General features: G+C 44.4%; 3 protein-coding genes and 1 pseudogene across 4 annotated transcripts; 3 read left to right on the top strand and 1 right to left on the bottom strand.

The window, feature by feature from the left end:
- Positions 1 to 20908: 20908 nt before the first annotated feature.
- On the top strand, positions 20909 to 22146 carry LOC136501328 (protein TRACHEARY ELEMENT DIFFERENTIATION-RELATED 7A-like). Its single transcript, XM_066496836.1, has one exon. It carries the CDS (start codon positions 20950 to 20952, stop codon positions 22018 to 22020), a length of 1071 nt encoding a protein of 356 aa, XP_066352933.1. The 5' UTR covers positions 20909 to 20949; the 3' UTR covers positions 22021 to 22146.
- A 139-nt stretch (positions 22147 to 22285) lies between these two features.
- Positions 22286 to 28379, bottom strand: LOC136501327 (chromatin assembly factor 1 subunit FAS2 homolog). Of its 2 annotated transcripts, XM_066496834.1 has the most exons (13): positions 28179 to 28379; positions 27938 to 28061; positions 27797 to 27823; positions 27462 to 27534; positions 27252 to 27355; positions 26948 to 27162; positions 26762 to 26861; positions 26543 to 26609; positions 25993 to 26081; positions 25768 to 25906; positions 25570 to 25670; positions 24390 to 24551; positions 22286 to 22717 (listed from the first exon to the last, which is right to left on the bottom strand). In XM_066496834.1, the coding sequence occupies exons 1-13, from the start codon at positions 28290 to 28292 to the stop codon at positions 22509 to 22511; spliced, it is 1524 nt and encodes a 507-aa protein (XP_066352931.1). In that variant the 5' UTR covers positions 28293 to 28379; the 3' UTR covers positions 22286 to 22508. The 2 variants fall into 2 exon arrangements, with proteins under 2 accessions (XP_066352931.1, XP_066352932.1); XM_066496835.1 differs by lacking the exon at positions 24390 to 24551.
- A 21774-nt stretch (positions 28380 to 50153) lies between these two features.
- Positions 50154 to 51162, top strand: LOC136501970 (pectinesterase inhibitor 28-like). Its single transcript, XM_066497472.1, has one exon. It carries the CDS (start codon positions 50279 to 50281, stop codon positions 50942 to 50944), a length of 666 nt encoding a protein of 221 aa, XP_066353569.1. The 5' UTR covers positions 50154 to 50278; the 3' UTR covers positions 50945 to 51162.
- A 5922-nt stretch (positions 51163 to 57084) lies between these two features.
- On the top strand, positions 57085 to 58710 carry LOC136501993 (uncharacterized; annotated as a pseudogene).
- Positions 58711 to 72089: the final 13379 nt, after the last annotated feature.

The raw sequence follows: 72089 nt of genomic DNA, 5'->3' as shown, positions 1-72089 counted from the left end.
TTTCTTGACTATCTTGCTAAGAGTGCGGTCAAAGTCTGATGGTGGCGAGGGCTTACGAGCTTGCCGCCTCTTTTTCTGCTCAGCTTCCACCATTCACCTTAGTTTAGCTGGAGGTAGGTGGAAGTGCTTCTGCTCCTGCTACTTCCTCTTCTATGTGCCTGAGAAGAATGCTCCGACGGTTTTTTAACCGCATCATCTAACTCCTCTTTACTCATTTCACCAGGCAATTTCTGTGGAATTGGCCTTGGTTTCACGGGGGCCTTCTTGGTCGTCTTCGTCGACGGGGCAGATGGCTTATTTGTTTGCAGCCATCTTCCCTAGTTCATGGGAGGAGGGGAGGAACAGGCGTTGGAGACCTTCGAGGCGGCGTTGGGGAACGCCTTGGAGGCGGTGGCGGCGACGGTGGAGACCGTCTTGGAGATGGTGGGGATGCAGCCGTGTCTTCTACCCCATCGTAACCATCGCCCGGAGCACTATGCTGGTCTGGTGATTGTACTATTGGACTTAGGTTGGGGGAGGCCCTGCTGTGTGTGTACAGAAGACAATGAGTCAATTGTTATTTAAGAGGCAATATAAAATTAATAAAAAAAATTATTTCGTTCACTTTCATCCGTACCTATTGTGCGGCAACGGCTTCCTGGGAATATTGATGTAGCGCTTGCGCCATGCAATGAATGACTTCTCTGCTTCTCCTATGGTCTTCTCCCCATCACCTCCATGAATGTCAAGAGGCACATCGCTAAAACCTTCAATAGCTTTATCCACCGAGACGGTAGCATATCCAGCTGGTACTACTGCCCCATGGATTCTTGGTGTCTTGGTACGGTCGATAGGGTTTACAACACCAATAGCCACCTTCACTGTGCCATTATCTTTTGGAATGTGCAGCTCACATGATGTAAAAGGTTCAGTGATGTCATCCACGGGGAAGCGCAGCTCTGCATCTTTTATGGCATTAGGCAGCTCCGTAGAAGCACAACTGCTTCTTAACTGATCGGAGCTAATGTTGATTCCCGGAGCTGTTGTAATTCCATGGGCACTCAATTGTATTTGCACTTGCCTTGCGACTTCCTCTTGCATTTTCGCTTGTATTTCTTTTTCTCGCCTTTGTGATTCAAGCACCGCTTCTCATGACTCAATAACATATTGCTGCAAGATGCGGATCCTCTCTGCCTCCTCATCCTTCCATCTCTGGCGGCTTCTGTACAAATCGATCCATTCAGGTAAACCTTGCACCCACGAAACGGCCCCTTTGTCTCTAGTTCATCCACAATGCTCAGCAGTCCCGATGGAATATATCAGTTCATCTTTCTCTCTGTTGGGCCGGAATAGTCCACTATCTCTAGCTTTTAGAATTTGAATCAACCTTTCTGTTGCTCTTTCGAGTTTTGTGCCATGGACAAGCTTCCCGGTGACTGGGTCCAATCCTCCCCCATGACCTAAAAACCAACGCTTTGTGCGTTCAGGCCACGGTGCTGATTCAGGTACGACCCCCTTAGCAATAAGGTCTGCTTCTATTTTTTGCCACTTGGGAACGAAAGTCGCGTAGCCACCTGATCCCATGTTATGGTGGTATTGCTTTTGTCTGGAATTCTCTTGGTTCCTTCTCACCCGTTCCGCACCCTCTTCTGATGTCTTGTACTGTACAAATTCCTCCCAGTAGGGCCTTGCCTTCGCGAGTGGGCCCTTATCGTTCCAATTTGGAGTCTTATTCTTCTTGACGTATGATTTGTACAGCTGCTTCTTCTAAGATTGGAATTGGGTGGCCATCTTCTTCATTGTCCAGTGCCTAACTCGCTCCGTCAACCATTCGTGGGTGATGTCTTCATGATAATCATCTGTTTGGAGCGTGAAATGTGCAAGAACATCTTGCCAAATCAGCTCCTTGTCCTTATCAGAGACATAACTAATATGAGGAGCATTGTTATTTTTTTTCCATTCACGGGCATTGATCGGGAGCTTGTCCCTTACAAGGTACCCACAGTGGTACATGAATTTCTATGCATATTGTCCTAGTGGTTCACCTGTAGCCACGTTGAATTCTGAGATGATGTAGCGGCCTTCCAACGGCTTTGTGGCCCCTCGAACATTCTTTGTGTTCCCCGTCGTCGTCGTCGATCCAGACGGCTATGTACGCATAGAAACACAAAAAGTATTATAAAACGAAGGTCGATCCAGTGGGCTACATGTATGCATAATAAATAAATGAGAGCTAGATATTGAGAAATATATACCTCGCCGGAATTATCTTCATGAACAACTTCCTCAACAATATGATCGAGATTCAAGTATTGACTCCCGTCGTCTTCCTGCTGGTCATTATCAACATAGGCACAATGTTCAGTGCCGGCGTTGATAATATCCATCATTTCTGCCTCTAGGTCATCGTCTCTCGGGTCGGCCATAGAGAGCCTAAACAATTATAAAACAATAATTATGCAATTAGGGTTTCATAGACATTTCATACACATTTCGTAGATATATAATTTTTTCATACTCCACAATAGATTTTTTCCTAAGTAAAAATTATACATGTCATATATATAATTTTAATGGATTACATATATATAGGGTGGTTTAGGGTTTAGCCATATAATTTCATACACATTTCATAAATATAAATATAAATTTATACATTTCATATATATATATAACCCATTATTATAATTTCATACATATAAAATCAAATTTAATTAGTATTATACTTGTAAATTTATACATTTCATACATATAAAATGAAATTTAGTATTATATATAACATTATATATAACATAAATTTATACATTTCATACATATAATTTCATATACTTCCATATACATTTCATATATATAAAAAATAAAATTTATAAACAATTATATACTTATTGATGGCCGGGGGCGGTGGTGCCTGCGCGGGGTGGCCGACCAGCGTCGCGTGGAGTGTGCCCGCGGGGGGCCACCATCGGTGGGGAGGCCGGTGGCGCGTGGAGGCCGGCGTGGGCCGCGACGAGAGGCAGCGTGCACGGGGCATCGTGCAGATGCTGGCGAGAGGCGGCGTGCGGGCGTCGTGGAGTGCCCGCGGGGGGGCGTCGTCGGTGGGGAGGCGCGCACCGGCGTCATGGAGTGCCTGCGGGGGGGCGCCGTCGGTGGGGAGGCTAGTGGCGCGTGTAGGCCGGTGTGGGGGCCGTAGCAAGAGGCGGCGCGCGTGGGGCATCGTCTCAGGGGCTCCTCCGGCGAGGAGGGCGGCGTCGGGGTGGCTGGGATCCACAATCTAGTGATGGGGAGCCGAATCGGTGGCGGCGGCGCGGCTCGCTGATGACGATGAAGTCAAAGATGAGAAGTGAGAGGAGGAAGAGAATGGAGCTGGCGTATATAGGAGAGGGACCTTTAATCCCGGCTCCTAACACTGCTCGGGAGTAAATGTCACCTTTAGTCCTGGCTCCAACCACCAGCCGGGACTAAAGGTCCACCTTTAGTCCCGGCTCCAATAATCAGCCGGGGCTAAAGGTAATTTTTGGCGGGCCACCAAATGCAACCCACCTTTCGTCCTGGGCCGTAATCGAAGCCGGGACTAAAGGGGGCTGGAAAATTCACTTCGCGCCAGTTTTTTGGTTAGTTAGTGTATTATATATATTTCTTTTTATTTAAATGTTAAATTCTTATTATTTGCTTAGTAAATTAAATACTAGGCATAATATTTTTTTTAAAAAGTAATAAAATTTATTTTGATTTACTGCACACAAGAAAAATATGTGACCTAAACTATTGTCTTTTTAATTATAAATATTGAACATAATGCAACTAATAATCACTATTTTCGTTAATGCAAAAATATAGACTTTAATTAAAATCATTAAATCTATTGGTTTTCAATAGGAAATTTGTTTTCACATCATTTTAACGTAAATCTTTAAGTTCTTCATCAATAATTGTATAATTAATTGGTGAATTCACGCGGAAATTAAATTAAAGTGCAAAAAGCACCAAACCAGCTCAGAAAAATCTCAAATTTGGCGGTGGCCTCACACAGGGCATTTGCATTCTTGAGAAAAAGTTTGAGACCAATCCGGCATTGGAAAGCACATGGACCTCAGAATCCCAGAGAACCTAGGTGTATAGATAGGGTTCGACGAAAGGTTCTATATACCTCTGTGAAGCACGTCGACTCCGCCTATGTCGAAATGGCTTGAAATTTTTTTGGCAGTCATTTACCCCCAAAATATGGGCCCACACAAGATCTTAGGTTTTTCTAATAATTATTTTTATTATTACATTTTTCTTTGTGCCGCGTGAGACGAAATATGATGAATTATAGATTGAAAACACTAGAATTTTGCGTCGACCTCCACAGAGATTTGTCACCTAGGGCATAAGAGACCATTTGGCAAAGTTTGGCACCATTCCGGATCTTTTCGGGGGTGGACTTAGTTCAACATATAATTAATCGGTGAATTCACGCGGAAATTCAATTAAAGTGCAAAAAGCACCAAACTAGCTCAGAAAAATCTCAAACTTGGCGATGGCCTCACACAGGGCATTTGCAGTCTTGAGAAAATGTTTGAGGCCAATCTGGCACTGGAAAGCACATGGACCTCAGAATCCCAAAGAACCTAGGTGTATAGATAGGGTTCGACGAAAGTTTCTATATACCTCTGTGAAGCACGTCGACTCCGCCTATGTCGAAATGGCTTGAAATTTTTTTGGCAGTCATTTACCCCCAAAATATGGGCCCACACAAGATCTTAGGTTTTCTGATAATTATTTTTATTATTACATTTTTCTTTGTGCCGCGTGAGACAAAATACGGTGAATTATAGATTGAAAACACTAGAATTTTGCGTCGACCTCCACAGAGATTTGTCACCTAGGGCACAAGAGACCATTTGGCAAAGTTTGGCACCATTCTGGATCTTTTCGGGGGTGGACTCAGTTCAACGTATAATTAATCGGTGAATTCGCGTGGAAATTCAATTAAAGTGCAAAAAGCACCAAACCAGCTCAGAAAAATCTCAAATTTGGCGGTGGCCTCACACAGGGCATTTGCAGTCTTGAGAAAAAGTTTGAGACCAATCCGACACTAGAAAGCACATGAACCTCAGAATCCTAGAGAACTTAGGTGTATAGATAGGGTTCGACGAAAGGTTCTATATATCTTTGTGAAGCACATCGACTCCGCCTATGTCGAAATGGCTTGAAATTTTTTTGGCAGTCATTTACCCCCAAAATATGGGCCCACACAAGATCTTAGGTTTTTCTGATAATTATTTTTATTATTACATTTTTCTTTGTGCCGCGTGAGACGAAATACGGTGAATTATAGATTGACAACACTAGAATTTTGCGTCGAAATACGATAAAATAAAACTTAAAAACTTATGTGTGAAAATTATAATTTTCCCCTAAAATCTAAAACTATTTTTTCAACAAAAGACTCTAAAAATCAAAGTATACTTAAGAAAAGAATATAAATGAAACTAATAAACTAAAAGTATTTGTTTTTTAATAACTACTGGCGGAAGCTTTATTCCTGGTTAGAGGTTATAACCAGGAACAAAGAGCAATATTTATTCCCGTCTAAAGCCTCTAGCCGGGTCTAAACATTTAGTCCCGGTTAGTGGCTCTAGCCAGGACTAAATGTCGATCTTTAGTCCCGGTTATAGCCTCTAACCAAGATTAAAGGTTTGCCTACCGAGCCAGCAGCGTTGGGCAGCGACCTTTACTCTCGACTCGAGGGTATAGCCGGAATTAAATCTTCTTCACTCCCGGGTTCAAAAAATGCCGGGAGTAACTCCGAAAATGGTGCCGAGACAAAAGGTCTGTTTTCTACTAGTGATGAGGCTGTTGATGCTCTTCCTCACGTGTGACGACGGGTTCTATGGGATCCTAAATGACAGGTTCCTCATATTCATTAATTGTTGCCACAGGAGAACTAACAACAGGCGTTGTTACTATAGTGTCATGCACTGTTGGTACAGCAACAATAGGTAGCATGAAGAATGGTTCCAGAACCATCGGAGTGGGCACGTATACCCGCTTCTCTTCAAAATTAATTTCTCATGCTACCATGCTCCCCTTGACCAAATCATCCTCCAAGAACACAGCATGTCTCATTTCTACAAACTTCGTATGTCTGTTAGAACAATAAAAGCAATAACCTTTTGACTTTTCTAGATAGCCAATGAAATGGCAACTGACTGTCTTGGAGTCTAGTTTCCCTATGTTTGGATTAAAGACTTTAGCCTCAGCTGACTAACCCCACACACATAAATAGTTAAGTGAGGGTTCCTTTCCTATCCACAACTCATATGGTGTTTTGGGCACTGACTTGCTTGCACTCGATTAAGAATATGAATGGCAGTTTTTAATGCCTCCACCATAAACTTATTGGTAGAGTAGAGTAACTTATCATACTTCTCACAATATCCATTAAGGTACGGTTGCGTCTTTGAAAGCTCTAGTTTGGTTTTGGTGAATTGATGAAACCCTAAGTGTTAACCTAGTTTATCAAGTGATCATGAGATAGGTAGCACATTCCAAGTGGTAAAACAAATGAAGATTATGACATGATGATGGTGTTGCCATGGTGATGATCAAGTGCTTGGACTTGGAAAAGAAGAAAGAAAAACAAAAGGCTCAAGGCAAAGGTATAAATGGTAGGAGCCATTTTGTTTCGGTGATCAAGACACTTAGTGAGTGTGATCACATTTAGGTTTGATAGCTATACTATTAAGAGGGGTGAGCTTAGCCAAAGCCCTCCCACTCATCTCCATCATAGATTTATCATCTTTATAAGATTGGGAGTGAATCCATGTGCATTGCTTGAGTGTTTGCATCTAGAGGCACTTGGTGTTTGTGTTTTGCTACGGGATTCGCTTGTTACTCTTAGTGGTTGCCGCCACCTAGATGGCTTGGAGCAGCGAGGATCATCGAGCGGAGGTTGGTGATTGTCTCCAGCTCCGATCGTGGTGATTGTGAGGGGTTCTTGAACTTTCCCTGGCGGAGAGTCAAAATGTACTCTAGTGAATTGCTCATGGCTTGTGTGATCCTCATCTTGTGTTGGTTGTGCAGCACCCTATTGAGGGTTTGGCGTGTGATGTCATTTAGCGTGTAAACCTCCAAGTGAGTGAATCACCACAACGAGGACTAGCTTGCCGGCAAGCAAGTGAACCTCGGTAAAAAATCATTGTGTCATCATTTGATTCTGAGGTGATTGGTCTTCATTGATATTGATTCTTATGATTGATTGGTTCATTCCTCGACACGGCAGTATAACCATCTTACTCTCTCTCTCTCTCTTTACATTACCGCAAACTAGTTATCAGGCTCTTTAGTGTAGCTAGTTGTGAGAGCTTGTTAGTTTGGTTAGTGTGGCTCTTTAGTTAGTCTTTGAGAGCACACTAACTTAGTATAGTGACATAGCCATTGTGTGGATACAAACTATAGAAACTAGAATTGTGGTAGGTGGCTTGCATTTTTAGTAGGCTAGCGCAACACTTGTTTCACCTCATAATTGTCTAACCGGTTTATTAAGTGTTGTTGTAGAAATTTTTAATAGGCTATTCACCCCCCCTCTAGCCATTAGGACCTTTCAAGTGGTATTGGAGCCGAGGTCACCGTGATTTGAGGCTTAACAACCTTCGGTGTAAAAATGGCTCAAATCAACAACACTAAGAAGCTACCCCAATTTGATGGTACAAATTATCCATATTGGAAGTCCAAGATGACCACACATATCAAGTCAATCAATAGAAAGGTGTGGAAGGTGGTAGAAACCAAAATTGAGATTGATGATCTGGAAAATCCCACCGCGCCCAAAGAAGTGCTACTCCAAAATAATGACATTGCTCTAAGTGCTATTCATGATGCAATCAATGAGACAACATTTGAGCAAATCAAGAACATTGAGATGGCTCATGAGGCTTGGAAGAAGTTGGAAGAATCATTCGAGGGCACCAAGGCAATGAAGGGTGTAAAGGCATACATTCTCAAAGAAAAATTTGCTAGCTTCAAGATGAAGGAAGATGAGAGTGTGTCGGACATGTTCCATCGGTTGGAAGTGCTTGTCAATGATCTCAAAGCACTTGGTGAGAAGGTGGATGACAAGGACTTCTCTCATAAGTTCTTGAAATGCTTACCCGCAAGATTTGGCATGTTGGTCACATTGCTAGTGAGGACCGGTTTGGACACAATGACACCAAACCAAATCTTGAGAGATATTATGACCGATGATGCTTATAGAGATGATGATGAGAAGGAAGAAAAGAAGGAGAAGAAAGATGAAAAGAAGGATGACAAGAAGAAGAGTGTGGCATTCAAGGCCACATCATCCAAGGGCAAGGCAAAGCAAGACTCATCAAGTGAAGATGATAGTTCATGGGATGATGATGATGATGAGAAGATGGCTCTCTTTGTCAAGAGATTTGGCAAGTTCATGGTGAAGAAAGGCTACCATGCTAGAAGGAAGAAATCTTCATCCAAGAACAAGGAAGAGTCAAGAAGGTGCTTCAATTGTGGAAGCAAAGATTATCTTGTTGCTCAATGTCCATACAATAGTGACAAAGATGATGACAAGAAGAACAAGAAAAAGGACAAGAAGGAAAAGAAAGAGAAGAAGGATAAGATGACCTTCAAGAAGAAGAAGAAGGGTGGTTCATATGTGGTCACTTGGGATAGTGATGCTTCCTCAAGCGATGATGATGACAGTGATGATGACAAGACCACCAAGAAGAAGGCACTTGCAAGCATTGCTATCAATGAGAAGCCTTCTCTCTTTGACACTCCATCATGCTTCATGGCCAAGGCCACTAAGGTACAAACTTATAATGATGGAAGTGATGAGGAACATGATAATGAAAATGATAGTGATAGTGATGATGATGAACCTACTAAAGATGAATTATTTGACATGCTAGAAGATGCTAAAGAACACTTTGACATTAAGAGAAGGGAATGCAAGAGCTTGAATAAGGAAGTAAAAGCCCTTAAGCAAGCCCTTGATGAGCTCAAAGCAACTCATGAGAGGCTAGAGGAAGCCCATGAGAAGCTTGGCAAGGCTCACAAGAAGCTTGAAAAAGCTCATTCCTCTTTGCTTGATGAGCAAATTAAAAAGAAGCATGTTGAGACTTGTGATGTAGGCTTAACTTGTGATATAATTGATGAATCATTATCTATGCCTATCATTGTTGCTCCCGCTAACCCTTATTGTAGTACTTCTACTTCCACCTCATCTAGTAGTGTTGGTTTCACTTGTGATGCCTCACTAATGGTTGAGAATGAGACCCTCAAGAAGGAGGTCAATAAGCTCACTCACACCTTGGCTAAGGCCTATAGTGGTGAGGACCGCTTGCTTATGTGCTTGGGTAGCCAAAGAGCTTCTCTCTATAAAGAGGGATTAGGCTATACCCCCAAGAAAGGCAAGGCAGCCTTTACTCCTCACAAGACTAGTTTTGTGAAGAATAATGGTCGGTTTTGCACTAGTTGCAAGCAAGTTGGTCATGTAGAGCAAAAGTGCATGAATAAGAAGTCACAAGCTAATGTATCCTCCATTAAGCTTGATTCTTTCTATGTGCTTACCAAAGGTGCAAAAGGTGTCAAGGCTAAGTTCATTGGTAAACCATGGATGAGCTCAAAGAAGAAAGCCATTTGGGTGCTAAAGAGCTTGGTCACTAACCTTCAAGGACCCAAGCAAGTTTGGGTACCTAAAAAGAATGGATCTTCTTTTGTAGGTCAATTACAAAGCGGAGAAAGGCATTGGGTTCTTGATAGTGGGTGCACTCAACACATGACTGGTGATGCAAGAATGTTCAATCAATCAACACCAATGGCAATGATGGTTATGATAGTATCACATTTGGCGACAATGGCAAAGGCAAGGTCAAAGGGCTTGGTAAGATTGCAATATCCAATGACATGAGCATATCCAATATGTTGCTAGTAGAGAGCTTGAACTTCAATTTGCTATCCGTGGCTCAATTGTGTGATCTTGGATTCAAATGCATATTTGGGGTAGATGATGTAGAAATCATAAGTGTAGATGGCTCTAATTTGATCTTCAAAGGCTTTAGATATAAGAATATACTTGGTTAATTTCAATGCAGTGAAGCTAAATTATCTACATGTTTGTTCACTAAGTCTAGCATAGGTTGGTTATGGCATAGAAGGCTTGGTCATGTTGGAATGAAACAATTGAATAGATTGGTTAAGCATGACTTGGTTAGAGGCTGAAAGATGTGTTTGAGAAGGATAAGCTTTGTAGCTCTTGTCAACCGGCAAACAAGTTGGAAACACCCATCCTAAGAAAAGCATGATGAGCACTAGTAAAGCATTTGAGTTATTGCACATGGACTTGTTTGGGCCAACACAATACACTAGCATCGGTGGAAATAAATATGGTTTTGTGATAGTGGATGATTATACTAGATACACTTGGGTTTCTTTTAATGGACAAAAGTGATGTGTTTGCAACATTCAAATCATTTGTCAAGGGCATTCATAATGAGTTTGAAACAACCATCAAGAGAGTTAGAAGTGACAATGGCAGTGAGTTCAAGAACACTAGAATTGATGAGTTGTGTGATGAATTGGAATTAGACATCAATTCTCGGCTAAGTACACTCCACAATCAAATGCCTTGTTGAGAAGAAAAATAGAACACTCATTGATATGGCAAGGTCTATGCTTAGTGAGTACAATGTGAGTCAATCTTTTTGGGCCGAAGCTATCAACATGGCTTGCAATTGTAGCAACCGCCTCTATTGTCACCCATTGAAGGAGAAGACACCATATGAGCTCTTGAATGATAGAAAGCCCAACATTGCATATTTTCAGGTCTTTGGTTGCAAATGCTATATCTTGAAGAAAGGCACTAGATTGGGCAAGTTTGATAAGAAATATGATGAAGGATTCTACTTGGATATTCAACTACTAGCAAAGCATATAGAGTTTGGAATTTGGATAGTGGTACTCTTGAGGAAGTTTATGATGTTGAATTTGATGAAACCAAGGGTTCACAAGAAGAGAATGAGAACTTTGAAGATGTTAGAGGCATTCAACTTTCAAATGCCATGAAGAACATGGATGTTGGTGAATTGAGGCCTAGGCAAGTGAATGATGATGAAGATGATCAAGTGCAAGTGCTCTCTAACTCAAATATGTAAGATGATACAAATCAAGCAAGTATAAGTGGCTCTCATGATAATGAACAAAATCAAGTGGCTAGTACATCATCTCAACCCAATGATCAAGCAAGTGCAAGCAATCAAGTTCAAATACTCCAACCAACCAATATTGCAAGGGATCATCCTTTGGACACTATAATTGGAGATATTTCTGAGGTGTACAAACTAGATCAAGATTGGCTTTATTTTGTGAGCACTTCTCATTTGTGTCATCCATTGAACCAAAGAAGATAGATGAAGCATTGAAGGATGTTGATTGGGTGAATGCTATGCATGAAGAATTGAATAACTTCACAAGAAATCAAGCATGGGAATTAGTAGAGAGACCAAAGGGACACAATGTGATTAGAACCAAATGGGTCTTTAGAAACAAGCAAGATCAAGATGGGATAGTAGTAAGGAACAAAGCAAGATTGGGTAGCACAAGGATATACACAAGTTGAAGGTCTTGACTTTGGAGAAACATATGCCCCGATTGCTAGATTGGAAGCAATTAGAATCATGCTAGCCTATGCTTGTGCCCACAACATCAAACTCTATCAAATGGATGTTAAGAGTGCATTTCTCAATGGTTACATCAATGAAGAAGTATATGTTGAGCAACCTTCTGGTTTTGAACATGATATGAAGCCCGACCATATGTACAAGTTGAAGAAGACATTGTATGGCTTGAAGCAAGCACCTAGAGCATGGTATGAGAGATTGAGGGACTTCCTACTCTCTAAAGGGTTCATGAAGAAGATTGGAAAAGATATATTTGTGTTGCAAATCTATATTGATGACATCATATTTGGATCAACCAATCAAGATTTTTGTGAAGAATTTGGAAAGATGATGGCTAATGAGTTTGAGATGTCCATGATTGGAGAGTTAAGTTACTTCCTTGGTCTTCAAATCAAGCAATTGAAGAATGGTACATTTGTGAGTCAACGCAAGTATATCAAGGACATGATCAAGAGGTTTGGCATGAGTGATAGCAAAGCCATTAGTACACCAATGGGAACAAATAGCAACTTGGATAGTGATACAAGTGTCAATATGGTGGATCAAAAATTATATCGGTCTATGATTGGAAGCCTACTCTATGTGACCGCATCAAGGCCGGATGTCATGTTTAGTGTATGCATCTGTGCAAGATTTCAAAGCCTCACCAAGAGAAAGTCATTTGAAGGCTACAAAGAGAATATTGAGGTACTTGAAGCATACATAAAATGTTGGTTTGTGGTATCCCAAAGGAGCCAAGTTTGAGCTAGTTGGTTACTCTGACTCGGATTATGTGGGATGCAAAGTTGAAAGAAATAGCACCTCAGGCACATGTCAATTGTTGGGAAGATCACTTGTTTCATGGTCATCAAAGAAGCAAAATAGTGTTGCATTATCAACCGCCGAAGCCAAATACATATCCGCCGATAGTTGTTGTGCATAAATACTTTGGATGAAGGCCACTTTGAGTGACTTTGGAATCAAGTTCAAGAAAGTGCCATTGCTATGTGACAATGAGAGTGCAATCAAGTTGACCAATAATCCGGTTCAACATGCAAGAACAAGCACATTGATGTCCGCCACCAATTCATAAGAGGTCACCAACAAAAAGGGGACATTTGCATTGAGAGTGTAGACACCGAAGATCAACTTGTCGATATATTCACCAAGCCATTGGATGAGAAAAGGTTTTGCAAGCTAAGGAATGAGTTGAATATATTGGATTTCTCAAATATGTGTTGATGCACCCCCCCCCCCCACTTATATGACATGCCTCTCCTTCGAGCAATCCAAGGTAAAAGTTGATTGGCATGGCATACATCCTAGCTAAGGACATGTTTAGTGAATCTAGACATCTTTCATATTTAATAGGCTCATTCATGAAAATCAAATGAATTTGATGATTGTATGGCACCACTATTGCTTCTATGCTTATTTTGATCTAGTGGTAGCATATGATATGTTTGTGGGCTTATAAACCTAGTGTTTGATCTAGAAAATAAGCTCCTAGTGTTTAACTCAACATGGTACAAGATAACACTTATTTGGAGATGTGAAGAAGCTTGTCCTTGGATCAAACCGAGTTAAATGTCTTTGGCAAGTATTCTAGATTGAACCAAATTTGGGAAAATGATCCTCACCCCATTGATTGACATTGATAATCTCAACCTATCTATATTTTGAACATTTGTGGTCATTGATGATAAGGGGGACAAAAACAAAGATAGTGCTATGAAAAACAAAGATATTAGTGCTATGGGGAGAAATAGAAATAGTGTACTAAGACAACAAAGGGGAAAGAAATAAAGATATAAGTGATAGGGGGAGAACTTGACATAGGGGGAGATATATTGGCAAAGGAAAGGGATTAATTAAATTTTGAGCACACAAGTAGGGGGAGCAAGCTCATGAACTTGTATGGTGCATTTGAATGTGCATTTCATATGTTTGCTTGCATGGCACAAGTTTTAAATTTCAATATCCATGCTTGTGTGTGGTGTATGCTAGTTGAAGGTTTGGATGATGAAATGGAAAACTAGCATGCATAGGTTTAAGTAACTAGACTCATGCTCACATTATGAAAGCTAGACCCTTACTTCTAATGTTGATCTCACGGGGTATTCTAGTTTTTGTGTATGTCTAGTTACTAATGGTGCTAAGGATGGTATATTGGTGCACTCCGATTGGTATCACGCTTCAAAGGTCCATCTTTTATACCTTAGCATCATTTGGTAGACATTGTCTCCTATATTTCCTATCTAAGCATATGTGCAGGCTATAATCCAAACTTTTAGCACATATGTAGGGGGAGAAATTGCTACCATTTGGGATTCATAAAACTTGTCCATATCCTTTTACACATGGTAAATATGCTTGGGCAAGCAACATGGATTCAATTGAATTTCAATTCATATCTTTGTGTAAGGGTTGTCATCAATTACCAAAAGGGGGAGATTGAAAGCTCTAGTTTGGTTTTGGTGAATTGATGAAACCCTAAGTGCTAACCTAGTTTATCAAGTGATCATGAGATAGGTAGCATATTCCAAGTGGTAAAGCAAATGAAGATCATGACATGATGATGGTGTTGCCATGGTGATGATCAAGTGCTTGGACTTGGAAAAGAAGAAAGAAAACAAAAGGCCCAAGGCAAAGGTATAAATGGTAGGAGTCATTTTGTTTCGGTGATCAAGACACTTAGTGAGTGTGATCACATTTAGGTTTGATAGCCGTACTATTAAGAGGAGTGAAACTCGTATCGAAATGCGGTTATCAAAGTGCCATTAGATGCTCTAACTCATTGCATATGCATTTAGGATCTAGTGGACTGCTAACACCCTTGAAAATGTTTGTGAAAATATGCTTACACATGTGCACAAGGTGATACACTTGGTGGTTGGCACATTTGAGCAAGGGTGAAGAAGATAGAGTAGAAAAGGAGTTAGTCGCGCTGGTCACAGAGTGACCGGACACGTCCGGTATGATGACCGGACGTGTCCAGTATTAATGACCGAACTCAGTGACCGGACGCGTTCGGTGTGAATCAGCGAAGTCGATGTTCAGTGTAATAGTTGATCGAACGCTAGGAGCGTCCGGTCTAGAGTGACCGGACGTGTCTGGTCATGCCTGGGAGCTTACTGGACTCGACCGAACGCTGAGGCTCAATGTCTGGTCATTTTCTAATGTCACGTCCGGTCGGCCCTGAAAGCTTACTAGACTCGACCGAACGCTGTGGCTCAAGGTCCGATCGTTTCTAACTGAGCGTCCGATCGCAAGTGAATGGGTGGCATCAATGGCTACATTAGTTTGAACTAGACACATGGCAGTCAGGTTGTGACCAAACGTGTCTGGTCGCCACACCGGACGTGTCTGATATACACGAACAGTGCGTTAGGTCAACATGACCTGCGTGTCCGGTTGACACGCAGTCAGCCTAATAATTGAGCCAACGTCTCTATTATTTGGGGGTGTCTATAAATACTATTTCGCCGGCTCTAGCTCACTCTCTTGGCCATTTGCATTGACATAGCAACCTTGTGAGCTTAGCCAAAGCCCTCCCACTCATCTCCATCATAAATTCATCATATTTGTGAGATTGGGAGTGAATCCAAGTGCATTGCTTAAGTGTTTGCATCTAGAGGCACTTGGTGTTTGTGTTTCGCTGTAGGATTTGCTTGTTACTCTTGGTGGTTGCCACCATCTAGATGGCTTGGAGCAGCGAAGATCGTTGAGCGGAGGTTAGTGATTGTCTCCGGCTCCGATAGTGGTGATTGTGAGGGGTTCTTGACCTTTTCCCGGTGGAGAGCCAAAAGGTACTCTAGTGAATTACTCGTGGCTTGTGTGATCCTCATCTTGTGTTGGTTGTGCAGCACCCTATTGAGGGTTTGGCGTGTGATGCCAATTAGCGCGTAAACCTCCAAGTGAGTGAATCGCCACAACGAGGACTAGCTTGCCAGCAAGCAAGTGAACCTCGGTAAAAAATCATTATGTCATCATTTGATTCCGAGGTGATTGGTCTTCATTGATATTGATTCTTGTGATTGATTGGTTTATTCCTCGACATGGCGGTATAACCATCTTACTCTCTCTCTCTCTCTCCCTCTTCATTATCGCAAACTAGTTATCAAGCTTTTTAGTGTAGCTAGTTGTGAGAGTTTGTTAGTTTGGTTAGTGTGGCTCTTTAGTTAGTCTTTGAGAGCACACTAACTTAGTATAGTGACATAGCCATTGTGTGGATAGAAACTAGAATTGTGGTAGGTGGCTTGTATTTTTAGTAGGTTAGCGCAACACTTGCTTCACCTCATAATTGTCTAACCGGTTTGTTAAGTGTTGTTGTAGAAATTTTTAATAGGCTATTCACCCCCCTCTAGCCATTAGGACCTTTTAGTCTTTCAGCTACTCCATTCTGCTGAGGCTCGCCCGGTGTAGAGTACTGGGCAACTATGCCATTTTCTGTAAGAACCTTGCAAAAGGTACAGTAACTTGGCCATATGGGGTGTGTCGACCGTAGTACTCTCCCCCACGGTCGGATCTTACTACTTTAATCTTTAAGTTGTGCTAATTTTCTACTTCTGCCTTAAATATCTTAAATTTATCCAATGCTTCTGATCTTTTTTTAATTGGATAAATATAGCCAAAACGAGAATAATCATATGTGAATGTTATAAATGAATCATAACCATCCACACTCTTCACAGGAAAAGGACCACACATGTCTGTGTGAACTATTTCTAAAATTCCTACGCTTCGTTTGGTATCTTTCTTTATTTTCTTAACATACTTTCCTTTTATGCTATCAATGCATTGTTCTAAATCTGAAAATTCTAAAGGTAGAAGAATTGATTTCTTAATCAATCGCTCTATTCTCCCCCTCGAAATATGGCCTAAACGACAATGCCATAATTTTGATGATGCATCATGAATTCTCTTCCGCTTATTTGTTGCATTCATAGACGAGGAAACATTCTTATTCTCAGTGCTCACGGCATTCACATTCTCAAAAGTGATAACAAATAAAGCTTGTCTTGTCGGAAGGTAAGACCAACACACTTATTATTAAACATAATCTGACATTTGCCAGTACTAAAATGGCAATCATATCCATCATCGTCTAGTCGTGAAACACTTTTCAAGTTTCTACGCAAAGAGGGTACATAAAGAATATCTGAAAGCTGAAGTATAAAACCATTATCTAATTCTAGAGAGAGATCTCCAATGGCTTCAACTCCAGCTTCAACTCTATTTGTAACTTTAATTCTTCTTTTTCCTCTTTGCAGGGTCCTCCTCATATGGAATCCCTGTAATGAATTTGTAACATAAATAGTTGCACCTGAATCAATCTACCAAGTAGATTTTGCATAACTTAAATACAAGGACTCATCTATGAATGTAATGAAGTCCTCACCTCTCTTCAAAAGGCTCTTCAGGAAATCAATAAGTCCCTCTGGTAATGTCCATATTTCTTGCACCATTTGCACTGATCCTTTTCAACTTGGGTATTATTGTTTTTCTGATGGTGGTCATTCTGAGGGGCTTTCCCTTGAGGTTTGGCATTCTTGTTAAAGTTCTTCTTCATGTTGTCCTTTACAAGATTAGCAGAGTCACCCTGTGAGCTTTTCAGTCTCTCCTCTTCTTACACACACATTGCAATGAGCTTCTCAATATCCCATTTATCGGACTGCATGTTATAATTTACAATAAAAGTTTCATATTCTTTAGGCAAGGAAGCAAAAACCAAATGAATCAGGAACTCATCCTTGAGCCCCAAATCCATTGGCTTCAGCTTGGAAGCCGTGTTGCTCATCTTCAGTATGTGCTCTCTTATCCCTCCACCAGAGTATTTCTCATTGAATAATTTCTTTATCAGGGTACTAGCATAAGCCTTTGAAGAGTCAGTAAACTAACTCTCCACTTTCTTGAGATACTTTGTGGCGGTGTCACAATCTAGGATAGACCCCCTTATTGCATCTGAAATAGTGGACTTAGCCACCATCAAGCACTTGTGGTTCAAAATATCTTATTTCTTACATTCGAGATCATATTTCATTCTTACTTCTGCATGATCTCACTGTCGAGCAGTGAAATCAGCATCAGTTTCATTTTCTTCCCTCACCGGGTCCACTGGCTCAGTAGGACACGGAGAGGTAAGCGCTAGGTCATTTTCGGACAGCGCAAGTGCTAATTCATACTTCTCTCGCCATACATGATAGTTGCCCCCTTCAAGAGGCGGAACGTGCGAGATAAATGCCATAGGGTTGAGTCCTAAAAAACACCATCAGAGATAGTGTGAAAATATGACTTAATAATTACATGCCTTAATTTAACGTTGGTCCAAATTAAAACATACAACATATAACATTCTTCTACACTAATTCTACATCACCGTTGGGCAGAAATAGAATTAATGCATGAAAAAAACTCATGAAAAAAGATTATAATATTGCTATTATCAACGTTTGTCAGAAAAATAACAATATAATAATTTACGGAATAAAAATAACTGCTCTTCAAATTAAATTCTCCCATGGGTTTGAATTTAATTAGAATATAATAAACGTTAAACTTTGCAGCGGAAACATGAAAAATAATTTATCTACTTTTCAGAAGCATTTTACTGTACCCATCTACTCTCCGAAAAAATTATCTCGTTGGGTCAAATTTTGACAGAGATTTAACATCAAAACTTGACAAAGTTCATCAAAACTGCTTCTGAAAAATAATAAAACTTAAAACAGGGAATTTAATGTACATTCAGCCTGGCCCAGCAGGCGCTCACGTGCGTCTCTATTCTCCGCAGCCCAGTAGTTTTGCGCGCGGCCCAGTACGCAGCAGCAGCGCACGGCCCAGTAGCGCTTGCGCATGCGCGCGCGGCGCCTCCCCCCGCGCCCAAGCCGCAACCAGGGCCTGGGCCAGGATTTGCCAATCCCGCCTGGGCCAAATCGAGCCCAAGCAATCTTAGCCGTTCATCACCATCCGATGCCCGGGCGTTGATTTCACGAGATCAAAACCGCTCGCGGCCGCCGTCTCCCAAACCTTAGGTCCATTTCGTCCCTCCCCTTTCACCCATCAGCACCGCAGCGAAATGGAGCGGCGTAGTAGCAACCTCCTATGGCTGCCGGAGAAGGTGGCGGCGCCGCCGCACTCCCTTTCGCTGGCACACGTGCTCCCCGGAGGGAGAGCACGCCGCCATCAAGCGGCCCTGCGTCGACGCCCTGAGCCCGCGCCCGCGCGTTGGAATCTCGGCGACGAGAGGCGGCTCGGCTACCCGCGCGGTGTCAATGACGGCCGGTGGTAGTGTGCTCCAGCGAGAGGACCGGGTAGGCCCGCCGGATCTCTTCTTATCTAGGGTTAGGGTTCACATCTTTTAGAGAAAATTCAAATCCCCTCCTTCTACTTTCTCGTTCTATTCTACCCCAAGATCTAGATCTATACCCTAGTAAGGCGTATGATACCATTGATAGAACTTAAGATCACTAGGAGTAGATCTAGCGGGTATAAACTTGCATTTAGGATATAGTAAACCCTAGAACATGAACTAAAACTGAGAGAGATAGAGAGAGAGGATGAAAGTGGGGAGGCGTTATCGACCATCGGTAGGCTTGGCGGAGGAGCTGGCCATGGTGTCGATGTAGGGCAGCAGTGGAGTCCGGCGGCGGTGTCAAAGGCGCAGTAGAGGCACGGTCGCAGATGCGGCGATGAAGACGTGGTGGTGGTGGTGGTGGCTTCTCATCGTTGGCAGCGCCCCTCTCTAGATCGGCTTATGGTTTGTGGTGGCTCAGGTGAACCTCGTGCCTTGTGCCCCGGCGCCCACCTCCCTTTTATGGCGTTGTGGGATGAGGGCCCACCAACCATAGATAGGGTTGGGCGCCCCCGATCAGGGCGCAGATCAAGGGCCCAATTGACCGTTGGGTCAAGTTGGTAGAGATCAACCTAACAACTCCCTCTTTTGCATTGGGGCCTCATTAACGCTTGACCTGTTGAGAGCCATAGCAAGCTTGATTATATCGTATAGATGCTATCATATGAGCACTAAAATGCCGGATCGTGTGCCCATGGCTTGGGCGCATACGCCCTGCATCCAGGACTTCAGAGTTGCTCTTTTTCTTTTCTTTTTTGAGAGGACACCCTCTTCTCATTGTCTATAATCTGACAGTATAGTACTTTCTCTGTTCCAAATTATAAGACGTTTTGGTATTTCTAGATCCATAGCTTTTACTATGTATATCGCGACATAATATACATCTAGGTGCGCAGCAAAAACTATGAATTTAGAAATGCCAAAACGTCTTATAATTTAGGACGGATCGAGTAGATCACTAGTAGAGGTTGGCTGTCTGATGCCTTTGCACGATGGGCTTCTTTTCCAGTTCTGTTGGGCCGGACAGGGTACTAGGATATCAGGATGGCCCATTACAATTAATCGGCCCAAATTCTAACTGGGCCCCGGAATGGTCTCTTTGGGCTATAACTATACCCACACACATGTACCATGTCGCCGTTTTGTTCAGAGCCTTCTGTATTTTTTTTTTCTGTAGAAGGAAAACCGAATGGACATTTTCTGCTAGTAGTAGTATATGATGATGAACATATATAAATAATTGGTGCGAAATGATCATGCGAGATTTGCAAAGACTTGGCAGCTGCTGCACATATCTTGCATGATATGATAGACGGTGATGGAATGCATCCGTACCTTACAACACACTCAAGCATGGTGCCATTTGCTTACAAGCCATCCTCAGATCAAATGGCAGCATCTCCCTTGGCACCGCGCGTCTCCATGCGCAACCGGCCGAAAGCAAGCATGGCCGGCTGTCGCCGTCCTCTTCGTTCCTCAAGCCAAAGGCCAGGCCACCTGTGTGCTTCACTCAAAAGCATTGCAGGGAACTGGAGCACACGATTATGCGTGTGTCGATCAGTGTGGTGATCCAAATGCGACTGCGAGGAAATTCCAAACACAGAACATCTGTTTCATTGAGGATCAAGGGAACTAGTTAGCAGTGCTGTAAACCATGATGAGGTCCAAAAGGCACATGGAGACTAGATACTAGGTGTCAGTGTCTCGTCCATATAGACAGGAGGCAGACAGCTACAGGGGCTTCTTTGGGTGCCAAGGCACGCATTGTTTAGAAGCGATGCAAACCCAGCCGAAACCGTAGCAGAGGAGCCAAGTCACTTGCAACTCAAACCTTCACGCTCTTCCCTCCAAAAAGCCATTGGATATATAAATATGTGCTACATGATCACCACCACAGCTCACTAACCTTCACGCTCTTCCCTCCAAAAAGCCATTGGATATATAAATATGTGATGCATGATCACCACCTACAGCAGCACAGCTGCGCCCAGCTCCCAGCTCTCCTCTGATCAAGTAGCAATGGCGTTCAACCCTAGCCCTCCAGGACTGGGCTTCCCCTACTTCCCTCCAAACCCTTACCTTCCAAGACCACCGCCGCAACCACGGCCACAAGCCCCGCCGCCGCCACAGCGGTTCCCACCACCACCGCCACAGCGTGCCCCGCCGCCTCCTCAGCCTCCACCGCCACGACGCACTCCGCCACCGCCCACCCTACCACCACCACCTCCTCGTCGCGCTCCCCCACCACCGGCTCTGCCACCCCCGCCACCACGCCGTGCTCCGCCACCGCCCACAATGCCGCCACCGCCACCGCGCCGTGCTCCTCCGCCTCCCACTCAGGCCCCGCCGCCACCTCGCCGTGCTCCCCCACCACCGTCCCCGCCTATTCGCCCACCGCCACCACCAACTCCTCGGCCTCAAGTGCCACCACCGCCTCACCCGCTCGCACCGCCCCCGCCACATATCCATCCTCCGCCGGCGCCTGTGCCGCCTCCGCCTAGCCCTCCGCACCACATTGTCATCATCGTGGTGTTCGTCTCACTCAGCGGCCTGCTGCTGCTGGCATGCCTCGCCGCGCTCCTCTGCTGGCACAAGAAGAGGGGGAGGAAGACGGAGACCAAGGCTGAGGTGCTCAACTTCAGCGACCATGTCCATGTCCACAAGGATACCATGCCAGGTCCTGGGGGTGCCAACGTCGTCAGGCTGACAGTAGACGAGGACGTCAAGTTCCAAGAGGCGGTCAAGAAGCAGGACGCCATTGGCGAGTCCTCAAACACCGCAGCAGCTGGGGAGACAACAGCGCATCACCACCTCCCTTGGACCTGGCACAAGAAACATGAGAGCAGAGAAGAGAAGACAGAGGTCATCAACGTCACAAAGCACAAGCATGTCGACGAGAAGGTCATACCTGGGCCGCATGGTGAAAAGATTGAGGTCCTTTCAGAAGATGAAGATATCAGATTTGAAGAGGCCGGCGAGAACGAAGATGAGTTTGAGAAATCCAAGGCACGCATAACCAAGTCCTAAGATGATATGATGCCATATCCATATAGTATCTGCCTACACTGAAGGCCCTTCAACTTGGGGCAATTACCATACCCATACACAAATACACATACTACCCTTGCATGCATTTGAGTATTTATATAAGATTCTATGTTCTTTCATGTGAATGAAATAAGGGCGCACAGACCCATCTGATTGGATTCAATGTGTAATTATATGCCAGCATTTGTATATGAGCAGTTTGTGTGAAACAATTTCCTCAGAAGTTTCACTTAACCCCACTGTGTAAGATGACGGTTAGTGGCTGCATGTTGCATCATAACAAAGTGTGATCATACACATAGCCTTTCTGTTCACATTCTCCCCAATTGTGTCGAGCAGGAAGAGAATCTATGGGACTAGGGCAGAAGCTGAACAAGGCGGCACAAACAACTTTACAGGGTAGCCTAAACATAATATCCAGTACTTGTCACTACATAACACATCATAATCCTAACTGCTTCTGCTACTTAGTTGATTGCGATAGGAGTAATTCGCCTCTTAGCAGGCTTACTCGATGCGATGTTCTTGGTCGGTACTGGTGGTGGTGTCACTTCAACAGCCATGGGAATGGTTGCCTCCTGGACTTTGTTATCATCGACATCTACTTCCATACTGTCTACTATTACCGGCTTCTTGTTTTCACAGGCCACATTTCCTTCAGCAAGCTCCCCTGTTCCTGAAATTTCAAGAGTTGGTTCTTGTTAGTGCCTTCAAGAAAATACATGGGAGTAGGGATGGCAAATAATATGGTCTGACATGGGCATGCATAGATAGTCGGTAAGAACGATTTCTTCCACATGATTGGAGCAAGGGCATCAGAGAGCCATTTGATTGGAAGGACTGTGTTACCGTATTGTAGATCAAATTTTAAGTGAGCAATTTATGTGAAAAAATTCAGACGAAATTTATCAAGATGTCTGTCAGTGAGGCCCTTTAGTAGTTGCCATGTTACTTATAACATTTGTTTTTGAATGAACGGACACATACAACAACAGCAACGAAGCCTTTAAGTCCAAAACAAGTTGGGGTAGGCTAGAGTTGAAACCCAGCAGAAGCAATCAAGGTTCAGGCACGTGAATAGCTGTTTTCCAAGCACTCCTATCTAAGGCTAAGTCTTTGGGCATATTCCATCATTTCAAATCTCATTTTATTGCCTCTACCCAAGTCAACTTCGGTCTTCCTCTCCCTCTCTTCACGTTACTATCCTGGCTTAGGATTCCACTACGCACCGGTGCCTCTGGAGGTCTCCGTTGGACATGTCCAAACAATCTCAACTGGTATTGAACAAGCTTTTATTCAATTGGTGCTACCCCTAATCTATCACGTATATCATCGTTCCGAACTCGATCCCTTCTTGTATGACCGCAAATCCAACGCAACATATGCATTTCCACGACACTTATCTGTTGAACATGTCGTCTTTTCGTAGGCCAACATTCTACACCATACAACATAGCAGGTCTAATCGCCGTTCTATAAAACTTGCCTTTTAGCTTCTGTAGTACCCTTTTGTCACATAGAACATTAGATGCTTGGCGCCACTTCATCCACCCTGCTTTGATTCTATGGCTAACATCTTCATCAATATCCCTGTCTCTCTGTAGCATTGATCCTAAATATCGAAAGGTATCCTTTCTAGGCACTACTTGACCTTCCAAACTAATATTTTCCTCCTCCCGAGTAGTAGTGCCAAAGTCACATCTCATATACTCAGTTTTAGTTCTACTGAGTCTAAAACCTTTGGACTCCAAAGTCTCCCGCCATAACTCCAGTTTCTGATTCACTCCTGTCCGGCTTTCATCAACTGGCACTACATCGTTTGCGAAAAGCATACACCAAGGGATGTCCCCTTGTATGTCCTTTGTGACCTCATCCATCACTAAGACAAACAGATAATGGCTCAAAGCTGACCTTTGATGTAGTCCTATCCTAATCGGGAAGTCATCCGTGTCTCCATCACTTGTTCGAACACTAGTCACAACATTGTTGTACATGTCCTTAATGAGCCCGACGTACTTCGTTGGGACTTTATGTTTGTTCAAAGCCCACCACATAACATTCCTTGGTATTTTATCATAAGCCTTCTCCAAGTCAATGAACGGACACATGACAGTGCTTATTTCATTGATGGTCATTAACACAGCAGTCCATATTAATGCTCCCATGTGTCATGAGTACAATCCGAATCTTTAGGTGTAGATCAGAAGGAGAATATAGGTAGACTGGATTTCTTTAAAGATCACCTATAAAAGTGAGATGCAATACTTGCGATAACAATATAAGATCTAACTGCTTCAGCTACCTACTTTACTGCAAATGCAGCAATTCATTTCTTATATTAGACTTACTCGTGATGTTCTCCGTTGGCAGCAGTGGTGCTCTAACTCCTACAGCCACAGGGTTGGCTTCCATCTTAAGCTTGCTGGCACTAATATCAACCTTCATGCAATCTGCGGATACAGGCTTCTTGGTCTCAGGTGTCAAATTCCCTTTAGCAATTTCCTTTGATCCTAGAGATTTATCCAAAATTGGGCCGTGTTAGAAGAGTGTCTTCCAGGAAATCACATCAGAAAGGGGGAAAAGGGACAATACAGTGTAAGGTTTGACATGCAGAACTACCAAACATATGCATCGCATCTTTAAAGATCATCCTACATACCAATAGATCACTTGTGAATCATTTTTATTAGTTTCATTACAGATTGTATAAGGTTTGATACAGAGAACTACAAAATGCAATGGATCTGCGGAGATGATCTTACATATCAATACATCACTTGCGTATTGTTCTTATTAGCTTCATGGAACCTAGAGATTTATAGACGAATGAAGCTCTATTGATCTCAGACAATTACATAAAGGTGATACATGTAACCTAGAGGTATGTCAGGTACGTCTGAAAGCAAGAAATGCAGGGTATTCCATCACATGCAGGGTATGACATTCCTCAAAAAAACATGCAGGGTATGGCTATGTGCCACAAGTCAATGAAAAACTGGAAAACAAAATATGCCATTTTCCTTTAAGAACAAAACAGGTTCAAGTGGTAAGATGAATATGATTTAGATGGCAAATGATATGGAGCCTTTCGGCAGGAGATGGTTAACAAGGATAATTCGAAAATCAGTATGTAAAATCTGTTCCAAACAATTTTAGTACCCCCCCCCCCCCCCCCCCCCGTTCCAAATTATAAACTGTTTTTGCTTTTCAAAGTACATAGCTTTTGCTATGCGCCTAGATACATAGCAAAAGCTTGTATCTAGAAAAGCCAAAATGACTTATAATTTGGAACGGAGGTAGTATCATTCTAGTCGCCCATTGCTAATTTTTATATTAATTACAGTTGGTCATTGTGATTGTCATACGAGCCAGTATTGAATCCTAAAACTTCTGAGAAAATAACCATGATGTACACTGATGATGAATGGAATGTTCCAAGCAGGAATACAATTCTCAACATGCAAGTACACAACAACCGATGAAGAAAATAAATAATGGTATGGAAAGATGAACGGAATGGAGAGATACCAGGGAGGATGTGAGGCTCTCCCAGTTCCTCATTCTCAAACTCTATTATAGTACAGTAGCCATCTCGTGATGACACTGCCAAGTACTTAGCATCAGAAGACCTGACACAAATAGATTGCAAAGATGAATTACTAGCACCAGTAGATATGCAAAACTCGACTGGGAAGACTACAAAAGCAAAACTGTATAAGTACCCACCATGCAATATCGGTAATGGCAGCATAGTGTAGACCAGCATGGACTAGAATTGGGGGAACACTTTCTGTATCATAGACATACAGAGAGTTCAAAGTAGCAACAGCAAAAACAACTCTATAAGGAAGCTTGAAGAGACCATCTGCAAAATTTAAATGTGATTCAGATTCATTGTAAAAAGATAAGTAGAACTTTTGAGCAAAGCAAAGTTGCCATAAATTGAGCTACCTGGGTTAGAACCACGTGGTTTGAATAGCACAGGGCAGAAGCGTACTGCTACTATAGCTTTACTGGCCCCAGGGAGTTGTATTGCAGGCCTGCAGTGCCAAATACAGTCAGTAACCTAAAAGAGCAATGAAACTACATGTACAGTCAAAGTTATATGCTAGAGTATGTGCTTCGGTCCCAAAACACGGAATACATCATGATAACCTTATCTAAAACGCCAAATGTCTGTAATCTGTAACATTCATCAGAAATTTAGCACATACACAATAGAAAGTAAGATTCAGCACCCTGTGGCAACTAAGCAATCAAATGTGATTACCTTCTAAAATTTAGGACTTCAAAGTTTTCACTTATAACTTATTTTAAGGTGCAGTAAACTAACCTTACATTGAACAAAGAAATGTAGCAGAAACGATTCAGTGATGGTCCAAGTACCATATTATCTTATTTTAAGTATCAGTTGAAATGTTGAGTTTGACCAGATTGGTCCCTTTGTTTATATGTCAAGAACTGGAAAACACAGGGTTACTTCAAGTAATAGATCTGCTACCTTGAGAGGTCACGCCTGGACATTATATAAGCGGTATTAATCACTTCGGAAGAGTGTTTAGAAAGGCCTGATAAAGATAGAAAAAAATATTTAGGGGGTTATGATGATAGAGAATTTGCTGAAAACAGACTAAATAACATGCAACCAGTGAACACAGTTTCAAGCTTAAGAAACGTGAGCTGAACTATCACTAAACACTAATGCAAAAACAATATATACCTGCTGGCAATACTAGAAAAGATCCATCAGGTGACCATGCCAACCTCCGGAAGAAAGATGGTAGTGTCTCATCGTGAAACAAATGAGATTTAATCGGTGGCTGCAAGACAAAGGATCATATTCCTGCTCAGTTAAAACACAGTTTGCATTCAAATGCTGTAGCAATGAGGGCAGAGATAAACCCACCTTAGATTCATCATGATTCTGATATTCTACCTTCACTAGTGTATGCTGGCAAACAAAGTTCATCCTCTCCGTGTTCTTGGATTTGCCCTGAGGCTTATTTGCATATATTTTACAGGTTCTGTCAGAACTCAGTGAAGCAATATACTGGCCCAAAGGATCCCACGCCACACCCTGAACATAATGCAGATGTCCCTCCAACTTTTGGTGCACCGTGCCTGAGAAAATCATCAGATATCAATAACACAAGATAGGACAGAACTCATGCTGCTGCAAATAACAGATTCCGTACTGTAGCAGGAGTCACCTTTACTAGCTTCCCAAATTATGCAAGTGTTGTCAACTGATGCAGAAACAAGGAATGTGCTGTCATGCGACCACTGGAGGTCAAGAACATCCTTGTGATGGAATCTGTGAATGAAATGAAACAAATTAGGCCGTTAACATTTAGCAGGCTTCCAAAGAAGCAGGCCGGTTTGCGGAAAAAGAAGTTTCCGTTTCAGTAAGCAGAACTCACAGTAACGTCTTGTGAATTTTCCATGCCTCACCGTCGTCAGCGGAATGCAGTTTCCAGAGGATGATGCCGCCACCTGTACATCATGAAACAGAACAATTCATCGCACGTGGACACACGAAACCATCTGATAATTGAGCGATAAATAAAGATAGCTTCACATTACGAATTCAATTGTTCCGGTGCAATGAATATTGGCTAAATCAATTCCATTTTATTATGATTAACAAAACTAATTCCATTTTAGATGATTTGCAAAAAAAAATTGCATTTTAGGATGGTAGGCAAAACCAATTATGACTTGACATATAATCCTAGATAGATGCCAAAGAGCGTACCGTCAGCACCAGAGGCGAGATACTCCCCTGCAGGAAACCAAGGCGGGAAAGAGTCAGTTACAAAAAGACTGGAAGAGACTTTATATATCTCTGTATGTATGGGCTCCAAGGGACAGAACAGGAAATCAGAAATGAGTGTACCTGAAGGGGAGAAGCGGAGGACGTTGACCGCGGAGCTGTGGGCGGTGTTATTGGGGACGAGGGCGCTCTTGAAGGTGGCAGTGGGGAGCTTGTCGTCCGAGCCCTCCGACGCTATCACCCAGATCTGCAATCCCGAACCGGTCACGGAACGACGCCGCCGAAATGGGAGGGGGCAAATCTCGGATCAGCAAGAGCAAGGCAATGGCGGTGGAGGAGAGGAGAGGAGGCGGGGGCAACCAACCTTGACGTCGTGGTCGGCGCCGGCGGTGGCGAGGCGGCGGGAGGCGGGGTGGAAGTCGAGGCTGAGCACCGGCTGCTGGTCGTGCCAGTTGATCTGCAGCGTCCCGCCTCGCATCTTGTGAAGTGCTGGACGGGCTCCGCCCTCCAATCTCTCACTCTCTAGGGTTTGGATTGGATTTGGGGAGAGGGAAAACCAGCGGCGGGAAAAGGGAGTGGATTGCGCGCGCACCTTCCACTCTGTTGCGCGCTCGCTTCTTCTAGCACTGCCAGCGAGATCTGGGCCGAATTTTGAGTAGGCTAAATTGCGGCCCATTTACTGCATGTACGTGGGTTGGGCGGGCAGTGGAGTGGAGTGGATTTCCGCTAGACTGGACTCGATTCGTGGGCTGGCCCAATACTGTTCAAGCCAGCTCCCTAGGATTTTTTATTATTTTTAATCATTCTTATTTAATATTTTAATAATAACCGCTCCTAAACAAATTTGCAGATCTGACCTTTAGGTCGCGCCAGTCCGCCTCGCGCGACAAAATAATGTTTGTGCGGCAAGATTTGCCACATTAGACGGTGTTTCCTACGTGGAAAACCTTGTCACAACACTTTGTTGGCGTGACAGTATTTTTTTTTGTCGCGCCACCGGAAGTGGCATGACAAGACTCAACCTTAAAAAAATGGTAATTTTTCGATACGACATTGAATGAAGATGGTCTTTATATAAAAATTGTAAAGCTCGATGAGATCTATAATTTTATAGTTCTGAGTTTTTCATTTGAGGACGCTAAAATGCTCAAAAAATAAATATAAAAATTTCAACAGCATAATAATCGCATATCGCGCTTGTCGCAATAGAAAAATAATATCTTCTTTATATGGTGTCAAATGAAGATAGTTTATATATCAAAGTTGTAGCTCTCAATCAGATCTAAAACTTTATAGTTTTGAGTTTTTACATTTGAAGTTGTTAAGATGCTCGATAAAATAATATAAAGTTTAAGCAGCATATTAATTGTGAACCAGGACTTGTTACCTCACGAAAATTATATTTTTCTTAAAAGGTGTCAAATAAAGATACTTTTGATATCAATTTTTCAGCTATAGATAAGATCTACAAGGTTTTAGTTTTGAAGTTTTTCATTTGAGATTGTTAAGATGCTCAAGGGTATTCAATCCAAGGGTGTTTTTTTTGCTTTAATAGGGTTGTAGTTGTAACAGAACCGACCAAATCATAAGAACGTAAGTACAAAAACAATCACCGAAGTGATCAAATTTCTGTACTTAAGCTCCCATAATCCCGGTAGTCCAGAAATCACGAAGGATTTCAACCAACTCTCGACATACAAACCAAGACCGTAGTGATTCAACACAACACATCATTCGTTACAACATTTCACAAGTAGCATTCGGATTACATCCATCAGAGTTCAAATAAAATATTACAAATCAAGTTCAAATTTGCGGAAGCAACATAGTTTAGTACATAACTTCATAGTTTCAAATACATTGCCAGATCTTAGTCATGTCCCACAAAAGCATCTTCAGGTACGAGAACTAGGAGAGACCACGCCCAACGGTCTAATCTTCATCCCCAGCCGGGAGAGGGCAATACTTGCAGCAACCAAAGTAGAACTGGTCATCTGCAACAGGTGGCAGATAAACCCTGAGTACGAGAAGGTACTCAGCTAGACTTACCCGGCAAAACCAGAAATAAAAGACACCAAGGGTCATGCAAGGCTTATGAGGTGGGCTAGCTGGACACAGTTGCATAAAAGAGCTTATGAATATAGTGCCCAATTTAAACTTAGCATCAAGCTTATCATCATTTACCTGTCCACTAGATTAGCACATGTACTAGAGCACTCACTTATTATGAGCAAACAATATTAACCATAGCAGGTATAATCATACTGTCATCATCATATCATCATTTCCGAACCATTATATTATTTAGTGTATCTACTTTGGAGATAAGCCCGTTAAGTTCTCACTAACCGGGAGAGACAGCGACTCGAATCGAATTACAACTCAGCTGAGGAGGTATTCCTAACTCTCACCCTGGCATACTTTGCAAGGGTAGCCGTGGGTCACCTTTGGAACAACTCAGGAACCAAATTCGCGGGTTCGATCAGCGCCAGCACTCTCAGGGATTACCCTTCTGCCAGGACGATCAGGACTTTTAAATCACCTGCCCTTGGACTCACGCCTACGGCTCCCTTCCGAGGCGCACTTTATACTTATCGACTTCCGGCCTGAGGTGAGCTACTCGGCTTCGTGGTCGGTCTTCGGACATGGCCAACTAAGAGAGAGGCATGCGTTCAACATGAACAGGAAAGGCTCCAAGATTCAGTCCTTAAGCGACACAGACGGAGTCACTACAAACCGGCAAGCCTCCGTCCGGTCTTCATTTCAATTAAGACTGGTTCTTTTCCACGATAGCAAATATAGCCAACCATGCCATATGTATCTTCCTATATCTCGCAGGTGACAGGAAATCACCTGACTTCTACCGTGTTTAAGCAGGGCTAAGCACTACACGAGCCTGAGCTATATAGGATTCAGGTTATCAATATCTGGACAAGGATTGGATAACCAATGCAGCAAGTGTTTGCCTCCAACACCTAAACTTAATGCAACAATATATATATGTAACAATAATACTTTAACTGCATTTTGGAAATTAGGAGGCTTAATATGCTCCGGGGCTTGCCTTTCATAAAGTTGCACGGACGGTGATCCGGGCACTCAACGGCGACCTCGTCTGGCACTTCTCCTGAGGGCTACACCTCCTGAACCACCGGTGTTGGCTGCTGCTGCTCCCCGCTCGGTTCCTCAAATTCCAGCAGTGTCACTCCCTCCGGTACACCTATTGCATGCCGATGCACAAGATAAATATCATGGATGCATAAGGAATGACATGATGCTCATGATGAATGAATCACAGTAAATGTTTAACGAAAGCATCACTGAACACTCGTTTACTGAGTAAGAATAACTCTATTCAAATCACTTTAAAACATGTATCTAACTTAACTTGAAGAACAAGATCAACTTACCTAACTTGCATAACCTAAGATAAAGATGCTCATCTTCAGTTAAAGGCCTAACACCTAGGAACATTACCACAAACTTAGAAATAGTAAAGGCATACTTAAATTAACAGTTAAAGTTTCATATACACATAAGTAGTTCCTTAATTCAATCACAACAAGAGTTCTACAAATCCAAATGACTTGCATGAGGATATTCTGGAAAGCTTATGAAATTCTCTACAATCATTTGTAAACATCGAAGCATGATTCTTACGTTAACCAAATCGAATTCAAGTAAACCTAGAATCTGTCCAGAAATGACAGGTTTACTAAATTAAATATTTAGTGATGAATGCAAAAGCATAATTGGACCAAACCAAGTTTACCTAACTTGTTGTGCATACCAGAGGAACATCAGAAAGTATAGTGCCAACTTCTAAATAAATTATTTAATATCCTTTTCTAATTTATTTAGTTAATTAGGTGATTAAAGCAATATATAGTAAAACTATTCAGAAAAATCTACAAAAATTACAGTAGCTATCTCATGCTTCACATAGACTACCATAAAAATTTCAAAGCAATTGGGCAAGCAGAACTTGTTGTATCCAAAATAACAGATGGCATGTCTATTTCTAGCATAATTAGGAAACCCTATTGAAAAGTGTCAAGCAACAGATTTCTATTTTTCCTAGTATCACTCTAGCATAAGAATAGCACTCACCAATTTTTACCTTTACTGGATCTATAGAAAAATTATGAAAATTCACACAAGATCCATCCATGCAAACAAGAGAATTTTCTAACTCCTACATACAGTGTCCTAATATGTATGAAAATTTAACTACAAGCTATTCATGATATGAGCAGTACACCATAAATATTTCATGCCATTTGGAGCTACATAGAAAAAGATATAATTACCCCTATTTCCTTCATGATTAAAAGAGATAATTAGCAACTCCATTTTTCATAACAGAACATGGCATAAATTATATTTTTAATATAAACTAGACATTATCATGAACTCAACAAAATTAGAACCACATCATTTGGATCTACCAACTAGGAGATACATATTTTTGAATATATACACAAATCTGTGAAAAGAATAAAACAAAAACGAATTTGAAACCCTAACTCTACTGCTGGGACGGCCCGGACAGACTCGGCGGCCCACAGCGCATGCGCAAGCGCAGCCCAGACACAACGCGGCCCAGGCTGGCTCCGCCTCCGCTTCAGCGACTGACGCACGGGACCCGCCCGACAGAGAGACAGGCAGGGGAGGAAGAAAAGACGGCGGCGTAGCTCGTCGCCGGTGGCAGCTCCGGCGAGGCCATCGGTGCTACGGTGTTCACCTCACCCATGCGCATCTAGCGGTGCCATCAATTGAAGCTATTGCTGTGGCTAAAGGCAATGGCGACGGCCATGGCGGCGCACGGCCACGGCTTGGCCGGCTCCGGCGAGGCTACGGTGTCACGGCCCTAGTGGCCTACTCTACGAGCTTCAGCGTCACTCACAGGACCTAGCGCAAGGGAGAGAAGGGATGGGAAGGCCGCGATGGCAGTTGGCCACATGGAGCGCCAACTCCGGCGAGGTCCCGCCATGGCGGCGGTGGAAGAAATGGCGAATACGCCCTTACCAAGCTTCAAACGACCCGACTGAATGGTGGAGGTGGTAGAGGAGATCACGGCGAAGCTAGGGGCAAGATGGCCGATGCGTTTTTGCAGTGGCGAGCGCGCAAGGCGACGGCGATGCTCGGTCGGAAATGGAGGAGCTGCTGTGGCTTGTCGCTACGCGCGGTGGAGGCGAAGGAGATGCAAATGAAGCAGACGACTCGGTCGGGCAGGCGCGTGCGAGTTCAAGGCGTGGCCAGCAGCGCTAGGATGACCGCGGCGCATGGCAGTGCGAGCAGAAGACCAGCGACGGGTGGCAAACACGCGGCGTTCGTTTTCTGAAGACTGTCAGTTACTGTAGTTCCCATTCAGACGACTTGAACCGCCTGACAGCGCGACTTCAACGTGTCAACACGGCTAAACCATTGATCCATTGCAAAAACTGTGTACATGAAAAATGTAGGCCTACCATCCATCTACAACTTCTTTTCAAGTACCATCATCTAATTCGCCATGGATCAGAAGTTACATCAAGCCAAAGTTGGCTCAATCAAACTGAAAATGCAGTTAGGACTTAGAAATATTTTTCAGTGTTGAATCCACCATCAATAATGACTTGTGGGCCATGTTTGAGGCTGTTCCACACATTTTCATGAGTTGATCATAAAACAACTTTTGTTCCTTGATAAATTAGCTACAACTTTGGTAAAGGGTGCACAGCCATGCAAGGTCTCTAAATTGGTCTTTTGAATCAGTCAAACAGTGGCACTCTAAGGGTCATTCAAAGTCAAACCTCCACTTGAGGGCATTTTTGTCATTTTGATCCACATGAACAATGTCCCAACAATTACCCTAAGTGTAGTTAAGGTGTATTAGACCATAATCAACCACTTTACACAAGTGCTATACCAATTTCTAATGATCACATGTGATAAAGCAACAAAACAATCAATTCACTCAAATGTTGCAATTCCATGTTTCATTACTTTTGTTGCAAATTTTAACTTGCCACATTCCTACTATGTTGCCATGTTTCAAGGTATGAGAAACTCATGTTGCATTCACATGTTGCTCTACTACCATTCACAAGCAAATCAAGTATGAAACAAACAGAATTACGAATGTTGCATATGTATGTTTCAGTGACAATGGCATGATGTGATAGATGATGCACATGTTCATGAAATGAAATGCAAGCCAAACACCTAGGGTGTTATAGCCCTCCCCCCTTAGAAAAATCTTGTCCCGAGATTTGGAAAGCGTACCAATCAGTATAGAAAGCCGGATAGTTTTCCTTTAAATAATCTTCCCGCTCCCATGTTGCATCCCGATCACTATGATTACTCCAAACTACCTTGTATAACTTAACTACTCGCCTATGAGTCACTCTTTCTTGAGTATCCAGAACTTGCATGGGCTTCTCCTCATAAGAAAGATCAGATTTCAAGTTGATTCTCCTTGTTGCTATTCTTTCCTTGGGAATACGAAGACACTTCTTCAGCTGGGACACATGGAATACCGGGAATATAGCTCCCATTTCACGTGGTAGATCGAGTTTATAGGCTACTCTTCCACTTTTCTCGATAATGCGGTAAGGTCCAACATATCGAGGCTCAAGCTTCCTTTTTATTCCAAAACGTTTTACTCCTTTCATAGGGGATACCTTCAGATAAACATGGTCACCTACTTCAAACTCAATAGGTTTTCTTCTCTTGTCAGCATAGCTCTTTTGTCTAGCCTGAGCGGCAGTCATATTCTTCTGTATAGTTCAGACTTGCTCTTCGGCTTCTTTTACAAAATCAATACCATAGAATCTTCGTTCTCCGGGTTCCACCCAGTTTAAAGGAGTTCTACACTTGCGGCCATAAAGAGCTTCAAAAGGAGCCATTTTGATACTCTCTTGATAACTGTTGTTATAAGAGAATTCAGCGAGAGGCAACCATTCCTCCCAAGAGCCTTTGCAAGAGATAAGACAAGCTCTAAGCATGTCTTCAAGAATTTGATTAACACGCTCAGTCTGTCCTGATGTTTGCGGATGATAGGTAGAACTATGGATTAGATGAGTGCCAAGATTCTGATGTAAGCATTCCTAAAAGCGAGCCATGAATTGCGGTCCTCTATCTGAAACAATGGATTTGGGTACACCATGGAGACGTACCACTTGTTGAAAGTAAATCTCAGCATAATTGTGAGGGTGATAGGTAGACTTGACCGGAATAAAGTGAGCGGATTTGGTTAGATGATCTACGATAACCTATATGGAATCACAACCCTTTTTGGTAGTGGGTAACCCAACAATGAAATCCATAACAATTTCTTCCCACTTCTAGCCAGGAATAGAGAGTGGCTGCAATAATCCGGGCCTCATGTGAATAGCCTTGACTCTGCAACAGTTATCACACCTTGCCACGTAGGCTGTGATTTCTTTCTTCATCTTGGTCCACCAATAATACAGCTTGAGATCTTGATACATTTTACTGTTACCAGGATGGATAGACAATTTAGAAGAATGGGCTTCAACCATAATTTGATTTCTAAGTTCTTTGTCTTTGGGTACTACAAGCCTATCATTAAACCAGAGAATTCCTTTGTCATCGACCCTAAAGTGCTTGGTCTCCTAATCTTTCATCTTCCGCTTGATATGAAACACACCCACATTAGTCTTCTGGAGTTCGATAATTTGACTTCTAAGAGAGCAATCCACGGTGATATTGTGGAGTACTACAGGATGAAGGAGGTGTGCCAGATGAAAGTTTCACTAACTAAGGAATTGCAATGGGCCTTTCTGCTTAAGGCATCAGCAACCACATTTGCCTTGCCAGGATGGTAGTGCACTTGAAGGTTGTAGTCTTTGATCAATTCTAACCATCGTCGTTGATGCATGTTCAACTCGGGTTGAGTAAAGATGTACTTGAGGCTTTTATGGTCAGTATAGATGTTGCACACATTACCCAACAAGTAATGTCTCCAAATCTTCAGGGCATGAACAACCGCGGCTAGCTCTAAGTCATGGGTAGGATAATTGACTTCATGTTTTCAAAGCTGGCGCGAAGCATAAGCAATGACTCGGCCCTCCTGCATAAGAACACACCCCAAACCGGTGCCACATGCATCACAGTAGACATCAAAAGGCTTCTCGATGTCAGATTGTGCCAATACAGGAGCAGAGGTTAGTAGGGTCCGCAACGTGTGGAAAGCCTCTTCACACTTCGGAGTCCACACAAACTTCTCATCTTTTTTAAGTAGTCGAGTCATGGGCTTAGCGATTTTTGAGAAATCTGGGATAAAGCGATGATAGTAGCCAGCCAAACCCAGGAAACTTCGGACTTCTGTGACCGTAGTAGGTGCCTTCCACTCAAGGACTGCTTGCACCTTAGTAGGGTCAATCGAAATTCCATCTCTAGATAACACATGACCTAGAAAAGGTATCTTGTTCAACCAGAATTCGCACTTGCTGAACTTAGCATAAAGCTGGTTGTCACGTAACCGAGTTAAAACAATTCTCAGATGTTCAACATGCTCTTCTTCATTCTGAGAATATACAAGGATATCATCAATGAACACGATGACGAACTTGTCTAGTTCCGGCATGAATACTAAATTCATCAGGTACATAAAGTGTGCCGGAGCATTTGTCAACCCAAAGGACATGACAAGGTATTCGAACAAGCCATAATGAGTAGAGAAAGCTGTCTTAGGTATATCTTCAGGACGAATTTTGATCTGAGGGTAGCCAGACCTCAAATCGATCTTGGAGAATACCTTAGCTTTGGAGAGCTGATCAAATAGAATATCGATGCGAGGAAGAGGGTATTTGTTCTTGATAGTAACAGCATTAAGGGGGCGATAATCCACGCACATGCGCAGAGACTCATCCTTCTTCTTCACAAAGATAGCCAGACAACCCCAAGGAGAAGAACTAGGCCGAATCAAACCTTTCTTTAATAGCTCATTCAACTGAATCTTCAGCTCAGCCAACTCATTGGGCGGCATTCTATAGGGCCTTCGAGAAATAGGAGTCGTACCCGGAATGAGTTCTATCTTGAATTCTACATCATGGTCCAGAGGTAATCTAGGCAAGTCATCAGGGAAGACCTCTGGAAACTCACAGACAACCGGTATATCTTCAATGGCTTTGGCTAGGGTAGCATTGGTTGTATTGTGGATAGCGATATCACAAGGTAACTACACTAGAAAACCCTTCTTATCCACAGGATCTCTCAACATTACCACACAGGTTGATGTATCGATCAACACTCCATTCCCGCTCATCCACTTCATTCCTAGGATTACATCGATTCCTACCCCCGGTAGAACTACAAGATCCATAAGGAACTCTCGATCCCCCATCTTAATCTTTACATCTTTAACTACTTGGTTAGTCATGATATTATTTCCAGCAGCACTAATATAATAACCACCCTTGACAATTGTAATCACATTCATCTTATGCTTAGATGCAAAAGTAGAACTCACAAAGGAATGCAAAGCACCCGAATCAAAGAGCACAACTGCAGGGTGATCATTAACAAGGAACTTACCAGTGGTGACCACTTTACCAACAGGAATTTCCTCCACAGTAGTGTAGTGAACACGCCCCTGACGGACGTTTCCCTGAGCATTCTGCTTGGAAGGATAGGGACACTTATTAGCCCAGTGACCAGGCTAGTTACAGTTCCAGCACGCCCTGTTTGCTGGTGGGACATTGGAGCTGCCCTGCCCAGAGGTATTCTTTGGCAAGGAAATTGTGTACCCCTTGCGGAAACTAGTTTTAGCTTGATTCTTCTTCTAAGGTGGGCGGTACCGGACATTAGCATTGGGTGGATGATACTGGGTCTTGGATACCACTGGTGCCTTAGACTGAGAAGCACCTGCCTCAAAGTTTCTTTTACGGGTCTTGGAAGCAGCATATACCTTATCATTATTCTCCTAAGTCAGGGTGTCACTGATAAACTCATTGAAGGTGACACACTTGCAGTTGCCCATAGACTTCATTAGTTTAGGGGAAAGTCCCCTCTTGAAGCTAGCTATCTTTTTAGCGTCAGTATCAACAAACTCCGGAGCATACCTCGCCAGGTTGTTAAATGCCTGGAGGTATTCATTAAGACTCTTGTTGCCTTGGGTTAGCTTCATGAACTCGGTATGCTTAATGGCCATGAGACCAGGAGGGATAAAATGTCCCCTGAAAGCTGCCTGGAACTGGTCCCAAACTATCTCGACGTTTGCAGGGAAGGTGGTCCTGTGATGGGTCCACCAGATGCCTGCAGGGCCTTAGAGCTGGTGTCCTGCATACGAGGCCTTCATACCTTCTGTCAAACGGAGCAATCCAAACCTTTGCTCTATCGTGCTCAACCATTCATTAGCTTGTAATGGTTCTTCTGCCTCTCTAAAGATAGGAGGCTTTGTATCCATAAAGTCCTTAAAGCTGTTGTACTGGTTCGGCTCAGGTCCCTGGTGGACATGTCGATCCTCGCGGTTAGCCATTTGGCGCATAGCCTCAGCTAGCATGCGCTGACTTTCGACAACTGTCTACATTAGCTCAGCTGGGGTGGGCGGTGGAGGAGGTGGTTGTTCCTCATCTCCCATGCTACGACCGCGACGAAGGTTATAAGCCATCTGCAAAATGTATAGCCAATGAGCACTGACGATGTGGAAATTTTTGTAGATGAATTGTATAATTATGCCAAACTGATTCCATTGGAGAGAATGCATTTATATAATCAACAGAGGCACAATCATTCATCACAATCACACAACTCATTAAGCGCGTCAATTGACACATTAATGCGATGAACTTAACCAACAACAAGATCTATAGACCACAAAGACGGAATTTATCAAAGGCTCACATACGTGGAGCATAATACATTTGATAGGTTACATCCAAGCCATAGAGGTTCCAAACTTACATCCAAGATAACATAGGGTCCGAGATTACATCCCAACGATTAACTTATTACAAAGCTACTCGTTCATGCATGGGGATCAACAAAAGACTAACTCTAACGCATTAGCTAAGTAGTAAGCTAAACTACACATCGTCCTCGGAGTCAGTGTCAAAGATCTCTCCTCCATCTTCATCACTAGCAGGCTCTAACTCCTCATCTTCCTCCTCTTCAGGTGGAACGTCCTTAGGTCCATTAACCTCAATGCCATCATCACCTTCAGCCATGATGACACCAGAGCCCATCTCATCCTCATCATCAGGTGGCAGGAGAGGGTGAAGTTGATTGTGTAACAGGTGAACCTCCTCATGGCGATGGTCATTGTACTCTTCCGCAACTACCAACTGCTGCTCTAGCTCCACCTGTCGTGCTCTCAACACATTCTCTTCGTGCCAGGCTTCATTCCGCTGGTTCAGCACGTGAATCAACATACGTTCACAGTTGCGGTGAGCAACTGTCAACCTTTGAACTTCCAGGGTCTCTTGATCCCGTTCCTGTGTTACTTGCTCCAAACGGTGCTGAGCTGCACTCCTCTCAGCCGTCACCCGGGCCAGCTCTGCCCTCAGCCTTTCCGCCTTAGTAGGCTCTGGACGGGGCTCACGAGGAGCTAACCGGTGACGAGGCGCCCTGCCTCCAGCGGACTTGCGAGCAGTGTGTTTCGTGCGCGCCATCTGTAGCAAAAAGTTGCAACGTAAGGGGAGAATCATTTAAGGGATACGAAATTTAATTAGTTGAGACCATCAATTTTAAAGGAGGGAGTAATGCAAGAAATGCCATGTATGCTTGAACATGATGCATGCACGATCCGTACGTCCTCACAAACCTAGAAAAATTTAAAGGCTAGCGAACTATACGGTGGCATACATACGTTCTCTCATATACGGTAGCTAGTCGATGTACAACGATACGTTGTTAGTGTACCTGCAGAAAATTTCATTTTAGCCCAATAATTTCCCAAAATGCATGTAAAGTAAGCAGTAAACTAAATACTTTCATACATACATCCCCCGATGTATATATTCTAGTATCACAGCTACCCGACAGAGATACCCACACTTAAGTACTCTCATAGATACATGATCGAACATGTAAGTATGCGAGCAACCACAACTACTCTCCCCTAGACCGACGGTTGGATGGTCATGCTCTCACAACTCCCACTTACCAGAGGGTAGAGGTATTTTGATCCATACATTACCACCCAAACGGATGGCATCCATACAATAGCACGCTGTATGGACAACGAAACAGAAGCAAGTAGGAACCCCCAAGTTAGTACTTTAATAAGCCACCTAAGAGTCCTTATTTGGGCATAAGGGATATGACCACTGGCAATAATTAGTATTTAACTTAGGATTTTCACAAATACTTTTGTTTTAGATACACAAATGACATGTTTAGTGTCGAATCTTGCTCTGATGCCAGCTGTAACAGAACCGACCAAATCATAAGAACGTAAGTACAAAAACAATCACCGAAGTGATCAAATTCCTGTACTTAAGCTCCCATAATCCCGGTAGTCCAGAAAATCACGAAGGATTTCAACCAACTCTCGACATACAAACCAAGACCGTAGTGATTCAACACAACACATCATTCGTTACAATATTTCACAAGTAGCATTCGGATTACATCCATCAGAGTTCAAATAAAATATTACAAACCAAGTTCAAATTTGCGGAAGCAACATAGTTTAGTACATAACTTCATAGTTTCAAATACATTGCCAGATCTTAGTCATGTCCCACAAAAGCATCTTCAGGTACGAGAACTAGGAGAGACTGCGCCCAACGGTCTAGTCTTCATCCCCAGCCGGGAGAAGGCAATACTTGCAGCAACCAAAGTAGAACTGGTCATCTGCAACAGGTGGGAGATAAACCCTGAGTATGAGAAGGTACTCAGCTAGACTTACCCATCAAAACCATAAATAAAAGACACCAAGGGTCATGCAAGGCTTATGAGGTGGGCTAGCTGGACACAGTTGCATAAAAGAGCTTATGAATATAGTGCCCAATTTAAACTTAGCATCAAGCTTATCATCATTTACCTGTCCACTAGATTAGCACCTGTACTAGAGCACTCACTTATTAGGAGCAAACAATATTAACCATAGCAGGTATAATCAGGCTGTCCATCATCATATCATCATTTCCAAACCATTATGTTATTTAGTGTATCTACTTTGGAGATAAGCCCATCAAGTTCTCACTAACCGGGAGAGACGGCGACTCGAATCGAATTACAACTCAGCTGAGGGGGTATTCCTAACTCTCACCCTGGCATACTTTGCAAGGGTAGCCGTGGGTCACCTTTAGAACAACTCAGGAACCAAATTCGCGGGTTCGATCAGCGCCAGCACTCTCAGGGATTACCCTTCTGCCAGGATGATCAGGACTTTTAAATCACCTGCCCTTGGACTCACGCCTACGGCTCCCTTCCGAGGCGCACTTTATACTTATCGACTCCCAGCCTGAGGTGAGCTACTCGGCTTCGTGGTCGGTCTTCGGACACGGCCAACTAAGAGAGAGGCATGCGTTCAACATGAACAGGAAAGGCTCCAAGATTCAGTCCTTAAGCGACACAGACCGAGTCACTGCAAACCGGCAAGCCTCCGTCCGGTCTTCATTTCAAATTAAGACTGGTTCTTTTCCACGATAGCAAATATAGCCAACCGTGCCATATGTATCTTCCTATATCTCGCAGGTGACAGGAAATCACCTGACTTCTACCGTGTTTAAGCAGGGCTAAGCACTACACGAGCTTAAGCTACATAGGATTCAGGGTATCAATATCTGGACAAGGATTGGATAACCAATGCAGCAAGTGTTTGCCTCCAACACCTAAACTTAATGCAACAATATATATATGTAACAATAATACTTTAACTGCATTTCGGAAATTAGGAGGCTTAATATGCTCCGGGGCTTGCCTTTCACAAAGTTGCACGGATGGTGATCCGGGCACTCAACGGTGACCTCGTCTGGCACTTCTCCTGAGGGCTGCACCTCCTGAACCTCTGGTGTTGGCTGCTGCTGTTCCCCGCTCGGTTCCTCGAATTCCAGCAGTGTCACTCTCTCCGGTACACCTATTGCATGCCGATGCACAAGATAAATATCATGGATGCATAAGGAATGACATGATGCTCATGATGAATGAATCATAGTAAATGTTTAACGAAAGCATCACTGGACACTCGTTTATCAAGTAAGAATAACTCTATTCAAATTACTTTAAAACATGTATCCAACTTAACATTGAAGAACAAGATCAACTTACCTAACTTGCATAACCTAAGATAAAGATGCTCATCTTCAGTTAAAGGCCTAACACCTAGGAACATTACCACAAACTTAGAAATAGTAAAGGCATACTTAAATTAACAGTCAAAGTTTCATATGCACATAAGTAGTTCCTTAATTCAATCACAACAAGAGTTCTACAAATCCAAATGACTTGCATTAGGACATTCTGGAAAGCTTATGAAATTCTCTACAAATCACTTGTAAACATCGAAGCATGATTCTTACGTTAACCAAATCGAATTCAAGTAACCCTAGAATCTGTCTAGAAATGACAGGTTTACTAAATTAAATATTTAGTGATGAAGCAAAAGCATAATTGGACCAAACCAAGTTTACTAACATGTTGTGCATACCAGAGGAACATCAGAAAGTATAGTGCCAACTTCTAAATAAATTATTTAATATCCTTTTCTAATTTATTTAGTTAATTAGGTGATTAAAGCAATATATAGTAAAACTGTTCAGAAAAATCTACAAAACTTACAGTAGCTATCTCATGCTTCACATAGACTACCATAAAAATTTCAAAGCAATTGAGCAAGCAGAACTTGTTGTATCCAAAATAACAGATGGCATGTCTATTTCTAGCATAATTAGGAAACCCTATTGAAAAGTGTCAAGCAACAAATTTCTTATTTTTCCTAGTATCACTCTAGCATAAGAATAACACTCACCAATTTTTACCTTTACTAGATCTATAGAAAAATTATGAAAATTCACACAAGATCCATCCATGCAAACAAGAGAATTTTCTAACTCCTACATACAGTGTCCAAAATATATGAAAATTTAACTACAAGCTATTCATGATATGAGCAGTACACCATAAAAATTTCATGCCATTTGGAGCTACATAGAAAAAGATATAATTACCCCTATTTCCTTCATGATTAAAAGAGATAATTAGGAACTCCATTTTTCATAACGGAACATGGCATAAATTATATTTTTAATATAAACTAGACATGATCATTAACTCAACAAAATTGAAACCACATCATTTGGATCTACCAACTAGGAGATACATATTTTTGAATATATACACAAATCTGTGAAAAGAATAAAACAAAAATGAATTTGAAACCCTAACTCTACTGCTAGGCCGGCCCGGACAGACTCTGCGGCCCATAGCGCATGCGCAAGCGCAGCCCAGACATGATGCGGCCTAGGCTGGCTCCCGCCTCCGCTTCAGCGACTGACGCACGGGACCCGCCCGACAGAGAGACAGGCAGGGGAGGAAGAAAAGACGGCGGCGTAGCTCGTCGCCGGTGGCAGCTCCAGCGAGGCCATCGGTGCTACGGTGTTCACCTCACCCATGCACATCTAGCGGTGCCATCAATTGAAGCTATTGCTGTGGCTAAAGGCAATGGCGACGGCCATGGCGGCGTGCGGCCACGGCTTGGCCGGCTCCGGCGAGGCTACGGTGTCACGGCCCTAGTGGCCTACTCTACGAGCTTCAGCGTCACTCACAGGACCTAGCGCAAGGGAGAGAAGGGATGGGAAGGCCGTGATGGCACTTGGCCGCGTGGAGCGCCAACTCCGGCGAGGTCCCGCCATGGCGGCGGTGGAAGAAATGGCGAATACGCCCTTACCAAGCTTCAAACGACCCGACTGAATGGTGGAGGTGGTAGAGGAGATCACGGCGAAGCTAGGGGCAAGATGGCCAACGCGTTTTTGCAGTGGCGAGCGCGCAAGGCGACGGCAACGCTCGGTCGGAAATGGAGGAGCTGCTGCGGCTTGTCGCTGCGCGCGATGGAGGCGAAGGAGATGCAAATGAAGCAGACGACTCGGTCGGGCAGGCGCGTGCGAGTTCAAGGCGTGGCCAGCAGCGCCAGGATGCCCGCGGCGCGTGGCAGTGCGAGCAGAAGATCGGCGACGGGTGGCAAACACGCGGCGTTCGTTTTCTGAAGACTGTCAGTTACTGTAGTTCCCATTCAGACGACTTGAACCGCCTGACAGCGCGACTTCAACGTGTCAACACGGCTAAACCATTGATCCATTGCAAAAACTGTGTACATGAAAAATGTAGGCCTACCATCCATCTACAACTTCTTTTCAAGGACCATCATCTAATTCGCCATGGATCAGAAGTTACATTAAGCCAAAGTTGGCTCAATCAAACTGAAAATGCAGTTAGGACTTAGAAATATTTTTCAGTGTTGAATCCACCATCAATAATGACTTGTGGGCCATGTTTGAGGCTGTTCCACACATTTTCATGAGTTGATCATAAAACAACTTTTGTTCCTTGATAAATTAGCTACAACTTTGGTAAAGGGTGCACAGCCATGCAAGGTCTCTAAGTTGGTCTTTTGAATCAGTCAAACAGTGGCACTCTAAGGGTCATTCAAAGTCAAACCTCCACTTGAGGGCATTTTTGTCATTTTGATCCACATGAACAATGTCCCAACAATTATCCTAAGTGTAGTTAAGGTGTATTAGACCATAATCAACCACTTTACACAAGTGCTATACCAATTTCTAATGACCACATGTGATAAAGCAACAAAACAATTAATTCACTCAAATGTTGCAATTCCATGTTTCACATGTTTCATTACTTTTGTTGCAAATTTTAACTTGCCACATTCCTACTATGTTGCCATGTTTCAAGGTATGAGAAACTCATGTTGCATTCACATGTTGCTCTACTACCATTCACAAGCAAATCAAGTATGAAACAAACAGAATTGCGAATGTTGCATATGTATGTTTCAGTGACAATGGCATGATGTGATAGATGATGCACATGTTTATGAAATGAAATGCAATTTTGTGGAAGCCAAACACCTAGGGTGTTACAGTAGTATGGTTGGGGCAGCTTTCCCAACATATTGTTTGTGTATGTGCCCATCCTTGTGCACGTATCTTTACGTTTTCCTTACATCTTAATATATGTGTGTATTATCAAAAAAATATTAAAACATTATAAGATATCATGTTAGGCTGAAGTGACGGGTCATGAGAGGGTTAAGTTCGTTAAGGGCATAGCGAGCTAGAACCGAACCACCAACAACTTACAAAGATCTTCTTTTCATTACTCTTGATTACCTGGTTCAGCTCTCATGAAATTGCTAGTCTAGATTTAGAATAGCGCGCATCTATGGATGATGCAAGCTATACGTACCGTTACAATGCAAAAGCATGTCTGCTAGTGACTTTAATAAATTTATAAAGAGGCTTAAGAAGGTCTCTAGATTTCCAATAGTGGTATAGGGATGACTTGCCCCGAAGGATGATGCTCCGGTGCTATCCCATCCATCCATCCTACTTTGTGAGGAATACAGGCCGAAGAACCTGAATCTCCTTAACAGTTGAGTTCACTGTTTTGGTAAGAGGGAGAATTATTTCTGTGACCAAGTTATCAACCTTGTTTTCCTTTTCAGTTTTATTAACAAGACATCGGCATTCTAGATTTAGATCAACAAGAAAGACGCCTATAAATTCAAGCTGAACATCATAACAAAGTAAATAAATTCCTTGTCCGTTAAGGGGGCAAAATAGTTTGGCAAAAAAAAAGGGGGGGTGATAGTGATGGTTTCTTCTTTTTAATTTGGGGGCGATGAATGAAACAGATTCAAGTGGAACTAGATATTGTCTATAAGATCACATTTTTGCTACTACTATAGTGCTGCACTTCCCGGGCCAGTATACGAGTGGACGGACAGCTAGAGGATGGATGGATATATATATATACATCCTGGTAGCTAGGCATCGATCACCTAGCAAATTAAAAAAGCTTCACTGGCGTCGTCAGTTCATCACTATAATATAATAGTAGTATAATCTATCCTGTTTGAATAAGAAAAAGGAATTGTCGACAAATAAAACTGATGTATGCACACTAACCACGCTTCACATAGGAAGTATACAAAGCAATACAAGCACTATAATCTACTCCTATCTTGTCTGAATATATATATATATGTTTATTATTGTCGACAAACAAGCTAGCACACTAACCAGCAGATAATGGGCGCACCATCTACGGCGATAAGATAGATAGATGTTGTAAAAAAGAGCAAAAAAGGGCAAGAAAAAGGTGGTGATCGAGTTGGAGAGGAAAAAAATCGATCCGATCCACTCGGGAAAAAAATCGATGTTAACCTAATCCGACTAGAGTATTCAAGGGCCTATGATGCCATAACTTTCGAGCGGTAATAATCACCAGGTCGAGCATGGGCTGAAATTTTTGACCTAGCACCTGAGTTCTAACCCGAGAAATAGCATGACCCGACCCGACATGTCCGTTGGATGGAAACACATACCAAAAATAATTGAGCCGATGCCGTGCTCGGGTCGGGCTCATGCGGTTTTTTTTTCTCTCGTTTTGACATGATGTTTGAACGGGTTAGATCGACATAAGTACTTGCTAGCTAAATAATAAGTAAATTATGTACATTTTAATTAGTTAGTCAGGTTTTTTTTTTTACGGTGGAACTTATCGACCACTAGATACACCAGTTGTACGGTTAATCTTTTTTTAGATTATTATAAGGGTGCATACGTGCTTTGTCACCAAGATCGGCCGAGTAGGTATGCAGAACCCCAGCTACGGATTTCGAGAGATCAACATGCCAACATATATACGTACGTATGTGGTTTACTTTGGTCGACCGTGTTTTTCCCACGTTCACGCTTGCTGCCGGATATATAGATTATGTTTGAGAGGAACCCTACCGGACTCTGCCGGATTAATAAATTATAAATATATGAGATGATGATCGATGTGCATCTCTATGTCTGGTCGTAGTCGTCATACGGCGTTTCATTTGCACATACACCACCACCATATACTATTCGTTTGTCCGCTCCACTGCCACTAGCTACGGCATGCATGCATGACCCATATCCAAAAGCTAAATAAAGTCCAATGCAAAAAGCAACGGTGGTGGAGGTATTCGAATCCGGGGACTAAAGTTTTAATAGGTGTTATATTGGGGTGTCAAATCGAGTGTTTGATAGTAATAATAAAATAAATTACACAAGCTGTCAGTAATCCACGAGCCGAATTTATTAAGCCTAATTAATTCATCATTAGCATATGCTTACTGTAACACCACGTTGTCAAATCATAGAATAATTAGGCTTAATAGATTCGTCTCGTAAATTAGTCTCACTTTGTACATTTAGTTTCATAATTAGTCTATATTTAATACTCTAAATAAGTGTCAAACATTCGATGTGACAGAGACTAAAAATTAGGAGGGAAACCAAACATCCTTTGTACTCCTCCTAGTAGTGTCAAGCATACGCATGCAGTAGTCAAAGTACTACTCCTACATATACATACACACACACGATATTTATGAGATCAGTGATGAGTCGATCGATGAGCATTGACCGACCAATAGTGAAGCAGGTAGGAAACCAGTCAGCGGCTCACTTAGCTTGGCTGTACACGTGCGTGCTCGGTCAAGCTTACAAAGACCGGCCGGGGAAAAAAAACCCAGCAGTGACAGTTCTTGTGGGGGTACTGTGGTTACGCGCGCAAGAGAGAGTTATGGTCCTTTTGAATTCATGTAAATGTAGTTCCTTGGTTCCAATTTATTTATATAGGTTGTTTTGACATTTGGAGATACACAATTTTTACTATGTATATATCTAGACATATCGTATATCTAATAAATGTGTAGCAAAAGTCATATACCTACAAAAGTCCAAACAATATATAATTTAGGACAGAAAATGGTAGCTTTTATTTCTAACCAATTAGCTAGAAAACCATGCAGGAAGAACATGAGTTTGGGTGCTTGCGTATGGATACTACGTCTCGATGAAGAATACCTCAATCGATCGATTTTGCCCCAAATACCAGGCCGCAACAGCTAGCACGCGCAACAATATCTTCGTCTTGGATTTGTGCATCTCTACTGTAGGCTATCATGGACTAAGCACTAGTGCTAATTCAGCTTAAGTGGAGAGGTAATTATATTGAACGTGCTACTAAGCGCTAGCTTATACGATACTATCATTGTTGATTAACTTAGGAGGCACATCCACACGAGAAACACGGATGTGTACGTGTGTGAGAACAAATTAAAGTGCCCTGACATTGTCGAGTAACAGTGGATAGATATGATGATGCCTAATATAATGCTTGTTGAGAGCAACGTACACCGGTAGAGAGACCGGCTCTACTCCCGGTTGGGAACCCCTTTCAATCCCGGTTTCCCAACCGGAATCCGGGACTGTGTGGGATTCGAACATAAGACCTCTCTCATCACGCATAGATTCCTTACCAACTCAACTGCACACCACATGTGACATAGTCCTCTGCGCTCCTACTTTTAAATTGACCCGTGAGGGACCTTTAGTCCCGGGTGGGAGACCTTTAGTCCCGGTTCGTAATACCAACCCGGACTAAAAGGTCACCATTTAGTCCCGATTGGTGTTACCAACCGGGACTAAAGGTTGGAGGACTTTTAGTCCTGTTGGTGGCTTCAACCGGGAGTAAAGGTCCACCTTTAGTTCCGGTTGGTGTCTCTAACCGGGACTAAAGGTCCCCTACCACTGTGCCGAGCGCAGTAGCCGTTGGGCAGGGACCTTTAGTCCCGGTTGGAGACACCAACCGGGACTAAAGGTCTCTCTAGTCCCGGACGCAAAAAATGCCGGGACTAGAGCCCATTTTAACCTCGGATGAAAGGTCTGTTCTCTACTAGTGGTAACTTGACCTTGCTTGCCAAATGGTACGGTTGTCTTTTCATTTTTTTTTCTTAGTGGTGTGCACTGCAATTATATATAAATCTCTGCAAGTGAAACCTCGACATGGTATATATGGAGTACTTATGATATACTCGTAATATACTTCTTCTATATATCCATCACTGTATATATATCACTTTAATTTTCAATTTGTTGCTTGCCTTCTGGATTGAAATAAGTGGCCATGCATCTCCATACATGGCGTAATAATAAGGTATAGTCATAGTATTAATAATTATTCATGAATAGTTAGCATGCATATACTCACCCAGTTCGCTTCATCGTTTATGTGTCTTATAAGCCAGCTGATGCTGTTTTGTTGTGAGAGAAAAACACTGTATCATGGCTGATACGATCAAGCAAACAGGCTGGAGAGAACCTATATACTCCCTCCGTATCCTAATTAGAGGACATTCTGGAGCGTGATGCGTTTGTGGCAAAGGATGACGTTCTGAGTACCAAGGCCTAATTTGGACGCGTTTACCCCTCACGTGCATGCATGCAAACAGCACAGACGTCGGGCCGCCCACAGCATGCATGCATGCATGCGTTTACCCCTCAGCCCGGCCGCTCGGCTTCGCTCGCCTCTCGACGTCATTACTGCGCTTAATCGTTGGACTCCTCGATTGAAGACGTCGGCCGCCCACAGCACGCTCGCCAACAGGGCAGCACGCTCGCCCTCGCCGTCCACAGCGCAGACTTCATCTCCCTCAGCTGCTCGCCGTAGAGTCCGTTGGTTAGGGTCTAGCGCTCCCTTTCCTCGCCATGGATACCGGCGGCGCCAGGCCGAAAAATGAAAAATTGAATGGCAAAAACGCGGCCAAACTCGCTGATACCGCGCGAAAACTGGAAGCAAACACGCGCCTAGGCGCGAGCGCGCACGGCGGACTCGCTCCGCACAGTAGCATGCAAAAATCGCCATGCAAACTAGCGATATCCAAAAATACATGCGGCCCCCAGGAATCGAACCTGGGACCTTGGGGCACTTACCGCACTGCGCTAGCCACTCCAACTCTGATTCTTTCTTGTATACAATAAACCCGCAGGCGTATTTAATAGGGGCATACAGGAAAAAATACCCTCTACTTAATGACTCCTTGGTAATCACACTCATGTCCAGAACGTCCTCTAATTAGGATACGGAGGGAGTACTACTATATCCCAACTAGTAAGATTTTGTCTAATAATATAAAAAGCTAGTATAGTAGCTGGTTAGGCACTAAGCTAGGGAGTGAAGAAAGTGTACACGGCATGCATGGTGGACTCCCACTCCACTTGCATTGTTGGAGTCAACTCAACATTGACAGCCAACAATAATCCTCACCTCCTATAAAAACCCTCCCTCCCTGCACCAACACCACAAACACACAACTCATCATCATCTTCTCATCCATACACAGAAGCTTAACCATATATACAATACAACCTCATCAGTCATCATCAAAGTTTTCACACAGACACAAGAAAGATACAAGCTCATCCTCATAATCATCACATATACTCTTTAGCAATGGCGCCTATGGCTATGGCAACCACCAAGAAGGCCATGGTGGTGCTCATCCTGTCGGCCCTGCTCCCTCTGAGCACCCTCGGCACTCGCTCCGTCCCGACGGCCGTGCCGCACCACGGCCACGCCTGCCACGGCACCCCCAAGCACTCCTCGCCTCCTCAACTAACCACGGCGGAGCTAGTACGCACCACCTGCAACTCCACGGCCTACTACGACCTGTGCGTGTCCGCGCTGGGCGCCGACCCGTCCAGCGCCACGGCCGACGTCCGCGGGCTCTCCACCATCGCCGTGTCCGCGGCGGGCGCCAACGCCTCGGGCGGCGCCGCCACGGCCGCGGCGCTCGCCAACGGCACCGCCACGTCGTCCAAAGCGCAGGCGGCCCCGGCCACCGCCGCCGCGGCGCTGCTTCGCACGTGCGCCGCCAAGTACGGCCAGGCCCGGGACGCGCTGGCTGCCGCCGGGGACTCCATCGCGCAGCAGGACTATGACTTCGCGTCCGTGCACGTGAGCGCCGCCGCCGAGTACCCGCATGTGTGCAAGGCGCTGTTCCGGCGGCTAAGGTCCGCACAGTACCCGCCGGAGCTGGCGGTCAGGGAGGAGGCGCTCAGGCAGCTCTGCTCCGTCGCGCTCGACATCATCGCGCTCGCCTCCAACGGCAGTGGCTAGCTAGCTTGTCTCCAGTGACAGTGAGATATGAGAGTCTACGTGCAGTGACACGAGTACAATCCCGATCGCGAAAAAAAAGGCAACACGTACGTCTCCGTCGTACGTGTTTAGTTTTGGCACAGCATGCATATGGTGTTGTTGCTGCACTGTTAGCTTTGTAATTAAACTGTATGTAACCTGCGTACTTATCTAGTGCTGAAGAGGTGATTAATACTACTGCCACGTTGGAATTTTCATGATGATGCAGAAGAGATAGACATACATGCGAGAAAAAGAGAGGATATATGTTGTTAATGCTAGATATACAACCATATGATGGGCGCAAGATGCTGAAATTACATTCCTACGTACATGTTGTAGTCCCTCCGTTCCACAAAGAATGACATTCTCACTCCCTTAGAAGTCAAACTGTCTCAACTTTAAATAAATATATATAAAAAATATTAATATTTATGTTGTATAATTAATATCATTAGTTGAATCGTTGAATATATTTTCACAATAAACTTATTTGAAGATACAAATATTGCTAATATTCTCTATAAATCGAGTCAAATTTGAAAAGGTTTGGCCGGCATCTAACCCATAGGGTCATTCTTTTTGGGACGGATCGGAGGGAGTATGTAATAAGAAGACCAAAAGGACAATACCAACTATAAGTGGCCAACAATCACCCTAAAATTGTGCACCACTAACTCACATCTGAAAAATAGAAGGTAAGAAATAAATAAATCTAAAAAAGAGCAGATGGTGTTATTATCTAGATTGGCCCAAGAAGAAAAGGGGAAACAAAAAAAAGCTGAAAAGATCACACTACGTTTGTTATGCGTGCTACAGTGGGCTCAATCAGTCTCTCTCTCTCTCTTCCCCCAAAGCACCTCCTATACTAAATTAGATACAGCTGTGTGTGTTCATCACTTTTCTGCTACACAATATATATAACATATATAAGTAGCACCTTTTGGTTACGTTTTAGCAGACACATGCAGCGGCATAAAAGGTGCTTGTACAATAACTTTGAGCAAGCATGAGCAGCTCATCAACTTTGCGTTGCACTGCATGTGATCTCCATAACACGGTTAGGAAATGAAGGGAATCGATCCACTGATCAAACCACTAAAAATAGGATTAAAAACTAAAGTTGGTCGATCAATTTGATAAATATAAATTGAAGATTGGAAGAGTTTGAGGATTTCACCCCCTTTAAAAGAGAAGCAAATGAAGTGGCACGTGTAAAAGTTATCATATCTAGATTTTGTTTTTTTTATGTAAAAAATAATTGTAACTGGGCCAGCTAACACATCAAGTTCATGAAGGGGACGACTAAGACTATTATCCCTTCTAACCTCCACTACCAGAAGATAACTACCCTGCTTTGCAGTCTTGAAATAACAACCAATCAGCGTATTACAACTTCCTCTAGAGCATAAGAAATTACTAGAAAATCCATATCTATAATGAATCATTTTTGTCATAGTAAATGCCAACATTGTCATTGAAAATCATCTGTGATGAAGTTATGACGAAATATTTGTCGTCATGTTTTCGCGTCACATCTGAAACTTAATGACAATTTAGCATAATTCATCATATATAGATAAGCGTTAGAAACATGATGGGCTACATGTATGAACCGCCTTCTTCATGTGCATCTCACCATCTTGTTAGGCCATTCTTTAGCTCCAAGATCAACTCCTCAACCACTTTCCTTTCCTCCTTCCTTGCCATCACCTGCCAGTAGTTTGGGAATGCAAACATCTCATGAAGGCTGAGAGATGGAGGGCAGTGGAGGTGTAGGTGGATATCAAAACCTATATTGATATTATGATGGAAAATGTAGGAACTATTGACACAACAAGACTTTATTGATGAGTTTGGTGTACATTTATAGGATGACAAGGCCTATAAACCTAGGATGTTAGCCACGATCGATCTAACTGCATAAGAAACTAACACTGAGCTAGCTACACATGCATGGGGAAGCAGTCAAGACTTACATAGAACTGATCGGAGGAGAGTTTCTCTATAAATCGAGTCAAATTTGAAAAGGTTTGGCCGGCATCTAACCCATAGGGTCATTCTTTTTGGGACGGATCGGAGGGAGTATGTAATAAGAAGACCAAAAGGACAATACCAACTATAAGTGGCCAACAATCACCCTAAAATTGTGCACCACTAACTCACATCTGAAAAATAGAAGGTAAGAAATAAATAAATCTAAAAAAGAGCAGATGGTGTTATTATCTAGATTGGCCCAAGAAGAAAAGGGGAAACAAAAAAAAGCTGAAAAGATCACACTACGTTTGTTATGCGTGCTACAGTGGGCTCAATCAGTCTCTCTCTCTCTCTCTTCCCCCAAAGCACCTCCTATACTAAATTAGATACAGCTGTGTGTGTTCATCACTTTTCTGCTACACAATATATATAACATATATAAGTAGCACCTTTTGGTTACGTTTTAGCAGACACATGCAGCGGCATAAAAGGTGCTTGTACAATAACTTTGAGCAAGCATGAGCAGCTCATCAACTTTGCGTTGCACTGCATGTGATCTCCATAACACGGTTAGGAAATGAAGGGAATCGATCCACTGATCAAACCACTAAAAATAGGATTAAAAACTAAAGTTGGTCGATCAATTTGATAAATATAAATTGAAGATTGGAAGAGTTTGAGGATTTCACCCCCTTTAAAAGAGAAGCAAATGAAGTGGCACGTGTAAAAGTTATCATATCTAGATTTTGTTTTTTTTATGTAAAAAATAATTGTAACTGGGCCAGCTAACACATCAAGTTCATGAAGGGGACGACTAAGACTATTATCCCTTCTAACCTCCACTACCAGAAGATAACTACCCTGCTTTGCAGTCTTGAAATAACAACCAATCAGCGTATTACAACTTCCTCTAGAGCATAAGAAATTACTAGAAAATCCATATCTATAATGAATCATTTTTGTCATAGTAAATGCCAACATTGTCATTGAAAATCATCTGTGATGAAGTTATGACGAAATATTTGTCGTCATGTTTTCGCGTCACATCTGAAACTTAATGACAATTTAGCATAATTCATCATATATAGATAAGCGTTAGAAACATGATGGGCTACATGTATGAACCGCCTTCTTCATGTGCATCTCACCATCTTGTTAGGCCATTCTTTAGCTCCAAGATCAACTCCTCAACCACTTTCCTTTCCTCCTTCCTTGCCATCACCTGCCAGTAGTTTGGGAATGCAAACATCTCATGAAGGCTGAGAGATGGAGGGCAGTGGAGGTGTAGGTGGATATCAAAACCTATATTGATATTATGATGGAAAATGTAGGAACTATTGACACAACAAGACTTTATTGATGAGTTTGGTGTACATTTATAGGATGACAAGGCCTATAAACCTAGGATGTTAGCCACGATCGATCTAACTGCATAAGAAACTAACACTGAGCTAGCTACACATGCATGGGGAAGCAGTCAAGACTTACATAGAACTGATCGCTAACACACACACACACACACACAGAGAGAGAGGGAGGGAGATTGGGGACCTGCTCACTAGGTTTGGATGCTATCGTGATTGGGCAGGCGCTTCTAGAGTCGCAGGGAGCTTGTCATCGACTTACATGGCAGATCCACTGTGCCCTCCTTCCCCATCGTCGAGTTTGGATCTGGGGTACGGTCGAGGATTGATGAAATGGATCGAGGTTGGGGATTTCATTGGAGGTTTGCCCCCCTTGGAGAGGAAGATCTTTGAGGTCTTGGAGACCGAGGCTCCAACAGACCTGCCTCCTGCAGGCTGCAGTGGGAACGCACCACCATGGCCACCATGACGTTGGGAGAGAAGATGGGATCGGAGTGCTAGCATTGGGAGAGGTCGCGCCATGGTGGAGACGAGCATCAGTGGATCTAGGCCTATTTTAGAGGTGGGCCTTCAAGAGGCCTGTCTCTAAAAATAGGTTATATATCTCCTAAGAGATTCGATGTTAATTGTTTTTCAGATGTCTGTCTCCTACAATCTTTTTTGTGATAGTATATTTTATTGGGCTATCTCTATAAATGGGCAGAGCGTGTTTGAAATTCGATATTAAGTGATTTTTAGGTGTCTGTCTCCTACAATCTTTTTTGCGGTAGTATGTTTTATTGCGCTATCTCTATAAATGGGCCGAGCATGTTTAAAATTGCTTGATATTCCGCGATTGGAACACTTTTAGGTTGCCTTAATTTGTAAAAGAAGTTGACTCAAAATTATTTTGTAGTAGTGTATAACTTGCTGGCTAATTAGTAAAGTAGACAGAGACAGCCATGCTTCCGGTTCGATCGAGATCATCCCGCGGCAGCTGTCAGCAAACATGGTTGACATGCAGCACGTACGGGGACGCGCTACTGGATTTCAGATCTTCAGATAGAGAGGAACCCTACCGGATTTCGCCAGACTTTACAACTGGGATGTCTATGGACTATATGTATGTATGACCTGTCAAAGTCTCGTCGTCGTCTTCAATTCATACGCGTTAATTCCCACACCATACATACATATTTTGTCCGCTGGACTGTCACCACTGCACTGCCGCCGTGCGCCGCTGGAAAGCAACGTACACATACAGGCGGCAAAGGATGATGCATGATGCCTCTGCTGCAATAGTCAAAACACTTGAGAGATTAGTGAGTGAGTGGAGTGGAGTGAAGCTGGTAGGAAACCACCAGCAGCTTGCTAACCTGCAGCTGTGGCTGGGACGACTAGCTAGGAGGCTAGGAGCTGACCGAGAGAGACAGCAGCAGCAGGACGCAGGCAGCATCATCTTCAGTTCAGCATCGGTACACGAAGGAAAATCCAATGTGTAGCCTATCATGGGCGACTCTAAGCACAAATAAAAGTTAGTTTAAAGTCTGTCGACCCTTTAAACTAGAGGTGGAAACTGAAGGTGTGCTACCAACCTAGGAAGCATCCACACGAGAAACATGTTAGTGCTCCATATGGAAAATGTCAATCATCCAGTAAAAGTGGCTGCTTGTCGACAGCAACCTGACTTCATTTGTTTGCCAAAAGGCAGAATTTTGGCGTATGTTGTACTATTGTGCCATTTATTACTTATTAGAGCTCCTTTCACAATACACCATGCATGTTTTAATTAGCGCATAGCTTCTCACAAAGCACCACATATTTTGTATCTCACTAAAAAGGAGCTTGTACCTCAGCGCCACATGCGCCAAGTGATCTTAATATAGCATAACAATTATATGGTTTGGTTTAATTATTAATGGTGGTCTTGCATCCCTTGATTGCTTTAACATGGAAACTTTTCTACATGATCAAGAGGACCTTAAGCTCTATTACAAAAATCCTATTAGGAAAGATGGAACTAAAATAACAGAAATTGTTGGTGTGTTGTTTTGTTCAAAATTAAAAAAAAATGTAGATAAGGGATAATTAACTACATGAAAAATGTGTCATTGCACTGTGAATTGAGCTCGCTGGTGGCAAAAAGATCAAGGGCCCGTTCCTCAAGTAACCCAGCAGTCCATTATAGGCTTTAGCCAAATTACTCCAGTGGACGTGGTCCTTTATGATTTTAGTCGAAACAAATCAACTCATGGAGCCATCACTGATGTTCAGTCTATAACTTATTACCCATGATGATCTTAGCATTGGCCACGATGTTTGGTCTATCCAACTGTTATGACCGGTTTGCAATATACCAGGCGTAGGCCCATTAGTGCCTAAAGTAGCCCATTAGCATATTTTTATTATTCCCTCAATATTTCCCTAGAGTATAAATATTTGTAATCAGGCACAATTATGATTTAAGCAAAGAGTAATCAACTTACTCGGCTTCCCTTGGGAGCCGGGACTGCCCTAGCCGCCACCCCTTCCCCTGCTTCTCTTCAGCCGCGCGCGATCACAGCGCCCCGCCGCCGTTCCGCAGCCTTCAAGCCTCGTCCAGCCATCGCACACTCATACAACCTTCGATCCACCAGAGGCAAGGCTCACGTACGTATCAACCTGGTATCAGACTTGGCCATGTCGATTCCTCTGCCCACCTCCACGGTGCCACCGCTCGCCGCGACTGAACCGCCCGGCACCACCGCGCCGATCTAGGCGGCTGCGTCCACATCGGCGCTGGTGCCGAACCTGTCCCTGCCGATGGGCGCCCCAGCAGTGCCGCACGCCGTCTTCACACCGGAGCAGATGACGGGGACCATCATCGACCTCAGCCATGGCATGGCCGAGATGCGACTGACGATGCAGTCCGTCCTCAACCTCCTCAACCCGACGCCGCAGCAGTACGGCGTGCCGCCGCAGCAGTCGGCCCTGCCAGCGCCCCCGCACACGGCTCTAACCTCGTACCTCTACGGGATGCCCACCCACGCTGGACCCTCGACCTCACCACCGCTGCCATCGATTGGCGTCCCGATCCACATGATCTGCTTTCCGGCTTCGCCGTCCCAGATTCTACCATGGGCGCTGTGCCACTCCAGCCCCGCCTACACGACGACTCCACCCCGGATGCACGTTCCCGATCATGGGGCTCCGGTGGTGTCGGGTACCCTCTATGGCGGGATGGATGGCACCCTCTTCCACGGCAGCAGTGTCATGCCCACGGCCACCAGCGCCCCAGGATCCAACGAGGGCGCCTGCGAGGGTGGTGCTCCTGCATCTGCGTAGGGCCACGGGCCACCGAAGTTCCACAAGATCGAGTTCACGACATACGACGGCTCCGTCGATCCGCTGAACTGGCTCACGCATTGTGAGCAATTCTTCCACGGCCAGTTCACTCCGGCGTCGCAGTGCACTTGGATGGCATCTTACCACCTCACTGGAGCGGCCCAGACGTGGTACTACGCCCTCGAGCAGGACGAGGGTATGCCGCCGTGGGACAGGTTCAAGGACCTGTGTCGCCTTCGCTTCGGCCCGCCCATCCGCGGCACCCGCCTGGCGAAACTGGGCCGGCTGCCCTTCCACTCCACGGTGGAGGAGTTTGCAGGACGCTTTTAGGCGGTCCTGGCTCACGCCCGGGACATCTCTACCCACCAAAAGGCGGAGCTCTTCATGGGCGGCCTGCCGGATCACCTCTGCGTGGACGTGGAGATGCACGATCCCGGCGACCTCCAGACGGCCATGTACTTGGCGTGCGCCTTCGAGCGCAAGGCCGCGGCCTTGGCAGCGCCACCGCAGCGTGGCGCCCGTCCTCCCCAGCGGTCAGTTCCACTGGCTCGGCCGGTCGCCGGGGGAGGGACCTCGGCCGGGACGACCACCTCTACAGCACCCACACCTCTTGGCTCCGGCACACCAGCCCAGGGCCGCACGTTCCGCCGCCTGTCGCTTGCGGAGCTGCTCGAGCGCCATCGCCAGGGTTTATGCTACAACTGCGACGAGCAGTATGTGCGTGGCCACGTGTGCCAGCGCCTATTCTACCTGGAGTCCTCGGACTACATCGACGACGAGGAGTTCCCGGCTGTGGCGGACGCCGCGAGCGCAGCAACCGAAGACCCCACGGCGCCACTAGACGGGGCAACTGCTAATTCCCTTGTTGTTTCCGTCCACGCTCTTGCAGGGATCAGGACGTACCACACCATGCTGCTGCCCGTCATGATCAATGGGGAATGCCTCCTCGCCCTGCTGGACACGGGCTCCACCCACACTTTCCTCCAGGGCGTGGCAATGCGCCGCCTAGGGCTCATGCTGTGGGGGGCGACCAGCTCCGAGTCACCGTCGCTAACGGTGAGCGCGTGCCATGCGAGGGGATTGCTCGTGATGTCCCTGTCATGATTGGCGACGAGTCCTTCCCCATCACCTGCGTGGGGCTCGCTCTCGGCTGTTTCGACTTCATCCTCGGCGTCGACTTCCTCGGAGCGCTAGGTCCCTTGCTGTGGGATTTCGAGAGGCTCACCGTGTCCTTCCAGCGAGGTGACCAGCGCGTCACGTGGCAGTGCGTGGGCACCCCGGGTGCCTCAACGAGTCAGCAGCGCCTGGCTACGACCACTGCCGACCAGCAGCGCCCGCTGCGGGACCAGCTGCTCCAGCAGCATGGGGCCCTCTTTGACGCGCCGCGTGGCCTTCCCCCTGTGCGACCCTACGACCACCGCATCCACCTTCTACCGGGGACCGCGCCCGTGGCGGTGTGGCCCTACCGGTACCCACAGCTGTAGAAGGACGAGCTGGAGCGGCAATGCGCTGAAATGTTGGCGTAGGGCATCATCCGGCCGAGCACGTCGCCTTTCTCAGCGCCGGTCCTGCTTGTCAAAAAGTCGGACGGGTCGTGGCGCTTCTGCATCGACTATCGAGCGCTCAATGACAAGACATCCAAGGACAAATTTCCGATTCTGGTGGTCGACGAGCTCCTCGATGAGCTTCATGGGGCTTGCTACTTCACCAAGCTCGACCTCCGGCCTGGCTATCACCAGGTGCGCATGCACCCGGTGGACATCGAGAAGACCGCTTTCCGCACCCACCATGGCCACTTCGAGTTCCTGGTGATGCCGTTTGGGCTGTCCAACGCCCCGGCGACGTTCCAGGCCTTGATGAACGACGTCCTCCGGCCTTTCCTCTGCAGATTCGTGCTGGTCTTCTTTGATGACATCCTGATCTACAGCACGTCATGGTCCGAGCATCTCCAACACGTGGGCCTCGTCTTCTCCGCCTTGCGAGCTCACGGCCTCTACCTCAAGAGGTCGAAGTGCTCCTTCGGGGCGCTCTCCGTCGACTACCTCGGGCACGTCATCTCTGCCAACAATGTCGCTATGGACAGCGACAAGGTGGCTGCGGTCGCCTCTTGGCCCACGTCGCGGTCACCCCGTGGCGTGCGCGGCTTCCTCGGGCTTGCGGGCTACTACCGCAAGTTCATTCGTGATTTCGGCTCCATCGTGGCGCCACTCACGCGTCTCCTGCGCAAGGAGGCGTTTGTCTGGACGGCAGAGGTGGAGGAGGCCTTTGCCACCCTCAAACGGGCCCTCTCATCGGCCCCTGTTTTGCAGATGCCGGACTTCACCCGCGAGTTCATTGTCGACTACGATGCGTCCGGTGTCGGCTTCGGCGCCATCCTCCACCAGGGGTTGGCCCCCTGGCGTTCTTCAGCAGGCCGTTCGTCACGCGCCATGTCGGGTGAATCCCTATCTTTCGATGAGAGAAGGTGGATAACTTGATTTGGGGATGGAGATGACATTCACGGCCCGACTACAGCCTTCGAAGCTGCGCCTTAGCAACAGATACACCACCTCCAACGGCCATCGCGATTGAAAGGATCAAGATGCCCAAGAGGGGGGGTGAATTGGGCTAATTCTAAATTCTCTTGCAATAATCAAATCCTACGGATAGCCCAATTAACCCCTTGTGCCTAGAAAAGTGTTTCTATCGAATTAACGCACAAAAGACTTGCAACCTATGTTCCAAACTTACTCTAGCATAGCAATTCTACGAATGTAAAGACAAGTATTGAATTGCTCAAAGTAAATACTCAAAGTAAATGCTCAAAGTAAATGGAGAGAGGAACGCGGCGATGTTTTGCCGAGGTATCGGAGAGTCGCCACTCTCCACTAGTCCTCGTTGGAGCACCCGCGCAAGGGTGTAGCTCCCCCTTGATCCGCGCAAGGATCAAGTGCTCTCTACGGGTTGATTCTTCGACACTCCGTCACGACGAATCACCCAAAGCCGCTCACAACTTGAGTTGGGTCACCCACAAGCTCCGCCGGGTGATCACCAAGCTCCCAATCACCACCAAGCCGTCTAGGTGATGGCGATCACCAAGAGTAACAAGCACGAACTCTCACTTGACCACACGAGGCCTAATGAGAAGATGGATGCACACTTGTCTACTCTTGATTCACTAATGAGGTTTCACTCTTGGATTCTCAAATCACAAACACCTCACTAGGACCTTGCTCTTCTTGGCACTCACAAATGTGTTTCTCAGCTATTGGAATGAGCAAAAGTAACTCCACACACGAGTGGAGCTTCTATTTATAAGGCAGCCTGAAAAACGAACCGTTATGAGCTTCTGCGGGATGACCGGACGCTCCGATCGTTTTGACCGGACGCTCCGGTCAGTTCAACCCGCGCAACAGTTTTCAAGTGATGACCGGACGCTGTCAGGGTCCGGTCAGTACTGACTGGACGCCGGTCGCTCTTGAATGCTTACTGTACTCGACCGGACGCTGGATACTCAGGGTCCGGTCAGCACTGACCGGACGCGTCCGGTCACACTTTCTCAAGTCTGGACCCTTACTGGAGTCGACCGGACGCTGGCCCTCAGTGTCCGGTCACATTGACCTTCCAGCGTCCGGTCACACCAGACTTGTTCTCCTCAGGTCAAATGAACTGACCGGACCCTGCGGCCAGCGTCCGATCGCACCGGAGCCAGCAGTCCGGTCAGTATTTGACCCTCCATTCACTTCCAACTCTCGATCATTTGTGAATGAAGTTTGCTCCAAAGGATCTTAGGCATTCATAGGAGCTACCTAGAGCTAGTTTTAACAAGTGTGCACCACACCTAACTCACTAGACTCAACTAGGTCAAGCTACCCATCCATACCCCCCTTAATAGTACAGCCAAAGGAAAAACAAAGTCCTAAACTACTCTAAGTGTCTTTCCAACTCCACTCGACACTTAGAACTAGTCATCCTTAACCTTGTCGTCCATCCTTTGAAAACCAAAACGATTTCCATCGTAGGGGCATGACAACCTCGATTACCCAATCGATCTCCATTACCATGACCTAACTTTATTTGCCTCTGCAAAACACACGTTAGTCATAGTAATCTTGTATTGTCATTAATCACCGAAATCCAACTAGGGGCCTAGATGCTTTCAATCTCCCCCTTTTTGGTGATTGATGACAATACTACCTCGAGTATGTTAATGAGTGAGGTTTTTGACGGGCTTAGTTCATATAAGCTTTTGTCGGTAAGAACAAAAGTGTTAGTCAAGCTTATATGATCCAAGCCAACACAATGTACTCAAAGAATATGAATTAAGGATGAGTACGAGTAACAAAGCTCATTTGCTTCAAAGAATAAACGCGGAAGCAAGGGCAAATGAGCATAACACAAGTGATATGACATTTAAATGATGCAAAGTAGAAATCACACATGTCATTATCACAATCACATAGATAGCACTATCACATATATATAATAGTATGCATGAAAGTAAACACACGAATGCATAAGTAATAGTGTATCACACAAATAAAACTCCAAATGTATATAATAAGCTAATACTATATAACTAGCTCCCCCTAAATGTAGCTCCCCCTGAGACTACATACTTGAACTCCCTCTCCCCCTTTGGCGTCAAACACCAAAACCTAAGGATCGGTCGGCGGGGCTACAGTGGACGAGCTGGGCGCTGAGGTGCGTGGAGCAAGCTGGAACTGAGCGCCATCATCATCTGACCCTGAGCTCTGAACTGACTGACCCTCTGTGGTAGGAAGTGTCGCTGAAGCGGTCTGGGTCCTGAGCTGGGGCTGGGGCTGCCTGTGAAGCTACTAGTATGTCTGTCGTAGGATCTGACGAGGCGACAGACGAGGGGAGCCTCTGAGTAGTCACAGCGACTGGGGCTGCTGTAGACGGACCGGCGGTATGCATGTGAGGCGGAGTAGGCATGCCGGTCAACTCGCTGAAGGATGCTCCAAGACTCCTGGAGACTGACGTGACATGCACAAATAGCGAGGAAGACTGCTCTGGTGTGAAGCCCATCTGAAGTGGAGCGAACTGCGGGGCTACCACGGGTGAGGCTAACCACTGGGACACCTATACAAGAGGTGAAGCAAACTGAGCTGGAGGCTGTCCCTGACTCTGGAGCCCACTGGGCTGTACCGCTGGAGTCATCGAAGTGGTGGTAGGCGGAGCGAGCTGGGGCAAAAGCTGTGGCTGTGGGGCCCCAAGAGCTATCACTACATGCTGCATGAAACCCATAAGCTGCTGCTGCAAGAGTATCTGCTGCTGATGCATCTGCTGCTGCATGGCCTGCTGCTGCCTCTGGAACTCGTCCTGTCGAGTCTAAAACTAGGCAAAAGTAGCAGCGGTCTCCTGTGCCTGTCTATCCTATGTCTGCTGCATCTGCTCAAGAATAGCAATGAGAGCGGGGTCAGTCTGCAGAGCAGGTGGAGCAGAACTGGAGCTACCGGCCTCTGCATCATGTCTGTGTGGAGGCATCTGAGGAATAGGTAGATAGTCATCGTCAGAGCTGTCACTGTACTCGCTCACCTCCTGCTGTGCCTCTAGCTCCTCCTCCTCAGTGGCTGCAATCCCTCTGATGATCTCATCCTGCTGAGCTACGGACTCTGGCATGTCGGGACGACGGCTAGGCTGTCTGGGTGCCTGAGGAGTGGTGTGTCTGATCCTCTGTGACAGGTTCTAAGCTGGGAACTCTATGGTGGCACCTGTATACTCATCCATCATACCAGGGGGCTTATCAAGCACTACTCTGCGGATGAGGAACATGATCCAGTGAGCATAGGGAAGCTGCCTGCGACTCTTGAATCCCTCAGCTATAGTATCCTCCATCTCTGAAAGAAGGAGGTCCCAGATATGAAATACTGTCTGCTGCATCAGGGCATTAAGAAGCCAGAGCTGTAAGCGAGTCAGGCCCTCTCTATATCCCAACCTGGGAAGCAGTGTCCTCCTGATAATGGCCTCTAGCACTCTCGCTATAGGAGTCAAGTCACTGGGGTTCCTGCTCGACCCCTCTCCAAAAGGCTCCTTGAAGCAATGTCACACTAAATCTGTAGGAGGCACCAACCCTCCATGAGGACGCCTGGGAGGCTCCTGCTGACCATAACAAACCTCATGCATCTTGACAGGCTGCTCTTGTAGCCTCAGTATCTCTCTGGCCCTGCCACTCGTCACTCTGTAGTCTTTGCCTCTGAAAGCAAATTGAATGAATCTGTGATGTGGATCGATGAAGAGTGAAGCATAAAACTGATGAACCCAAGATGGTACATATATCCCCGTCCGTCCAATCAAATCTGTCAATCCTGGCAAATATGATAAGTAAGGCCGAATGTGCTCTCCGGCTGCTGCCACAATAGACTCTATCCGATAGACTCTCTGAGATCTGAACACTGCCCCACTATTGAGATAAGCATTGTAGAAATCTTCCTGCAGTGGCGTGTAGAAACCCTCAGCTGCTCTCTCATCCCTCCTCAGAGGAAACCAAACCTCAAACTCAACAAAACGCAGCTGCTGAACCTGCCTGGCTGTAGCAGCCCTCAAGTCGAGGTGTACCACTAGAGGTGGACCCTATGGTCTAGGTGGAGGACGTGATCCCCTCCGCTGTGTCGGCGGCCTCGGCGAGACTGGTACACGGGTCCGTCCAGAGCGGTGAAGCTAGGGTGCCAGCTCTGTCTCCTCGGCCTCCTGAGTCTGTTGTGCCTGCTCGCCCTCCTGAGTCTGCTGAACTGGCTCCTGCTCTGCTGACGGGCCTTCCTCAATGGCAACCCATCGTCCTGCAAACGTGGCAGTCCCAGCTAGACTACCGTGACGACGCTCAACCTCCTCAATCGCAGCTCTGACTGCTGGTGAAACCGGCTGATCTGCAATGACAACTCCGTTGCGGGCACCACCTCTCTCGGCACGCTCTGCGGCCTCTACAACAGCTGCTGCTCTCGCTGTCTCTGCGTCAGGGTACTTCCGCTTCTTGGATGTCACCTGCTTGGTTGACTTGCCCTTAGATCCGGCTGGCTGGCGAGGTGGGGGCCTCCGATCATCATCACCTGGGCCACCACCAACGTTCTTGGTACGAGCCATCTGAACTGACAAGATGATGAACTACCGCTGATGAAGATCAACTATCAAACTGCCGCTTTCGAGGCTTGGCCTCGATCCTTACTCGCGAGCTTAGCTCCGAGTTGACTGCCAACTGCCAGAAGAACCACAACGGAACCGACTCGCTGCATGATAGAATAGATGGATATACAAATAAATACCATATGTCTAATAGATGCGAAACCCTAATAGAGAAAGCAATGTAGATGCGAACTTGAATCGAATGGCTTTCTACCTGACGATCAGCGATCCGAGAAAAGATAAGATGTCACGCGGGGAACCTCGGAACCGGCTAGGGTTAGATCAAAAGCCCTGAATGCAATGGGGAATCAGTGCATTGTAATTTGATCTAGGTCACAATTGAACAGATCAAGATTGGAAAAAATCTTGCCTTACCAATCAAGGAGGTGGTAGGGCTAGGTCACACGGCGTGAGATGACCAGCGAGGCTGGCGCAAGGAGCAACGGCACGGGGCACGGTCGCTGGTCGGTGTAGACAGGGGAGAGCGCAGGGAAGGCGCGGTGCTTCGGCTCGGCGGCATGGCGAGGTACGGTGGCGCGCGGCTGGCGAGGGGGCCGAGCGCGGTGGCGTGCATGGCCGGGGCACGGAGCACGGCTGCGGGCTAGGCTACGGCGGCGAGTTGGCGTGCTGGAAGGCGGCGTTGGCGCGGGTGAGCAGCGGCGGCGACCTGGCGGCGGCAAGGGTTCGGGCGTGATTTGGCGGCGTGAGTTAGGTCAAGGAGAAAGAGATCAAAGGCGCGATTATATGAGGGTCCCGAACGTGATAGAGAAGGAAACAGAAAAGAGACTTAAGCCACGCGAGATCCACTAACCGGACGCTCCGGTGGTAGCGACCGGACGCTACCACCCAGCATCCGGTCGATTCCAGAGAGGTCCAATTCCTCTGGAATCGGGACCGGACGCGTCCGGTGGTCCATGACCGGATGCAGGCAGGGTCTGGTCAGTACAACTTGTCCTTCCTTCGATCGACCGGATGCTAGATCTCCTCCTGACCGGACGCACAGACGCAGCGTCCGGTCACTCCATCGGCAGCAGTTCACCTCCTGTGAACTGACTGGACGCTGGACAGCAGCGTCCGGTGCAGCGTCCGGTGCACCTTTTCCAGCAAATCTTCAAACTTCCTTCTCGCTGCCTGTTCCCAATCAAGTCCCAACTCGAATAAGATCCAAATAAACACCAATTGGGACTGATGTGAGTGACCTCTCTCAAACCCTCGTATTTCTCAAAATATTTTGCCTTAGGCTATAATTCTTTTTAAGAAAATAGGCAACAAGAGGGCAAATGGAACAAAACGACAAAACAACATTCATGCATATGCAATACTTGTAAGTAAATCTAGTTGCTTGTCAAGTTTGATCCAAGGTTAAGCTTCTTCACACGCTTTTCAGTGGTTATCTTAACCATGTTAGACAAACCCTATATGCATTGCCACAAATTAAGCATGTTGTATGTTACAATGAATGCAAGGGACAACACAAGCTCAATTTTTAGTGAAGTTACTAAAATCAAGTACATTGAGCTCATTCCGCAATCTACAAAATGTAGCCTCATCTAGCGGTTTCGTGAAGATATCCGCTAATTGATCTTCGGATCTTACACCTTCTAGTGATATATCATTTTTAGCCACATGATCTCTTAGAAAGTGATGGTGGATATCTATATGATTGGTGCGAGAGTGTTGAACCGGATTGTTTGCAAGTTTTACCGCACTTTCATTGTCGCACAAAAGAGGTACTTTCTCTAGAACTACTCCATAGTCTAGCAAAGTTTGTTTCATGTATAATATTTGTGCACAACAAGCACCCGCGGCAATGTATTCCACTTCGGCGGTGGACAAAGCCACACTATTTTGTTTCTTGGAGGACCAAGACACAAGTGATCTACTAAGCAAATGGCACCCTCCGGATGTGCTCTTTCTATCAACTTTGCATCCGGCGTAATCCGAATCGGAATAGCCAATTAATTCAAATAAAGCTCCTTTGGGATACCAAAGGCCAATGCTTGGTGTGTGCTTAAGATACCTAAGGATTCTTTTTACGGCAATTAAATGTGTTTCCTTAGGACTAGCTTGAAATCTAGCACACATACACACACTAAACATGATGTCGGGCCTAGATGCGGTTAAATATAACAAGCTACCAATCATAGAACGGTAGAGAGTTTGATCAACCGGGTTACCTCCCTCATCTAGGTCGAGATGTCCATTTGTAGGCATTGGTGTCTTGATTGGCTTACATTCATCCATCTTGAATCTCTTGAGAAGATCTTTTGTATATTTCTCTTGAGAGATGAAGATGCCTTCTTTCATTTGCTTGACTTGAAAACCAAGAAAGAATGTAAGCTCACCAATCATTGACATCTCGAACTCCTTCGACATCAATTCACCAAATTCTTTGCATGAGTCTTCATTTGATGATCCAAAGATGATATCATCAACATATACTTGACAAATGAAGATATGCCCATCAAGCTTCTTGGTGAATAGTGTAGTGTCGACCTTCCCAATGGTGAAGCCCTTCTCAATGAGAAAGTCCCGAAGGCGCTCATACCAAGCTCTTGGGGCTTGCTTAAGCCCATATAGTGCCTTGGACAACCTATAAACATGATTAGGATATCTAGGGTCTTTAAACCTGGGAGGTTGATCAACATAGACTAGTTCATTAATAAAGCCATTTAAGAATGCACTTTTCACATCCATTTGATATAGTTTCATTTCATGATGTGATGCATATGCAAGTAGGATATGAATGGCTTCTAATCTTGCAACCGGTGCAAAAGTCTCTCCAAAATCCAAGCCTTCAACTTGAGAGAACCCTTTTGCAACTAGTCTTGCCTTGTTTCTCACAACAACCCCTTGATCATCTTGCTTGTTGCGGAACACCCACTTCGTTCCAATGACTCTTGCACCTTTTGGTCGCTCTTCAAGAGTCCAAACTTCATTGCGAGTGAAGTTGTTCAACTCTTCATGCATGGCATTGATCCAATCCGGATCTTTAAGAGCTTCTTCTACCTTGGTAGGCTCATAGCAAGAGACAAAAGAGTGATGAGCAATAAATGAAGTAAGTTTTTGAGATCGAGTCATTACACCCTTTGATGGACTCCCTATGATGAGATCTTGTGGATGATCTTGTAGGAGAGGTGTATTTCTTCTATTGACCACTTGAGGAGGAGGTTGTGGAGCATCAACATCTTGTGCTTGTACCACCATTTGCTCATGGGAGATATGAGTATCTTCATTTTCTACTCTCCCATCTTTTTCACCATCTTGTGGTACATTTAATGAAGAAGGTTGGTTAATGACTTGTACATCATCTTCATCATCTTTTGGCTTGATGTCTCCCACCGGAATATTCTTCATAGCCTCCCTCAATGGTTCATCACCTACATCATCAAGATTCTCATGTGCTCCTTGGGAGCCGTTAGATTCATCAAATTCCACATCATATGTTTCTTCAACCAAGCCAGTGGCATGATTAAATACTCTATATGCTTTGGACTTCAATGAGTAACCAACAAGAAAACCTATATCACAACGTCTTTGAAACTTCCCTAGGTGTTGCCGCTTCTTGTAGATGTAGCACTTGTAACCAAACACCCTAAAGAAGGAGACGTCCGACTTCTTCCCATTGAGCAACTCATACGGTGTCTTGACAAGGAACTTTTGAAGAAATAGGTGGTTGGATGCATAACATGCAGTGTTGATTGCTTCCGCCCATAGAGCTTTAGGGGTGTTGTACTCATCTAGCATTGTCCTTGCAAGAGTGATCAAAGTCCGGTTCTTCCTCTCAACTACACCGTTTTGTTGAGGAGTATAGGTTGCGGAGACTTCATGTTTGATTCCAACTTCATCACAATAAGCTTCTATGTTTGTGTTGTCAAACTCTTTGCCATTGTCACTCCTTATCTTCTTGAGCTTCACTTCAAATTCATTTTGAGCTCTCTTGGCAAACTTCTTGAAACAAGATACAACTTCGGATTTGTCATGAAGGAAGAACACCCATGTATACCTTGAATAGTCATCCATAATCACAAGACAATAGAGATTTCCTCCTAAACTCTTGTATGTTGTTGGTCCAAATAAATCCATGTGTAGGAGTTCTAGCACTCTTGTGGTTGACATGAAAGCTTTGGTTGGATGAGTGTTTGCAACTTGCTTGCCGGCTTGACATGCACTACAAAGCTTGTCCTTCTCAAACTTCACATCCTTCAACCCTCTCACCAAATCATTCTTCATAAGCTTCTTGAGTGAGCTCATCCCAACATGAGCAAGTCTTCTATGCCATAGCCACCCAAGAGTTGTTTTGGTGAATAGGCAAGTCTTCAAATTTGCATCTTCGGAGGTGAAGTCAACTAGATATAAGTTGTTGTATCTAAATCCATTGAATATCACTTGATTGTCATCTACCTTGGATACAACAACCTCCTTCTCGGTGAACAAGCATTGGAAGCCAAGATCACACAATTGCCCAACGGATAGCAAGTTGAAGCTCAATGAAGCAACATAGAGTACATTGGAGATGGAATGATCATTTGATATTGCCACTTTGCCCAATCCTTTAACCTTGCCCTTTGAATTATCTCCAAATGTTATTTTCTCTTGTCCATCTACCTCTTCATCTAGTGAGGTGAACATACGAGGATCACCGGTCATATGTTGAGTGCAACCACTATCAATAACCCAATGACTTCCACCGGTCTTGTAGTTCACCTACACACAAGAGATTCAAGCTTTAGGGATCCAAACTTGTTGAGGGTCCTTCACCTTCTCAACAAGTGACTTAGCCACCCAAATCTTCTTAGGCCTACTCTTGTTGGGGGGTCCTAAGAACATGACTTTCATCTTTCCACTAGAATATTTTCTAAGCATGTAGTGAGCATTGAAAGCAAAGGGTCTAGCATGCTTGGGCAAGGGTTGTGGTGGTGGAGTTTGACACTCATGAGCAAAGTGGCCTTCTTGTCCACACTCAAAACATCTCTTTGGCTTTGGCTTTGGCTTTGATTGTTGTTGTTGAGCTTGAGCCTTCTTCTTCTCTACACTTGCCACATATCCAATGCCACTTCTATCCATCTTCATGATGGTGTTCATGAGTAGCTCACTTTGGAGATGCTTGCCTCTAGCAAACTTGCTCAACCCAATCTTGAGATGTTCTTTCTCCATCTTGAGCTTCTTGTTCTCTTCCTTGAGAACCTCATTGTTCTTCTCTTCCTTGAGCTTCTTGTTCTCTTCCTTGAGCTTCTCATTCTCAAGGATCAACTCTTTGTCATGATCAAGAGTTTCTAGCACAATGATGTTGTTGCTCTTCATCTCTTTAATATCTTTCATGAGCTTCTCATTATCACTCTTGAGCTTGACATACTCATCATAGTCATTGCACTCAACCACTTACTTGCCTTTGCTACTAGATCCATGCTCAATGCTCTCATCAATTAAATCATCACATGAGGTAGCTATATCAATCTTATCAACATGGTTAGTAGCATCATGTGGCTCATTTGGTAAGAATTCTTGAGCAATAACAAGAGTATCATAATTGATCTTTAGAGCAATAACAAGAGTATCATAATTGATCCCCCTGTAGCCATGTAGTCTAGAGGACGTCTAGTCTTTGTCGCCACTTTGTTTCCACAGGCGCGTTTGTACTTTTATTTTGGAGTGGTGTGGTGTGTGTTGTAACTGGGTCTCTCCTCCTTTTTTCTTCTTCTTAATATAATGAAGCGTAGTTCTCCTGCGTTTTCGATAATAAAAAAGTAGTGAATTAATAGTTATATCTTGGTCTATAACATGTCAGAAATGTTAATCTTTCTAATAATTCGAATGGAGACGAATATGACAGAGCCACTCCTTCAAAACTTTAGGCAAAATTAACAATTTTTGTGAGAAATATCTCGGGTTATCCATGCACACATGTAAACTTTGAAGGTCTGAAGTCCAACCATTGATGGACAAGACAGGGCGTGGTTTAGGTACACTTTCCACTTTGACCAAATATATGTAATAAAATATTAATATTTACGATGCATAGTTAGTATCATTAGATAAATTGTTGAATATATTTTCATCGTAAACTTATTTAGAGATATAAATATTGTTAATATTTTCTATAAATCTAGTCAAACTTAAGAAAGATTGAGCAATACGAACCCCATAGCGACACACTTTTAGGGATAGAGGAAGTAGATGGATTGACCACCTCCGGGTGTGAAACATTGGTCTAAGGGGTCCTTTCTTCACAACCAATTTACTTCTTATTTGACTGTGTTTCTCCTGGTCTAGATATACGTACATGTAAATACATTAAGTGAGGAGCTGAAGTTATGAGGTGAAACTCTTCAAATGAGATTATGTTTTCCGTGATTTCGGTTGTCAAAACGCAACATTTTCAGGTGGCTAAAGTTTAGTCACCTAGTATTGGCCCCTTTTAGTCACTAAATTGCTAAACAGGGTGACTAAAAAAATGACTAAACTGGTTTAGTCCTCTAGTCTTTTGGAGGTGACTAAAAGGGACTAAACCAGCCAATAGACACTCCCTGCCCCTCATTAATGCATAGAAGGAGAGAGAGAGAGAGTTAGAGGGAGGGCATTTCGGTCTTTGTATAGTATCTTTAATGGCTTTACTGAATCCAAACAGGTAGAGACTAAACTTTAGTACCTAGACTAAATGGAACCAAACATGCCCTAAATTGGAGCTCTATCAAGATACATCAGCCATTGTAGTGTTAAGACTCGCTACATAAGCTCTCGCGAATCAAAACAAGAGACACAAACCACTTAGAGCAAGTTCAATAATAGAGCCAAGTCCTTGGCTATAAGTCAAGTTATAAGAGCAAAGTTATACAATAGTTGTCTCCTATTTATCTATAAAAATATTTTTTATTATTATGTGGTATCATGTCTTGCATTTTTTTCTATTCATCCTCACGTACACTTCTATCTAAACCCACCAATATTTATGTTTCCGTGTCCAGTTTGGTGCTTGCATGAGAGCCAAGCTCTTCTCTCTATCTTTCTCTCTTTCACATGAGTAAAAAAATATTAATTAACTTAGCTATAAATCAATTATTGTACTTGCTCTGAGACTCACCGTTCACCAACTAATACAGGAGCACATGCCAATTGTCTGACTCTTCTGTCAAGTACGAAGTTTCTTGACCAAGAAAGAGTCTACTCGTCCCTGCACACTACTATTGTTGCTGGTGCTTATACTCATGCCCGCCATTTTCAGATGCATGGTAGGACCGTAGGAGTAGGTTCTTCGCATTAGCTCGACGGCTGACCGCTGACCTGGTTCGTGCAAGACTCCCATTCCCGCACCCACAATGGTTGACTCATAAATTAACTCTAAGTACTTTTTTATATTTTAATAG

Source organism: Miscanthus floridulus, chromosome 13 (assembly GCF_019320115.1).
Source record: "Miscanthus floridulus cultivar M001 chromosome 13, ASM1932011v1, whole genome shotgun sequence".
Classification (NCBI taxonomy): Eukaryota; Viridiplantae; Streptophyta; class Magnoliopsida; order Poales; family Poaceae; genus Miscanthus; species Miscanthus floridulus.
This window is presented reverse-complemented; position numbering and strand designations above follow the sequence as displayed.

Bases quoted from the DNA above. Each gene is read 5' to 3' on its own strand.
- LOC136501328 (XM_066496836.1), top strand. From the start codon at position 20,950: ATGATCACCACCTACAGCAGCACAGCTGCGCCCAGCTCCCAGCTCTCC.
- LOC136501970 (XM_066497472.1), top strand. From the start codon at position 50,279: ATGGCGCCTATGGCTATGGCAACCACCAAGAAGGCCATGGTGGTGCTC.
- LOC136501327 (XM_066496834.1), bottom strand. From the start codon at position 28,292: ATGCGAGGCGGGACGCTGCAGATCAACTGGCACGACCAGCAGCCGGTG. The intron at 27,824-27,937 runs GTACACTCATTT...GGTTTCCTGCAG, and splicing joins CCTCCGCTTCTCCCCTTCAG to GGGAGTATCTCGCCTCTGGT. The intron at 27,535-27,796 runs GTACGCTCTTTG...CATGATGTACAG, and splicing joins TCTCGCCTCTGGTGCTGACG to GTGGCGGCATCATCCTCTGG.